The following is a 72,089-nucleotide window of genomic DNA, read 5'->3' on the forward strand; positions in this document are numbered from 1 at the left end:
ATGGTGGATTCAGGTCATTTTACATTTGTCCAAACCCACAGAACATACAATACCCAGGATGACACTGATGGAAACTGTGGGCTTTAAGTGATTATGACATGTCGGTGTAGGTTCATCATTTGTAACAAATGTCCATACTCTGGGGATGCTGATGCTGGGGGAGGCTGTGCATCTTGTGGGGTAGGGGGGGCGGGGGCAGTGTGCATGTGGGAAATCTCTGTATCTTCCTCTCAATTTTGCAGTGAACTTTAAACTGCTCTAAAAAATTGTCTTAACAAAAATAAGAATTGCTACCATTATTAACCCACTAAAAAATCCAGACTTTTTTAAAGCAAGGGTCCCAGCTGTAATTTCATTGGCTATTTGCTGCCCTGAAATTCATGAAGTCCTATCTCAAATTTCAGAATTTCATTCATCCATAAAATACGGGTTCAGAATTTCTTGTCTCCTGAAATCAGCTACTAAACTAATATACTTTATTGACTTTCCTGTTCAAATTTCTCTTCCAAAGTAGGAGTATTCTGCTTTGGGGATTATCTCTCTATCCTACCCTCTTTATTTTCTGGGAATTCTTAGAGTTTATTCATTCTTCTTTGTTTATTTATTGGGCTTGAATTTCTACAGGGTAGAGTCTGGTGCTTTACCTTGGAAATGGTGGTAAGAATTTCGTTTTTTAAACTTTCTGTGTGTCACTTTAACTTTTCAGATATAGGGCAAGATCCACTTACTCATTCAGTTGTTTTCCAGTGGGGGTAAGATCATATGAGGAAACAGTTCATGGGGCCAGAGAATTACTAAATGCATGTGGGTTTTATGAATGCTCTTATTCCTTGCCACAAGCATATTTCATAAATAAATTTCCTAAATATATGCTTTAAAGTTGGAAAAAAATGTTAGGAGAAAGTAGTCTATTTTAACTCTGAGATATAATTGTCTGAAATTAGTCAAGAAAAAAATAATTTCCACACAGTTAAATTAATCACATTGAACAAAACTGCATCCTACCACCTAAAGTTCTGGTGATCACCCTGGTGTCTACCTTGCTCTCAAAGGGCAGCAGAACAGAGCAATGTGCCTGTGTGACTAATTAGAGGCACAGAAGTATAGACTTGAAAAGAAATGAATAGTCTCAAATATAAGTCATTCTTAAATGACATCATATTGATATAGTGCACCTATGAGAACATACAGAATCTAGTCAGAGGAGGTAACAAGCCAGCACTAAAAGATAGAATTTTCATCTGCTACTTCAAACAAAATATAGATACTTAATTTAATATTACCTGTAGATATAAAAGAATTTCCTCTCTTTTAGGAGACATATTACTACCAGCAACAAATGCTGTGAAAACCTTTATAGGAGGTGAGGGGCAGGGTGAACATCTGGATGCCCTCTGTATCATCAAAAGACCCTGGGTTTGGCCTCTTAGGAACTTATTTATTCATTTTTCCAGTTAACCATGAGATTAAAGAGAGGGAGGTGAAGAAGGGGTGAGAAAAATTACTTTGACATGATTAAAATTTCCTTCTGGAAAGAATGAATAATTATGACCAAGTAAAAATAAAGAACAGAACAAGGAAGCAATACTGGAAAGCTATAGAAAGACAGTTAACAAGCTTTATTCCTTCAATTGTACAATGAAGTCACCTCTTGGCCTTTATTTCTTTAGGCACATACCTGAATCAGAACAGAATACAAGAATCATCTTATTTACAAAGAATGGGGATTCCCCATCTGTTCCTAGCTACTCCTCGTTGGACCTGAAACAAGAACTCCAAGGAAGGATGACCAGTTTTAAACTGTAAAGAATTAATTATGTTATGTTACCTTATTTGTGACCTGGTGAACTTTAGTTATTCAGTTCTGCAATTCTCAAAGTTGGCATGTAGAATAATACACTATAGAGAGCTGAAAACGTTTCCTAGGAGTCTCCTCGTCTAAGTTTGAACTATGTAATTTAGCTTCAATTAACTTCAGGGGGATAACGGAATAGAAGAGGAAAGCTCTACAATTTCCAGTGCAGTTTCAAAATAAAGGTCACATTCAGAAAAGCTTTTTGTCTAATAGTTTTGCTTGCCTCCTCCTGAAACTGCCAAGCTGGTAAGGGTCATTTTTTGCTGTTTTATCCATAACAATATTAAGAATATCTGAGGTCTAAGGAAGATCGACTTTGTCTTCCCTGCTACTGATCTGACAGAGACAAGTAAATAGGAATAACTTCAGTGATGGTAACTCAGAATTATGGAGGAATCAGAGTGGAAATGGGTGATAACTTTGTATTAGTTTAATTCTCTTCTACAGAAGAGCATGCATTAAGCATCTGCCATTTTAGGTATAGTAGAAATGTGTTATTACTTTTTTATCAGAGCCTCCTTAGGACTTATAATTCAGACCTGAACACTACAAAACATAGCAGCAATAATATTATCACTTACAGAGTGTATCCTCAGTGTTATAGGAATTGTATCAGGCACATTACAGGACTCTCCCAGCTCTGCAACCTGTGCATTATTGCCTCTTTACAGAAGAGGACATTGAGGCTGAGAAATGAAGGAACTTTCCCATGATCACCAAGTTTGTAACAGCACTGAGGCCTGTGTCTGCTTCACTGAAAAGCTGAACTGGTTGCCTGTTCTTGCCACGAAAAGCATTAGCATATGACATCAATAACCAAATAAGAGTAATTTACATTGGTGGTTAAGCCAATCTTGATGGAGCTGGGGGTAGAATTTCCATTCACTTTCAAACCATGTGGAATAATACAACCTTTATTTTCCTAATATAGTCCTTGCAGGAGATTAGATTATATCCTCATTACTAGAGGTTAAACCTGCTTTTAGGAAAGATGCAATTCACTATTGAAAAACTCTAAAGCATCAGGGAGACTTAAGTTTTGCTTTCAAAGCCCCATTAAACTATGCATATACAATTTAGGTTTTAATATTTGACATCCTTCTCTTTCCAATCTATCTCCAAAACTCTCCTTTACCCTAACCACTCACCCCACCTCACCATATTTTAGAAACAGCTTAGGCTTTTAGGCAAATTAAATTTCTTTTAGATTATGCAAAACTTTCATTATTGTAGTGTCCATAACAAGAATAGAAAAGCAGGAATTTAATTCCCTTTCAGTTTGGCTCATGTCCAGGTTGGTGATATTTTCCTCCCCTCCTTTTCACTGTTGTTAAATGCAATGGGCGCTTACAGAGCCAGACTTTGGCGGGACAGCACCACTTCCAATCTGAAACAGCTGGAGAAATGTTCAGAAAATTCTATTTCTACTGATTAATAGCAAATTTCGGAAAGGACAAAAGATTAACCAACAAATCCCTAGGATTTCTTTGGATCCCCCAAATTCAACATTATCAGAATTCTGTTTTCTCCTAAGAGTCTTCTAAGCATATGTGTTATGAACAAAACATAACAATAAATTATGTCCTCTTTTAACCTTTGTTAAATCTTTTTATGACTTATCTATCATTTTTAAAGCTATAGATGATAGGACTTTGACTTTAACTGGTGAAAATACACCCAAAATTGTTGTGTAGAAACTTTCAATGGCTAGAACCTTAATGGTCTATCATCCTTGAAATGAGACATTTGTTCCAGCCTGTCATTCTGGGAAAGGATCAAAATGAATCTAGGAGTATTAACTCTTCAAGAAAGAAGAGAATGCATTCTGTTTATTTCCATTTTAATTCACCAAATTTACAGAGAAATCTTTCTGGTGACATGTTTATACCTTGATTATTAATATGTAAGGACATTATGTAAAACAATTAACATTTAGATAGAATGTAATACTGTCTGGGCGATCACTAAAATATACCAAGATCCTTTTAACCCTATTTATTAAAAGAATTTTATTGAGCAGAGATTATATAAGAACCTTGTACCTCTAAATTAATACATGTGGAATTTGAGACTTAGTTTAAATAACTTACTCAAGGTCACAGAACTACTAAGTAATGGATTCAGGATCTGAACCCTGCTCTATCTGACTCCAAATCCATGCTTTTACTGTCTGAGTCAAGGCATGCACATAACTAGCTATAACAGGAGACAGAAAAATAAACATCACAAGAGAGGCATGCAAATCAGCAAAGGAAAAGGTCACATTAAATTGGAAGGTATAATGGACATTGTAGGTCATAAGCTGGACCATGTAGGATGGAGAGGATTATGAACTTATGGGAGGAGTCTGTGTCTGGAGCAATCCAAAGCAATGGCATTTAAAAATGCATAAAAGGAAAATGAGCATGGATGATGCTTGGGAACAAAGAATTCTTGCTAACTGTCCTGCTCTGCCAACAGAGGGTGCTAGAGAGAGACTGTGAGGCTGGAGGAGAGAAGGCAATTTTTCCTTCCTGTTTGCTTTCTGTTCTTGTCAGGGTAACCCCGAGAACGTTTCCTCAGTCTGGTGGCAGCAGTTTGTTTCTGCAGAAGCAGCAAAATAATTTCAATTTGTTGTTTGCCACAGTACCAGAACCAACTTCATTACACTCTTTCAGAAACACTAGCACCAGCCTGTCAGCATCTACTCTGCAGATGTCTGGGGCCCCGCTGCATGGAGCCCCATATTTGCACATTTAAGTTTAATAATTCCAACTTTTTCTCTTTTCTTATTCCTGCAGTTATTTCCTACATGATACCTGAGTATCCCATTTTTGCCTTTTCAGTTCTCCAATACCTGGTTAATCAGTTCGTTAAAACTCTCCGTTCTAATAATGGATATAGTGTCTGTCTCCTGAATATACCCTGACTGATACATATTATTCATGTGCTAATGCCCAAAGCAACAACTGGTGAGAAACACAGAATTACCATAATGGACTTATTATTAATAAACATTCAACTGTGCACATAGAGAAAGGTCATGAAGTATGTATGTAAGCAGTATTTGAATAAATTTGTGGGGGAGATTTCTATTAGTAAAGAGGAAGAGGGAAAGGGCTGTTAAGGAGACAAGTAACAGTGACAGACACAGACGATGAGTAGGAAATAGCTACGTGAAGAAAGGGAGAAGAACATTCTAGGAAAGAAAAGGAGTTGTATGTGCAAGGGACTCTAATTGGGAGAGACAGAGGTTTATTCAAGAAACTGAGGGAAGTATAGGATGCCTGGAGTGGTGAAAAGAATAAGGAAAGGGAAATCAGATGAGGCCGAAGGGATCAGATCCAGGAAAGAAAGAGTTTAGGTGGCCTGGGGATTAGAATCCAGAGTTTAGAAAACTGGTAGTGAAATTTACAGAAATTGGGATGTTAAGAAAAGTAAGATTCATGGCATATTGAATATAAGAGGTTTGACAGCAGGAACATGTATTTTTAAACTTGATATGAGAAATCTTGACCTGAATCATTAACTTCATCACACTGATGAAGTCACTAGATAGAGATAATGTAAAGAGAAGAGTAAAACTGACATCAAACTTTGGAGAATACCTATATTTTAGGTGTGTGAGAAAGGAGTTGTGATCAGAGAATGGAGTAGGAGACGAGATTGAATACTTCTCAAGAATAACTACGTCAAAGACAAATACTACCAGTGAATGGCTAAAGAGAAGTGGAGACAAATTAAACAAAATTAAGGGGGTTAGATAATCATGAGGGCAGAGTGTCAGAAGAGTCAAGAATCTGGATATTGAAGTCATGGAATGATGACCAATCTGTGGTGGGGAGGGTCAAGGGGTATGCAGTTTACTCTTCTCCCCTAATACGTATGGTTAACTGACCAGTAGCTTGAAAGAGCCCAGAGTTCATTGTGACTCAAGCCTAAAGAATAGAGATAATTTGGGAATTCAAACAGTGGATATTTAGGTGAACACTACAATTGGAGATTTTACTGAGGGTTTAATACTTAATTCAATAGCACTTCCTTTAGTGTCTGTTCTTTTCGTGTTTTCAATAGTATCCTGGTTATCTATTGCTGCATAACAATCTACCCCAAAACTTAGTGGCTATACTAATGGTTTTGCAATATTTCATGATTTTTTTGTGATAGAAATCCAAGCAGGACTTGACTGTTGATTCTTCTGTTCCATTAAGCATCCACTAATAGAGAATCTAAGATACCTTTTTGGTGGGGAGGCTGGAAGGCTGGGCTCTGCTGGGCATTTCTCCCTCTTTATTCATTCTCAGGGTCTCCCACATGGTCTCTTCAGAGTAGTCTGATTTCTTACATGGCGACTCAAGGTGCTGAGAGTACATGTTCCACTGCAATCTTGCCTTGGAATGTGGCTCCTATTTCATCTATTGGTTAAGTAAGTCATGAAGACCAGCCAAGAAAAGAAGACAGTGGAGGAATATACTCTACCTCCTTATGGGAGGAGTAGCAAACAATTGGTGGCCATCTTCAATCTGCCACACCAAGATACATTTTTAATGCTTCATTCCTTTTAACCATGCAACAAACCTTCACTTAGTCTCAGAGTTGTGTGCTCTACTCAAGGAGAAAGCAGCATAAGATAGAACTAACACCAAAGAATCAAAGTGATATTTTTGGCTCTGTTATAAGCTGTGTTGCTTTAAGCAAATTATCTAACTTTTTTATGCCTTTAACCTCATTTCTGAATAAATTTAATATACCTACTTCTTTCTTATAAGGATCATATAACCATCTATATAAAAGGCATTGACAATAACGAACTCATATTACAAATGTAAAATGTAATCATTATTTGCTGGTGTCACTGAGATCACAACAAATCCTGATGGCTTAATCTAGCAAAGCACCCACTTTCTAAATCTGAATAAGGATGAATCCTGGGGTAATTAAAGGGTTGTCATCTAATATTTTACCAACACTTAGGGACAGTCTCTTGGAGTCTGCTGACAAAAGCTGCATACATGACCTTTGCTCATCTAAAGTTGCCCCCCAAAATGAAAGAGTTACACGATGGGAAGTAACTACATTCCAGCTTTCCTCAAGAGAAGCCTAACATATCTCTACAAGTGGACAACATTTTCCAAGATTAATGTTGTAAAAACTTAGGCCCAAGCTTCAGGTCCATAAGAACTTTTGCCAGGAGAGGTATTAAACCAGTTAGTTGCTCCCCTTTTGACAGAGAAGCTGGTTTCAAATTGAACCACTTTAACAACAAAGATACTATTTAAGATGCTCATTATTAAATAAAAATAATGGTACATCATATAACACTACTCTTAAAGCTGATTTTCATTAATGGCTTAGATCTTGTCCTAGAGGGTTTAATTTCTGACAATCCAAAGAGTCTTATTCTAGGAAGGTTTCTACTATGAAGTAGTTTCTCAGCACAGTGTAGATTCTGGGGTATCACCTAGGAAGCTAGTTAAAGAGTTATAGTTACAGCCTGCAACTCTTGAGAGTCACAATCAGTAGGTCAGGGAGGAAAACAGACACTGGCAATCTCTTACTGGACTGCAGGGTGGTAATAATGCAGGGGCTCTACATGTGAAAAAGACTGCCTTAAGATAGGGTGAAAGGGATGGCCCAGCCTTGGGTAAAGAGAAAAGACTAAAGGTGTAGAGTGATAATGTCAAAATGAGTCCTTAAATTTCTGCAGATATTAACTCAAAGCAAAGAGGTATGACGGCCTGCTCTGAGACTCCTCCCTAATTAAATGGAGTATAATGGGTTACTGGTAGGGGACTGAGTTCATTTTACAGAGGAAACATCCTCCCCAGTTCACATCCCTCCTCATGCTTTCAAAAGCATCCCATACTTTCCTCTGTCACAGCACCTTTGCACTGTGTATTCATTGGCCACTTTCGACTATCTATTCCACTAGACATCTCATTTTGACACTTTCTCCTTCATTATTGTTTTCCCAAGATCTGTCACTGTTCCAGGCATCCACCCAACCTATGGTTGGATGGATGAAAATAATTAAGACCAGAGAACTGAAATGTCTTGTCTGTGGTTCCAGGGATGACAGAGACAGATCTAGTCTCTCAGTTTGCAATCCGATGTTCTTATAACTACACGTTGCTGTTCAGGAGCTTTCTCATATAATGCATAAAATAATGCCTGGCACATTGTAAATGTCCACTAGCATACTGTCTGTCCTATTTTATTTTTATGTGAAGTAAAAGAGAATAGTAGTACAGAACAGTAATTAAGAGCGTAGAGCTTGAAATCAGAAAAACCTGGTTTTGATGTTCAGCATACAGAATACCAGCTCCCTTACTCTCTAGTTATGAGACTTTGGGAAAATCATTCAATAATCGCTCTGCAATTCTTCCTTCTCATATAAGAAGTAAAATAGCATCTTTCTCATAGAATTGATTATATACTAAATGAATCAACATATGTAAAGCATTTACAGTAGTGCCTGTTATATAGTAAGTGTTCAAAAAATTATTGTTACTATTTTACATGAAAAGAACATTATAAATCAGTGCAACTCAGTGCTATTCTGCATTTACACAACTGAAAAAGATGTACTGAGCTATTCTAAACTACTTATACGTTTTGATCCATCCTAAAAGGGAGGAAAATCACCTTGGCAGATGCTAAAGATTTGAAAGTAATTCCACAAATACTAACACCTGTACAAAGAAATCCTTTTTACACACATATTTTTCAGTCATGATTCAATCACGTGTTATAAGAAGATGTGAAAGAGAAAGGTGAGAGTAAAAAAAGGGAAATATATGGAAAGATGCTGTCCTCCTCAGGAACCATCTGAGGATAAATCTGAGCCCCATGCTACCTAAAACACTTCCTATAAAAGAGTATTATGGGAGTGATTCCAAACTTAACCAGCAATTCAACAGATACGTATTGAGCCTGTACTGTGTACCAGCCACCTTTCTAGGCACTGTGACTACAGAAATAAAACTGGCAAAAATTCCTGACTTCATGGTGCTTAGATTCTAGTAGGGGCAACAGACAGATAAACAAATTAGTAGATTATATATTCTTCCAGATTTGTCATAGTAAATCAGAGAAAGGGATAAACAGTAGTCTAAGATTCAAATCAAACAAAGGTCAAGGTTTGTTCAGGCCAATATGACAAAGACTGGGAAGGGGAAGGGAATTGAGGGCATATTCAAGAAGTGAATAAAACCTTGTACCATGGAATCTAAAATGAGTAAGAAGAAAAATGAGAACATGAAAAGATGCAGTGAGCAATTGAAACCTTGGGGCAAGGACTTGTGTGCAGGCAATTCCAGGAAACACAAGTGAAGAAATGAGAAAATGGGAAAGTAAGACAAGGAAGCAAGTAAATCCAGTAAAGTTGGGCAACCAGGGTTTGGTCTCACAAGGGACAATCTGAAAACCATGTAGGATGTGCCTCAGAATTGTCCTATCAGAGACAGGGAGACTGGGATCTTATTCACTGACTCTATCCCCATTGGCTAAAGGTTTTCCATGGGAATATTATGTGCCATTCTCCTAAACTTCTGGGGTGTGCCTACACATAGCGCGAGAAGTTCCCATGACATAAGTTCTTTTTCTCCAAGAAAGCCTTCAGAAAAGAAGAGAAACAGAGAGAAGAAAGGCACACATCATTGAGATGGGGTGCTGTCAGTATGCTGAGAAGCATGATTTCAGGTAAACACATTTGAGCCAAGGGGACATATGGAACATAAACAGTCTTTGCTTCAGGTTCCTGGGGGAAATAAAGGAGAAAAGAGGAATAGTTATGGGGGAGTGAGATGCTTTAAAATGATATTATGAAAGTTATTACTAATAACAAGGTCAAGGGTATAACCAAAGGACTAAGAGCCAAGGCATTGTTGATGACAAGACCAATGGATGAGCAAGATAAGGAAACTTACAGTGCAGAAATTTGGAAAGATCATCTATGAGGATATTTATTTCACCAAAAATTTTGACGAGTGGTGTTGGAGAAAGTGGCAATGAGTTAAGAACCAAAAATTTTTGAACACTGTGAAAGAGTGACCAAGGGAACTACAGATGGAATCCACAAAGAGGGATACCGTCTGATATAGTTTAATGACATGAGAAGCAAGTGATTTTAAGAAGCAAGATGAGAAGAATGAGCATGAAACAGCAGTAAAGAATAAAGAATTTTATTGCTGACTAATCTTGGTATTCAGGGGGCCCAGACAATAGATTTCAGGGATTAGAGATGGATGGGGAATAAAGTCAGAAAAGCAGATGCATGGAGACAATGAGGATGAGATCAGAGTTTGTGCAACCCTGGGTTACATGTGATTTGATCTTTACATTTTTTACAGTGGTAACATACATACGAAGCCAAAGTAATGTAAGTTAATTTCTCTAATGTGTCATCTTAATTTTTCTCCAACTCAATAATCTTAAGTGTCAAAGTGATTATTTATCTATTTATTTACAAAACTGAATATATATTGTCAAGCAGAATATTGGAATATTTGAAAATATACATTTTTTGAAAATAAGAAACATCTCAAAAATAAATAAAGGAAAAATTATAAAATTAATTATAAAATATTTTGATCAAATAATCATGAAAATACAATACACCAAAGATTTTGTGATACATCTAAAGCAGTTCTTAGGAGATAATATATAGCCTAAGATGTTAATAACAAAATTAAGAATAATTGAAATTAATGAGCTAAACATATAGCTCATGTATGAAAAATATCACTAATATAAACCTAAAGAAAGAAAAAGAAAGGAAATAAAGAGGAGCCCAAAACTAATGAAAAGGAAGAAAAATATATAGAGAAAAATGAAGCCAAAAGTTTGTTCTTTGAAAACAACAATTGACAAAGTATTGTGAGATTATTTAAAGACCAATGAAAAGAAGAATAAATATTCAATAACAAGATTTTTAAAGATATAAGTGCTACAAATATAAAAAGATAATAAAAAAGAATGTTATGAACACCTTAGCAATAAATTTGAAAATGTAGAAGAAACAGGAAATTCCTGGAAAAAATGTAACTTGAAAAAATGAATTCAAGGAGAAACAGCCTAAACAGTCTTACAATCATTAAATAAAGTGAGTCAATAGTTTACAATTTTCCTACAAAGATGGGAAATGGCTTTCTCAGCAAGTTTTACCAAAAATGTAAGGAACAAATTTAATTCTTATACAAACCTTTTCAGACACTAGAAAAGTGGGAGCTTTAAAAAGATAACATAGGAGAATACATTAATAATTTTAGGGTAGGGAAAGCATCTCAAGCAAGAAAAAAAGCATTATTTTCAAAGAAAACATTGACAAATGTCACCACTTTAAAATTAAGAATATTTTTCATCAATGTACACCATAAGGAGAGTGAAAGTCGAAGTCACTGATTGTTTTTCGTTTGGTTTTGTTTTGCAGTACTTAAAACTAACAAACGACTAGTATCACAAATACATTGATCTTCTATAAATCAAAATGGAAAAGAAAAGATGCCTCCCAAAATAGATAAAACACCTGAACAGATACATCTAAAAGAGAAAATTCAAATAGCCAATAAATACATAAAAAGTGTCCAAACTTATGTGTAAGGAAATGCAAATTAAGACCACAATGAGACACCATTTCCTCAATAGGCAAATATTAAAATGTCTGACAAAATCAAATGCTAGTGAGGATGGGGTGTAATGGGAACTCTCTTACAATGCTACATTGTATGTCCATTGGTTTAACCACTTTGGATAAAATTTGGAGTCATCTAATAGCACTGCAAGTATGCATATTCTATTACTCAGCAATTTCACTCTAGGGAGATATCCTAGAGTAACTTATGCACATGGGATCTAAGATATATAGAACATTCATAAAGGATAAGTGATCATAACAGCCAAGAAATTAGAAAATAAACTAGATGTCCAATAACAGTTGAATGGAAAAAATACATTAAGATATAGTCATACAAGGATAATATGCATAAATAATAACTCTTACTACAGGTACTCCCCAAAACATGGACGAATTTCACACACATAAGATTCAGCAAATGAAGCAAGAAACAAAAGAATGCATACATTATGATTCCATTTATATAAATATCAAAAAGGCAAAGCTAAATTATATTGTTTAGACATGCATAAAGAGAAAACAAATCTATAAAAGAAAATAAGACAATGTTTGTAAGAAATGTTGAAAAGGGGTTATAATCAGCTGTGTGTATACCTCACAGCTTTTTTAAAATGTTAAAAAATAGGGATTAATTGAAAATTATCTGCATGTTCATGAGATAATTTTTTTCTCAAGATCCAAGACACCTATTGATCAAGAATTCTACTGCACACTTATCTTTGCAATACTGTACATCTGGGAATTATAAGATATGAGTTTGCTGACAGTCACCAAGTAATTTTTAATTTGAATCAAATTTCTCATTTGTCTTCCACTGAATTTAATTACTTCTATAGGTATACTAAACTTATCACATTTCTAACAAATTAGAATTCCCAGAAATATTTGGAAGTTAAAATATTTTTAATTAATAGTAACATTTTTATCATTTTTCAGAGTGTTGTCCGTAATTCTTTCTTTCTTGGCAACCCAAGAATAAGTCTAGTAGTTTCTCACTGGGGAATATTTTTATCTATTCTCTACAATATTTGCATTTGGTAAGAATGAAATTTCTTGAGATAAGTAGTCCCACAGCTGATCTTCATGTGTTATTGCCAATGTCTCCCAATGATGATACAGACTTAAAAAATAAAAAGCATAATGTGAGAGTTGTGAGTTAAGTTTTATTTGGGGAAAAATGAGGACTATAGCCTGGAGACAGCATCTCAGATAGCTCTGAGAAATTGCTCCAAAGAGGTAGGGGGAAGAGTCAGTATATATGTGATTTTGGTGAAGGGGGAGTACGTGCAGTCAAGCACAAATTTCTTGCAGAAGGTTTCTGCTAGTCTCCTGAGGGTTCCTGTTAGTCACGAGGCGCAGACATCACCATAAAGGATTTTAATGCTTTTCTAGATATGAGGAGATACAAGTACTGGGCTCATAAAATCGGCTCCTGAAAATATCTATCTGAAGACAAGTTCTGCAAATTTTCCCCAGGGCACAGAGCGCCTCATTTCTGCTCTCCACCCTGAACTCCTTTCAGGAGGTGTTGAAAGTCAGCAGCTGCAGCAGCACATGATTTAATCCTCGTAGAGGCAGATGGCAAGTGCCAGAGGCAAGTGCCAATTTGTAGTTGAAAATGACGGCAGAGTTAAAAGCTTGCCCTGTATGACAGTATTATCTTCATCGCTTTCTAGGATGCTTTTACATTTGTATTCTCTCACACTGACAGGTTTTTCAGGTGTTTTCCGCTAATTCTCCTTTCTCTCTGACCAGACCTTGCAACTGCCAATAGCCAAAGTAATCCAGTTCATAAAAATAAAGTTGCAAGCTCTGCTCACATTTATCTTCATTTGCTTTGGAGATTCTAAGTGTTACTAGCTAAGCAGCAGTAACAACTAAAATTTCTCTTCAATCACCAACTTTCATATCATTTTGATCACACTAAAGGTTAGAAATTTCTCTATATTCTAAGCATTGATTAATTATCTCCTGTGAATTGCAAAACATTTTCTTTTGAGGAGATTTGGTAGCTATCAGAAGAATTTACTATCCAGATCAGTCATTTGATTTCTGACCCTGATGAGCACTTAAATATCAAAAGAACACAAAAACATCAATTGTACACTTCAAATTGGCTCCCCCTCGACTTGTGGTTTTATCTTATCAACCAAACAATTGAGTACTTTAAAAGTTATGGCTAAAACAAACAAATATGACTGTTTTAAATGATCTGAATTAGCGAGTCATTCAGAGTACCTTATTCCTACAAAATAATTTAGTTCAGTCTCTGGAAAAAAAGTCCTGAAGGTTCTTTGGGTTTTCAATACATAGCTGTCTTAGATGATGTGCTTGTGTTTTAAGCTTTATTTATTGTAAGTGCTTAGTAACCCAAGCCACAAAATTGCGAAGACCTTATTCTTTTATTTTCCCAGTTTCTATTTCTTCTCTTATTGGTGCCAGAAACAAAAGGATGTGTAACTTTATCCCTTCTGGTTGCTAATACTTTACCTTGTAGATTCTGGAATAAGTTCTATAACTGCTGCTGTTTTTCACCATTCTATTCCTTTTTGTGCTATGAAGTGGCTAGTATGTGCTTCCAAATTGTATTTTAAATAAAGTTCCTTAAATACGACAGAGGTTAAAGAAATACCCAAGCCAAATGTTTCGGACTCTAGTTCTTTAAACAGAATTTGGTTTTGCAGCTCTACAAACCGTCACTTCAAAATTCCCAGGATTTCTTCTCTACAGTCTTTGTATGAAAAATAAGTCCTTCGTCTTTGAAAGATATTTAAGTCATTATTGTTTTAGGTATAAATTTAAAAGAAGTCAATTAACAATTTCATTTAACATGTACCGAGTGTATGCAGATAGTCTTCAAATTAACAATGGAATGATACAGAAAAAAGATCAAATGAAAATTACCATTAATGTGGAGGGAAAAAAGGCAGAAATCACTGGCTCCTGCCATTCAATAGGAGTTCTTAATAGTTCAACATGAAACTTAAAATTTGGATTACTTCAGTGCTTTTTGATACACAGTGGATCAAGGCATTCTCTCTCTTTTCCTCTGTCCTCATTTTTAGGAAAGCAAAGAATGTTTTCTCTAATTCATCAGAGCTGTATTCCATGACTTCCCATGGTCCATAATGGAGAGACGATCACTGTCCCCAGCACTGACAAAAATTCAAGAATATTTTCATGGTTCTTCAACAAATGACAGTTCCCACATGACAGAGAATTAAGAAAATAGCAACACCTAAGTTTTGTGGGGTTTTTTTGCGGTACGCAGGCCTCTCACTGCTGTGGCCTCCCCCGTTGCGGAGCACAGGCTCCGGACGCGCAGGCCCAGCGGCCATGGCTCACGGGCCCAGCCGCTCCACGACATGTGGGATCTTCCCAGACCGGGTCACGAACCCGTGTCCCCTGAATCGGCAGGCGGACTCTCAACCACTGCACCACCAGGGAAGCCCCAACAGCTAAGTTTTATATACAGAAAATATTCATAATATAAATAGCAAGATTTTTCACTACTTTAGTCTTGCTCCTTGGACACACTATAGTTTATCTGTGTTCCAATTAAAATGTGACATCAAGTCTTGAACTGTATTATATGGTTTGACCTGTGTAGAGGAAAACAGGTCTGTCATCATACTTGTTCTGCACATAATATTTTACCCATAAATCTTTCTCACATACGTTGCTTTTAACTCACATGTAATTCATCTTAAATTTGTACAGTGAGATTGGGGTACTAAATTACTCCTACTCACTATAAGCTTGACAGTATATAATGCCAGCCAATCAATTTTAAACATTGATTCTATCATGTGATATACTAGATCACTCTGCTGTTTCACATCATCTACAACTTTATCAAGATCATATTTAAAAATATTGAACAGAACAGGGCCAAGGGTAACATAAATTAATTTTAATCAGTGATCTTTGCACATTGGTTCCCCAACAATTTACAAATCCACCTAACTGTACTATTTTCCAGCTCAAATTTCTCCATCTAGTTCCTTGAGAATCTATCAAATGCTTTACTAAGATTAGGGAGCACTATGACTATACCGGGCCCCTGACTCACAGTCTTAAAAAAAAAAATAAACCCAAAACTGGTCATGCTTTTTTTCATAAACCCAGTGATTACCATTTATGTTTTTTAGCTCATACAGCCAACCTTTTAATAATTTGTTCTGGAATGTTTCTCAAGACCAGTAAGAAGTTTGAAGAATTTACTTTCTTGTGAATTTCAAAAAAAAAAAAAAAACGGATCTCGTCTTCAGACATCTATAAGTTTCTCCATAACACTTTACAGATTGTCAAGCATAGGCTCAACAATGCCAAACACACATTCTCAGTATTCTATTCTGTAATTTTTTCCAAACTAGGCGACTGAGATGCACTTAGAGCATCCAATATTTCAGAGCAGACTGTTCTGGGGGAAAAAAAAAGAGGAATACTCTATTTACCAAATGAAAGAAAGGGAACTATGCTTGAATGTAGCTGAAATGAATTTGCCTAAGGAAGGTGAAAAAGTGGAAACAGTGTTCATTACAAAACTCTGCTAACACATATTTCCTTCTATGAAGTTCACTTCTTCTCTTACCTGGACAACAAAACCTGCTTTGAGTCAAGGATCTGATATAACCAGATATTTTAGTGTGACTTTAAGTCAATGTGTGCTCTTTCAAAGGGAGTATTTGTGTTTTAATCCCCACTTCTCTTATCTTCAAGTGTGGAATTTAAATCTAGGTTCTTTATTAAGGGAATTTCAAGTACTAGAGAGAGCAGATGCGGGAAATTTGGGTAAGCTGGGAAGGGGAGAAGGTTTCCTAGTTATCCCTGAGATCACACCACTTGAATGCTACCTCTTCCTTGGGCTTGTAATTGAAAACCACCTGGACAAAAAAAAGAAAAGAAAACACGCCAACAACTCAAGAAAAATCCTACATCTGTCCTAAGCATCAACTGAGTTCTGACCTTTTTGTATCTGAAATATGAGTTTGAAAATATAAGCCTGTGTTCATCTTCAGAAACATGAATGTTAAATTTCTCTCAATAATTCAGCACTCACTGCTAGAAGGTTGCAAGACAGACCCTGGAGATGAAAGCTGAAAGTCATCACAAGTTCAGCTCAGAGAACATTTCAGAGGCTGAGCTTTGGTCTTTGTACCCTCTCCTTCCCACAATGATTAATCTGAACGGTGCCAGTTTGGAAGCTTAACAAAAATTTTCAGGCACAATTTTAACATAATTCATATCAAATAATAAATATAATGATTACCATATTCCCAATTAAAACTGACTTTTAGTCTTCTAAATAACTGTTCATGTATTACACCTCCTAGAATTCCTATGTGTTTAATAGCCTGCAATGACCTTCCCTAAGTCAGTCCTTACACATATTTTTAGATGAAAACATTTCATTCAAAGTCATTTTACCAATAAATGTGATATATTTTATTAACTGCCTACTCAGTGCCATTTGTGTTTTAAGTCTGATGTTGATAGGAAAAAAACAAAAACAAAAACCCTACCCAAGAGGGTTACCCAAAGCACTAAGCAAAGAGATATTCTGAAAGAATCATGGAACAGAAAAGATAGGGTTCTGCATGGATCCAAAATTCACTTCTTGTATTTTGGTGATTTCATTTGCAATTCTAGGAATTTAGTTTATTGTAAATCTTTTTCCTTTTGTTACAACAGATGTGCTTGAAGTTGGAAAAGCCTCTGAGAAATGACACAAAAAAATTAATGATATCTCAATATACTCTTGCCAAGTAAGAAAACAGATCTGAATAATTATCACCTATGCCAGTTGTGAATTTATTGTAAAAATTCTGATGCAACTTCTTTTAGGTTAAAAAAATGATAATAAAGTTGACAATCTATTTGAAAGTTGCCTTAATCTATTGGAATATATAGTAAGAGTTATAGAGGCAGAGTCACAAACTTCTAAATTTGCTACAATCCTTTGTATTTGAAGATAAAATAATGAAAGAGATAATTGCTATATCAGATAAATATGTAACATGGTATGAATAAGAAATTAGTTTTTTTATTGAAGTATAATTGATTTACAATATTATACTGGCTTCAGGTGTACAACACAGTGACTTGATATTTTTATAGATTATGCTTCATTTAAAGTTATTATAAAATAATGGTTATATTTCCCTGTGCTGTACAATATAACCTTGTTGCTTATCTATTTTATACATAGTAGTTTGTATCTCTTAATCCCATACTCTTATCTTGCCCCTCTCTCCTTCCCTCTCCCCACTGGTAAGCACTAGTTTGTTATCTATACCTGTGAGTCTGTTTCTGTTTTGTTATATTTATTCATTTGTTTTATTTTTTAGATTCCACATATAAGTGATAATATACAGTATTTGTCTTTGTCTGACTTATTTCACTAAGCATAATGTACTTCGGGTATATCCATGTTGTTGTAAATGGTAAAATTTCATTCTTTTTTGTGACTGAGTAATATTCCATTGTATATATATATACACCATTCATTCTTCTTTATCCATTCATCTGTTAATGGACACTTAGGTTGCTTCCATATCTTAGCTATTGTAAATAATACTGCTATGTACATAGAGGTGCATGTATCTTTTTGAATTAGTGCTTTTGTCTTCTTTGGCTATATACCCAGGAGTGGAATTGCTGGATCATACAGTATTTCTATTTTTACTTTTTTGAGGAACCTCCAACAATATATAAAAAGGATCATACACCAGGTTCAAGTGGGATTTAATTCAGGGTCACAAGGATGGTTCAATATTCACAAATCAGTCAACGTGCTACACCACACTGACAAAAGGAAAGATAAAGATCACATGATCATCTCAGTAGATGCAGAGAAAGCACTGACAAAATTCAACATCCACTCATGATAAAAAGTCTCATCAAAGTTGGTATAGAGGGAACATATCTCAACATAATAAAGGCCATTTATGACAAACCTACTGCTAACATCATACTCGATGAAAGTCTTTCTTCTAAATTTAGGAACAAAACAAGGATGTCAACTCTTGCCACTTCTATTTAACATAGCATTGGAGTTCCTAGCCACAGCAATCAGACAAGTAAAAGAAATAAATGGCATCCAAATTGGAAGGGAAGAAGTAAAACTGTCACTATTTGCAGATGACATGATACTATATACAGAAAACCCTAAAATCTCCACCAGAAAAACTATTAGAACTAATACATGAATTCAGTAAAGTTGCAGGATACAAGATTCATATATAGACATCTCTTGCTCTATGCTAATAATGAACTATCTGCAAGATAAAGCAATAAAACAATAAAATATCTGGTAATAAACTTAACCAAGGAGGTGAGACACCTATACTCTGAAAACTATAAAACGTTAATGAAGGAATTTGAAAGTGATACAAAGAAATGGAAAGATATTCTGTATTCTTGTATTGGAAGAATTAATCTTGTTAAAATGACCATATTATCCAAAGCAATCTACAGATTTAATGCAATCCCTATCAAAATACCCATGACATTTTTTACAGAACTAGAAGCCACAGCTCACTTTTTAGTCACAGTACCTATATTGTTAATATTTAGTAAAGATGAAATATACTAATGGTGTTTACTCTATGGAAATGGAAGCTAGATGGTGATAGGATTACATAAAAATGACAAAATGACAGCTAATATTAAATACATAGGAAGTAACACAGAAAGACTCAAAAGGATGGGTGAAAAATCCAATGTTAAGGATAATTCCAAAAGGGTCACTAATGATATAATATCACATTGGTAAACCACATCAAAGGGTGACTAGAGAGCAACTTAAATACATTTTATGGAAGTTATCAAAAACAAATAAGTTAGAAATAAATTGAGATTGATATATAAAGAAACAATTGGATAGTTTTGAATACCAAGGAGAAAATGTGGGAATAGATTGAGAATTCCATACAAAAGAACAAATGAAAGAGATGATCTAGACAGACCAAGCAGAGGAGATACAACATGTAAATAAGACAAAAGAATGGAGGAGAAAACCATGTACTTTATGTTTATATGTATTTTATAGCTAATTCTGGAATAATTCACAACTGAATTGAGTATTGTCTACATAAAAATTTTTTTCTTTTTTTTTTTTTTAGTATGAGATCTACTCTCTTAAAATATTAAGTGTAAAACATCATATTGCTAACAATAGGCAGGCACAATGTTGTACAGCAGTTCTTTGGAACCTATTCATCTTGTATAACCATAACTTTATATCCATTGAACAACTCCTCATTTCCTCCTCCCCACCATCTCCTGGCAACCACCACTCTTTTTTCTGCTTTTATAAATTTGACTATTTTAAATACCTCATACAAGTGGAATCATGCAAAATTCGTCCTTCTCTCACTTACTTATCACTTAGCGTAATATCTTCCAGGTCCATCCATGTGTCTTGATTTCAATTATTTTGGATAGACACCCAGGACTGAGATTTCTGGATCATATGGTAGTTGTATTTTTAGGAGTACCTCCATACGCTTTTCCATAGTGGTTGCATTATTTTACATTTCTACCAACAGTGTACACACTTCCAAACTCATTTTATGACACCAGTATTACCCTGATACCAAAGCCAAACAAATACAGTACAGGAAAAGAAAACAATAAGCCAATATCCATGATGAACGTAGATACAAAGAGTCTCAGCAAGATACTAGCATAGAGAAGTCAACAGCACATTAAAAGGATCATACACTATGACCAAGTGAGATTTATCCCTGGGATACAAGGATTGTTTAATATACACAAACTAAAAACTGTGATATACCACATCAACAAAATGAAGGATTAAAATCACATGATCATCTCAATAGATACAGAAAAAGCATCTGACAAAATTTAACATCCATTCATGATAAAAACATTCAACAAATTAGGTATAGGAAGTAATGTACCTTAACACAATAAAGCCCATAGATGATGGGCCCACAGCTAACATTATATTCAACAGTGAAAAGTTGAAAGCTTTTTCTCTGAGATCAGGGACAAGGATGTCCACTCTTGCCACTTACAATTAGGCAAGAAAAAGAAATAAAATACATCCAAATCAGAAAGGAAGAATTAAAATTATCTGTTCGCAGAAGATATGATCTTATATATACCAAACCCTAAAGACTCTACAAAACAAAAAGACAAAACCACTGTTAGGACTAATAAATGAATTAAGTAAAGTTGCAGGACAAAAAATCCACACGCAAAAATCAGTTGCATTTCTATACACTAACAATGTACTATACGAAAAAAAGAAATAAGAAAACAATTCCCTCTACAATAGCATCAAAAAGAATAAAATACTTAGACATAAACTTAACCAAGGAGGTAAAAGACTTGTACACTGAGAACTACAATACATTGGTGAAGGAAATTAAAGAACACACAAATAAATGGAAAGACATCCTGTGTTCATGAATTGGAAGACAAGATTATTCAAATGAATTTCCATATGCTTCAGTCACAAAAAGTCCTGTAGCAGAGGTCAGAAATCATCTTCTAGTCATGCTTTGCCACCATCTATGTAATCTCAGACAAGAATTCAGCCTTCCCAGTCCTCAGTTTCCTGATCTATAGAGGAGGGAGAGGGGCTAGAAGAGTCTCTATGTTCAGCCTATATGTCTAAGCAATTTCTGAGCTGTATTTCACCAGTGCTGTTATTGAGCATAGTGGTAGATGGAACGTATGAAAAGGACAGATGATCTATAGGATTAACATTTATGGCAGTAGTCTAAACAAAATGAATATTTATTATATACGAAGTTATTTAAATATATTGTCCTCATAAGTATTCACCAATTTTTTAAATTTATGGCAAATTGTTTTAAAATACCCTAATTTAACTGCACAAGTGGAAGCTCAAAGACCGTGCAATGAAAGAAGAGGTTTCAAAGGCAGGCATGACCCTTGCTAAGGGATTTACTTAATCTCTTTGAGCCTCAGTTTCCTCAACTGTGGACTAGGATTATCTGTTTTAAGGATTATGATGAGGATTAGTAAAATAAACAGTGTAAATTAGTTGGCCCAATGACTGCTACACCATAGTGGGGTTAATGAGTAATTGGAATCAGCCTTATCAGTTGAGCAGCAATCCATGCAGATTTAAAGACTGAGAGAAATAAACCAGGCAAGCAAGCATTTTCCTGGCTTTATTCAGACAGCCTACTAAGTGGAAGTATGCCCAGAAAAAAAAAAAAAAAACACCTAGGGAGAGGTGGTTGACAAAACATGAAAAATCAATATGAGAATGCAGATAAATGTGGGAGGAAAAGGCTAAGCTAAAAGGAAAACTATTTTGATTCTGAGCCAAATACGTGATCAATAAAGTTGTGACCCTTCCCAGGTGGGGCAGACAGCCGGTGGTTGCTGAGTTTAAATGTGATCCCAAGAACATACTTGTTTTTTAGTGCATCTATATGTAAAGTTAACAGCGACTTTAAAACATGATAAGACTTTTAGCTATAACAGGAAAACTACTGCAAATAGTTTGTTGGTTTCAAATAAGAAATGTATCCACATGTTTTGCTTCTCACTAAAAGCAGACACCAAAGAAAGGGACAAGCCCCTGAGGTCCCAAAATCTTTGCACACTTTCTATAATGTCTACGGGGTCATCAGGGGCATCACAAATTCTAAAGATATCACTTTATTCTTTAAGGATTAAAGTAAGTGCTTAAGAACAAATGACATACTCTACATGGAAAATGCTTAGTGTTGAGAAATGTACGCATATAAATATTCACAGATCAATAACATAAATTGTACTTTCCCATCCTTCCTGCTTTTGTTCCTGCTCTTCTCTGCCTGAAGAGCTCTGCTTTTCGCAATTTATAGTTTTCAAGTTCTGGCTACAATGGCATCATATTTATGAAGATTTTCTTTTCTCCAGAACCATAAGCCAAGTGATTACTTTCCACCTCTGGAGGCTCCCATACCATTGTTTACGCTTTCCCAAGGACATATATTTTGCTTTGCACCATACAGTTAGCTTTTTGCCTCTCTTTTCCTCATCAAGTTGTAAACTCCTCTAGGACAGACAATTTGTTTATTATCCTTTGATCTTCACTGTTGCCAAGTACACATTTTCCCATGTTGTAGATACTAAGTATTTATTGAGCAAATGCAGTACCAAAACAATTTATCAACAGTGCCCTATAGTTTTAGATGCTAAAGAATGTGACAGGGGCTTCCCTGGTGGCGCAGTAGTTGAGACTCTGCCTGCTAATGCAGGGGACACGGGTTCGAGCCCTGGTCTGGGAGGATCCCACATGCCGCGGAGCAACTAGGCCCGTGAGCCACAACTACCGAGCCTGCGCATCTGGAGCCTGTGCTCCACAACAAGAGAGGCCGCGATAGTGAGAGGCCTGCGCACCGTGATGAAGAGTGGCCCCCACTTGCCACAACTAGAGAAACGAAGCCCCAACACAGCAAAAATAAATAAATTAACTAAAAACAAAAGTACCAATGCCACCGTGGATGTGAGGATTAAATTAGTCAATGCTTTAAAAAAAAAAAAAGAATGTGACAAAAATGTATGAGCAGGCCTTCCTCCTACTGTACCTCTCTGGAACAGCCCCAGAGGCAAGCAATCACACCAGGCTACTAGGCCAGCAGATTCTGAGTCTTCAATATACTTTCACAAGCTTCACAAGCTTACTTTCACAAGTTTCTTTCAGGCCTCATGAGCCTATTCTCTTTCTTCTGAGACAGTTATCTTTTCAGCTGATGAGTTTTTTTTTTTTTACTGAAGTATAGTCGATTTACAATGTAGTATTAATTTCTCCTCTACTGCAAAGTGATTCAGATATATATATACATATATATTCTTTTTCATATTCTTTTCTATTATGGTTTATTATAGGATATTGAATATAGTTCCCTGTACTATACAGCAGGACCTTGTTGTTTACCCATTCTCTATATAATAGTTTGCATTCAGCTGATGAGTTTTAACAAAGTCAACACATTAAAGGGTCTGTGTATCTGTTCATTAATTAATTAATTTAATATATATATATATTGAATATTTCCCATAAGGCACATATTGAAGGTGAAATATTAATGAACAGAAAACCCTTGTCTCTGAGCTCCTGATGTGGCAGGAGAAATAATGCTCCATGAGGCCAGGGATCATAGTGACCTTACTCCCTACTGTGTCCTCATAGATTGACATAGGCCCTGGCACACCTAGGGCAGTCAGTAATTATTAAATTTAAAAATTAATTAAAAGTGATGTATTGTGCAGAGATGTGGGTAAAGCTGATGGAAAAGCCCGTGGAAGGCAGGAATCTGCTCCACATGAGGGAACAGTGAAAGGAGTGGCTTCAGAAAAGAGAGGGTATCATTACTAAGTCTTGAATGCTAAAAATAAATTTTTAAACTGAGAAAGGGATAAGAGCAGCGAGGCTGAGAAAACAACATGAAAGATGTGAAAGTGTGTGGCAGGCCATCTGCTATGACCAATCAGTCTTACCATTCTTTGGGTTGGAGACTATTTTGAGAAGCTGATGACCACTTTGACCAGAAAAAAAAATACACTGTAATATGTGTAAGAGGACGTTTTTCTACATAGTTTTAGCCAAGGCCCAAAAGTAAGTGTCACAGACCCCCATATTCCAAAGTTCCTATACCACCTATGCAGGATTTGCAAAAACTGGTTTTGAAATGTTTTGCTCACCATGTAGCTTGAGGTCATATAAGAGTTTTGAGGGAGGAAGAGGATGTTATCACAAAGGAAGAGAATTGGGTGGGGCTGGGGTATTTCCCTCATTGCTTCATGTGGGGAAGGAGAGAGCAGAGGAATGGGCAGAGTCAAGTGAAAGGCTGCAAGGGATCCATTCAGAGTACTTGGGAAACATAGGAGATAGGCTCTATCTCATGACAGAAATATAAAGACACCGAGTGACTGAGGCAGAGAGAAAATGGGGTGCATTTGGAGCAAGTGACTTTTCTCCCAAGAAATGGCAACACAAGAAGGAACTGGCCTGGGGTCCTTTTGAAAGGGACTCCACCCAAAAGTGTTGTGTTGGGGAAAGGAAGTTGGAAAGCACAAGTCTCAGATGGACTTCTGAGGCCCAGAGGCTGAGGTGGCTGACTGGAGGAGAGAAGACGGCATTGAATATTCCCAGTGGTGGAACTTTCCAAGAAACTCACAAAAATATACCAAGAGAGGGTTTCCCTGGTGGTGCAGTGGGTGAGAGTCCGCCTGCCAATGCAGGGGACACAGGTTCATGCCCCAGTCCGGGAGGATCCCACATGCTGCAGAGCGGTTGGGCCCGTGAGCCATGGCCGCTGAGCCTGAGCGTCCGGAGCCTGCGCTCCGCAACGGGAGAGGCCACAGCAGTGAGAGGCCCGCGTATGGCAAAATATATATATATATATATATATACCAAGAGAAAAAAGCCCAGAGGTCATCAATAACAAATCCTGATGATATCTGCTGGAGTGCCTTCCACAAATTCTGTCTCCCCTGGACAGCTTACTTAGCTAGTAAGAGGTAAATTGCTGACAAAGTAAGTAGAGAAGAAGCCAACAGACCATCCAGATCTAAAGTAGTACCAAGCTGGGCAGAAGGAAGTTCTAAATTAGAGAAGAGTTTGCAGTTTTGATTGTTACACTGGACTATAATGTCAGATATTTAAAAATCTGGATTTTGTAATGAAAGACTTTATTCAAAAGGATTATTGCAAGGTGAGGAAAGGACTATTGCAATAGGGAGAACACTCTGACCATGAGCTCTGCCAACATCTCAAGGTTTAGGCAAAGAGTTTTTCTGTTATGGGAAGGATTAAACAAGGCTAGAAAGAACCAGGCGTTGGGAAGTGGGATGAAAGGGTAGTGTGACTGGAGAACAGGTCAAAGGATGTTTCATTTGAAGCCAGCCTACTCTCAGGAGAGGTTGTAGGAGGCTCAAACTGAGGATGGATCAAACTTCAGGGACCTAGAGGAAGAAGAGAAACTTAACCAAGTTTGGTTAATAAAGGGTTTTGTTCCTATACATCAGTGGGGACAAGTGGTTCAGCCAGTCATTTACGAGGTAAAGAAATCGAATTTGCAGGCTCTGTGTCTGGCCTTGTCATAGGTAAACAAGGGGGGGGGGGCATCCATTTTTCTTCTCTAAGTAAGATGGGGAAAGGTGGTAATTTTCAAAATGCTGTTTCCCAGAACACAAAGGAGTGTGGGAATTTCTTAGCCATCACTGTTTTTCAGTAGCAAAGGGCTCAGGTAAAATTTAGCACTGTCAGGACTTTGCAATTTCTACAATAACATTGTAGTAGCTATGATTGGAAAGGGCCAAAAACTCTACAAAAGTTGAAAAAATTTTATCCAAGAGCAAGAAAAACTAGCCCCCTGGTAATGTTTGAAAGAATGGTGGTTCATTAAATCCCTTTGACTTCAGCTCATTTAGTGTAACAATTACACATGTAAACACACAATTTTATGTTGAACTTCAGAGCTTTCTCAGATCCCAGGCTAAGTGAAGATCCCCAAACTAGAAGGTCTCAGCATGTACAGCAAGGGGAAACAGGAAGCAGAAGAGGCAGCATGCTTATCCAAGCAGCCATGATGGTTCTCTGAATTAGATAAGATAGGAAGTTTGCTTTCTGGGAGCTTTTACTCTAAGAGAGACAGAGAGAAAAAAAAAAAAAAAAAAAAAAAAAAAAAAAAAAATATATATATATATATGCAAATTACTATAAAAGTAGAAATGTACAAATACTGTAAGAGATATAAAAATTCAGAAGAGAAATCCTCATAGCTCAAAGAACTATGAGAACTCAGAGTAAAAGAGCATGATTTTTTTCCCTGAGAACATTTAGGAAAGGTTATATGAGTGGATAGTATAGAGCTAATCCTAGTCCAGTGTGGAATTAGAAAATACGGAGAGAGGAGGGCCCAGCTGGGGAGACAGGCCTTGAGAGGACCTATGTGAGGACTTGCAAGTAGCTGGAGCAGAGGACACAGGAAAAGAAGATGGGGGGATAATGTTCTCAAGGAGGTGGTGAACTGTGAATGCCACACGCTAATGGAATTTAATATGATTTTATTCTACATGAAAGAATAAGTCCGAGAAAATATCTGACAAGTAAATGGCATGATCAGATCTGTGCTTCAAGAACTATAACTGCATTAATGTATAAAATAACTGAAGAAAGAACTGGAGTTAAGATGGATCAATGCCACATTTTTTTGCGGTACGCGGACCTCTCACTGTTGTGGCCTCTCCCGTTGCGGAGCACAGGCTCCGGACACGCAGGCTCAGCAGCCATGGCTCATGGACCTAGCCGCTCCGCGGCATGTGGGATCCTCCCGGACCAGGGCACGAACCCATGTCCCCCACATCGGCAGGCGGACCACTGCGCCACCAGGGAAGCCCCACCACTTCCTTTCTATCACAAAATTTTTTTTCATTAATAACCATGAAATAAAGTAAATAATGATAATATACAGGAAAGAAAAGCTGCAATTAAGATTTTTTTTCTATAACATTGTGGTATAATTATGCCACTAAAAAATTAAATACACGGATTCCCTGGTGGCGCAGTGGTTGAGAGTCCACCTGCCGATGCGGGGGACACGGGTTCGTGCCCCGGTCCGGGAAGATCCCACATGCCGCAGAGCGGGTAGGCCCGTGAGCCATGACCGCTGAGTCTGCGCGTCTGGAGCCTGCGCGTCCGGAGCCTGTGTTCCGCAATGGGAGAGGCCACAACAATGAGAGGCCCGCGTACCGCAAAAAAAAAAAAAAAAAAAAAAACCAAAAAACAAAATCAATATTATATCAGTCATATACGTATGCAGACAGATAACCTTCTTAATGTCTTTAAATGTATTTTTGGAAAAAAGGAATATCATATATATGTATTGGTCTGCCACAGTAATGAATATTAACATTAAAGTGTCTGTTAAGAGCTTTAATTTTTGCAACTTTATCAAAATTGAGATTCTTGCATATTCCTAGTCAATAGCAAATTTAGCCAGATTTGTCAATCTCTCTTCACTGAGTTGATTGAAGAACATATTTTATTACTTTTAATTCTGAAAATGTTCTTTCATATGAAGCAATCAATATTCTATGGGTAGGGCTTCCATGGTGGCGCAGTGGTTGAGAGTCCGCCTGCCGATACAGGGGACGTGGGTTCGTGCCCTGGTCCGGGAAGATCCCACATACCGCGGAGCGGCTGGGCCCGTGAGCCATGGCCGCTGAGCCTGTGTGTCTGGAGCAGAGGCCACAACAGTGAGAGGCCTGCATACCGCAAAAAACAAAAAACAAAAAAACAAAAAACAAAAAAAACAAAAACATATTCTATGGGTAGTTACAGCTTAAACATAAACTTAAGTTTGGCAATTCATAAAGATTTTATTTCACAATAATTTTAGAAAATTTAAACACAGATTAAAATCTCCAAACGCTCATATAGACTGACTCAATGGAACTAACTCAAATTCCACTTTTTTTATCTTTACAGACCTTGGGCTACCATTGTTTACATTAGATCTACTGTTTAAAGGCAGGAACATGGGGCTTTCCTGGTGGCGCAGTGGTTAAGAATCCACGTGCTAATGCAGGGGACATGGGTTTGAACCCTGGTCCGGGAAGATCCTACATGCCTCCGAGCAACTAAGCCTGTGCGCCACAACTACTGAGCCTGCGCTCTAGAGCCCTTGAGCCACACCTACTGAAGCCCACGCACCTAGAGCCCCCACTCCGCAACAAGAGAAGCCACTGCAATGAGAAGCCCGTGCACTACAACAAAGAGTAGCCCCACTCACCGCAACTAGAGAAACCCATGTGCAGCGATGAAGACCCAATGCAGCCAAAAATAAATAAAATAAAATAAATAAGTTTTTAAAAAATAAATAAATGCAAGAACATGTAATATGACAGGGTTGGGAGATCCAAGCCATATCTGAAGCATCCTTTAACTCTTACTACTGGCTATGAACATATTAAAGGAACAAAGGTATATAGCTTACTTTGCATGTGTCATGGGCAGACTGTATAAAACAGGAAGTTCTCTTGATTAATGGCTACATACAAGTCAATGTTTATTAAAAGGTAAGTAATACAAATGTGCTAATTTGAAGCTACCATATGAACTGTTGAAATTCAATAGCAACAGCATCAGTTCTTTAGAATATATACCAAAAAGGATTTTTAAAGGAGAAATATTCTATCACTGATGTTGTTTAGAGTCATAAGTGTCTGATGTAATAACAAGTAAATGATCTTTTAGTCATTTACATTGTTGCTTTAAATCTTCTACTATTTAAAATGCACTCCTTTATTAACTGTAACCAAGGCAACAGCTTCCACTGTCCTGCTCTTAAATCCTCCACAGAGAAGAGAAAGGAAAATGGAAACTGGCATTTCACTAAGTATCAACATTGTACCCAACAGTATGTTGTATTCTTATGTAGGAATAACTCTCTGAGTAAATTATTTTGTCATTTTAAGATGAAGAATATCAGGATCAATTGCTGAAGATTACACAGCAAAGTAAGTGGTGAAGTTGGAATTCAAACCAAGGTCTTTCTGACTCCAAAGCATACACTATCTCTACTCTATCACATTTTTCTTGATGGTGGGTGGGAGGGAAGTGAGTTTTAAGTCTGTGGCAAAATTTAGATGTCACTGGGGCTTGAGCTTGGCAACATCAGGAGAATGGAGAGAAAAGCATGGTGGGGAGAGATGATGCCACAGAGTCAAAATGGACCAAACTGGACAACATACTGGATGTGGGAACAATGAAGATGGTGAAATACAAGTTTAAAAGCCTGAAAAGAGCAGAGCCAGGTAATATCTGAGACACCAATATCTAGCAGTTGCCAATAACTGATTGAAATTACAATGAGATGAAGAAACTATCCATTCACCAAGACTCCTATTAGAGAGAGATCTATATGTAGGGAGTGAATATTCAGATAAGCTGCTTGGCATGGATAACGGTCATTCTCTAGAAAAAATAGTGGATCACAAATTGCTTTCTAAGAATGGGTACTCTAGTTAATCATATAACTTTTGCTTGCTGAGTAGGAAATGCAAGTTTTGAGGCAGAGCTGAATTGCTCAGGAAGGAAGAGGATAAGGTAGCTGCAATTCTCAGTGGCATGCATTTGGCCTATAAGCTCAGCCTCCCTTCTAAATAAAGTATATGTATATATTTTTTAATATAATGGCTTGAAATGTCACCAGGTTACCAGGTTTCCAAGTATACCTACATTGGGTATGTGAAAAATAGAGAAAGATAAGAAAAGAAAAGAAAAGAAAAGAAAGAGAGAAAGAAAGAAAGAGAGAGAGAGAGAAAGAAAGAAAGAGAGAAAGAGAGAAATAAAGAAAAGGAGAGAAGGAAGGAAGGAAAGAAAGAAAGAAGAAAGAGAGAAAGAAAGAAAGAAAGAAAGAAAAGGAAAGGAGAGAAAGAAAGAAGGAGAGAAGGAGAGAAAGAAAGAAGGAGAGAAAGGAGAAGGAAAGAAAGAGAGAGAGAAAGAAAGAGAGAAAGAAAGAGAGAGAAAGAAAGAAAGAAAGACAAAGGAGAGAAGGAGAGCAAGAAAGAAAGAGAGGAAGAAAGAAAGAGAAAGAAGGAAAGGAGGGAGGGAGGGAAGGAAGGCAGGGAGAAGAACGCAAACAAAGGCAAAGGTTTGCAAGGGCCAATCCGCACAGCCTTGCATGTAGACACACAAACAACTTAGGGTCATTCTGTCATGCCATTTGGGTTAATGGCACCTTCCCAGGCAACATACTTCCCAGGATCCCAGGATGGCTCTTTATGACATGCATGTTTCTTTTTTCTTTTCTGTTTCTTTTTTTTTTTTGGCTACACATCTTGAGGGATCTTAGCTCCCTGACCAGGGATTGAACATGGGCCCGTGGCAGTGAAAGCACACCAAGTCCTAACCACTGGACTGCCAGGGAATTCCCGTCTGTTTCTTTTCTTATGCGGATAGAATCCTGTTCCTTTTCTTATCTATTTTCCCCAATGGTCTTCACTGATAAGACTAGAGTAGGTTGTTTACCTCTGTAGCACTCTGTTACTTGTATTCTCATGGAGCCCCATTGGCCTCCTGCGGGGAGGAGACTGCACTGACATTAACTGCCACTATGGGGCAGCAATAAGCTATTTTCCTGCATATCTCAGAGTATCATTGGATTTCACAATCCTAGGAGGAAACATTTTCATTTGATATCTGTTTATAATTCTTTAAAAAATGCTTTCATATGGCCAATTCTTTTATAATAAGCCTGTTTTATCTACTTCTTAAATCTGTATAAAATTTAAAAAATCATTTTCTACCATACAGATAAAAAATTTAAATACCTCATATCTCAGTCTTTAATGGTATCCATCAATATGGCTAGATACAATAGTTTTAATCAATAATCTACAGGATTCTGAGAATTTTTTAAATTTTGAAAAACTTACTCTATCCCACATCTTAAAAGTCACATTCTGCCTTTAGTCACTGAGAGCTAACATTTACTGAGCTCACATGTGACAAGCACAGTTAGAGAGGTCTTTGTATACATTGGCTTATTTAATCTTCACAACTTTCTGAGGTAGCTTTCATTCACAACTCTTTTTCAAATGAGAAAACTAATGAGAGGTCAAAACATTCTAAAAGTCACAAAACTAATAAGAGATGTTCATTTTACAGTCAAATAGTGTTGTCTGACTCTAAACCCCACTCTCTGAACCAACACTCTTGTTCATAAACTGTAAGGCAGGCCCTTAATAACAATAAGAGTACAATTTAATAATTAAAATTTAATAAACTCCACTGTTGCACCACTGGAGCCTATGGACATTTTGGTCACATGACAGGTCTACAAATATCAGAAGTTCTGAGACCCATCACTGAAATATGGAGCAAACTAAGAAAGAGAGGAAAGAAAAAACTACTTTGAAAGGGTTAAGGATTCCAGAAGGCACTAATAGCAGGTTTGCAATCAAGGGCCACCATAAAGAAGCAGCAGGAGAGGGGGAGGTAGTCTTGGTCATGCTGTGAGTGCACAAGTCTTTAGTTTAGAACTGTGTCAAACCACCCAGGAGCACAAGAGAAAGCTGTGTTTAAAGTTTGTTCCGTTTCAGAAGGGACATGGTAATGTTTTTTTCTGAAGCCAGCAAGCTGGAGATTAACTTAGAGCACTTGACTCAATAGTATCCATTTGAAAAATTGGACTGTGTTTTTGCTAACAGGGTTACTCAGAATAAGCCTATTTTTCCATCATAAAATAAAATAAAAATTACCCATACTATTTAGCAGCAAAAAGCTTTTGAACCCACCTCCCAAGTAAAACCACAACATTCTTCAATTCTGCTCTCTGGTAGGTCAGTCAATCTGGACTTAAAAAAAGGATGAAGAAGAAATACTTGTTTAAATATGTTGCTTCAACATTCAACTGCCTAATTCCTTTTACCCATTTGGAAGAGAGATCCATTTAGGCCGTCCATGCTTTTTCAGTCACATCTATGGGTATAACTTGGTTTTTTGGGGTGCTGAACAAAATCTCCCAGGAGCATGTCATGCCATTATTATTATTTTTTTTTTCCAAGCAGGAAAGCCAAATCTTGAGGTTTGGAAGAGCTGGCAATAATTTCTATGGCAAGTTGATCCAATCTGAAAATGGCCATTTTATTTTTGCATACACTACATCCTTTAACCACCCTTTCTGAATCCTGATTTATTTATGGAAATCAATGAAATCCAGGTGTTTCAGGATGAAGACTCGGAAATACTACTCAGGTGTTTAAACTGATTGAAAGGACACTGCTTTTTGGTAATTTCTGATCTTCTGAAGAATCATTTCTATTAAACAGAAAGAACATGAGATCAAGAAAAATGTAGAAGTTTTCCTTTTTCTCAAAGAAACTCAGCCTTCACCTTAAAAGCTACAACACTCTGCACAGTGGTTTCCACTGAGGGCCAGCCCAAAGGAGAAATTAGACTTCTCTTAAAAATCAGACTCAGCTGCTATTAGAGGAGGAGGAGAGCACCTTTCAACAGAATCAATCATTTTTGTTTTTAAAACAGTTTGATGATAGCACCAACTGCCTTCTCTCTATTTGGTATTAGTATTTCTTTTTAATACAAAGATACTCATTACGTGACTTTAGAAGAAATTAACTTTTATAAGCACATTTTCTAAATAAGTTTTCCATAATGATGACCTGGAAACTTTTTACAGATTTGTTCCAATTAACTCCACTTTGCATTCATCTGCTTATGAAAGTATTAATGCTCTTACTCATTCTGAATGCTGAGTGGATCCACTAGTTTCCTAATTTCTCTTAATCAAAGCTGGTTCTCTATAATCCACAATGTCCAGACTGTCCCCCTCTCCCCACAGATATTTTTTCTGAGCACTGCTGATTGTTTTCACAAAGGGAATCACAACACAGTGTCCTGGCTGCTCCAGCTTGTTCAGTACCCTCAATCAGGATGAAGGACATTTATTTTATGACTGTGGTTGTAAAGAATCCAAATCTTTAGTGTTTCTGATTAAATGTCTTTCTTCACTTATTCACTAAATATTTTCAATCTCAGTGTAAAATCATGGAATTTCTAAAAATGATCAATGCTATTAAGGCTAGACTCCTAGATATTCTCTCATTTGAGATAAAAACAAAACTGCAAACCCAAATCCTTTGAAATAAAAGAATAGTTCTATTGTGTTAACTGTAAACACACAATAAAGTTCCAAAATAAAATCAACAGTCAATGGTTCAACCACAAGGCAACAAAGACCAGAGAGAAAAAACATAAGAATTTAATGATTCCTGTAAAAACATCCTATGTGAAAATACTGCCACCCACCATCATTTTTTTTTCTTTTTTTCCTCTTGCTAACCACGGCACAGTTTTTCAAAGAATTTTTGGCATCTCCAGATGATAAATTATGTGAATTATTGTTGGATCAAAATTCCTTTGAAATAACTGCAGGTGTTCAAGATCCTGTCAGAGCAAATGTATTTTAAGTACCCTGAAGACTCTGACACTCAGCCATTTCTCAGGCCTCTTTGAGGTAGAGCTCCTGTTGGGAGTGGCTTTGTTTAAAATTGGAGACATATGGAGAGCTACACAGTGAAGACGGGAGGAAGCCTATCCAACTGGCACAGAATTAGAATCTAACTCCTGATTAAAGTCCATATTTGAGGGTCTTTACTTCTGCTGTGTGTTCTCCTATTTCTTCTTAATCCGTAGTAAAATGCAACAAGAGGGTATCTCATTGCTAGGTTGGGAACAATAGCTTCTTAGCAACATAATTTGGTTGAACATAATGCTATTAATTATAACGTGTTCTGCAATGGACAAATCATCTGTATTCACATGTTATTTTCTTTGAGGTTTTGCTGTAGAAAAATGAACTTAAAGATACTGTTTTTTAATTTAATACAAGAAGTAAAACCTAGCAGATGTTTCTGCTTTTTGAAAAAAAAGATGAATGAATGAATGAAAAGTATCTTGTATTTTAAGAAAAAGGGAAGGGAACTAAATATATATAGTAAACTATAAGAAATGTTATAAGCATATTACGTCTTGTTAAAATCTTACATAATAGTTAGAAGATTATTATTGTTCACACTTGTCTATTAAGAAAATTGAGGGTCAAGATAGTTAGTTGTTCAATGCCACACAAATAACAAGTGACAAGAAGAGATTTTTCCAGCTTTGCTTCATTCATACTCACAGCCATTCTCTTTCCATTTTGCTCGTATTTCCAAAGGATCAACTTTAGGCTTCATAGTTTACAGTTTATTGTCTCAACTGTATTTAGGTTAAACCATAATTGCTAGTATTCAACTATTCTTGACCAGCAAATATGTTACTTCCATATAAATCCAAGACAAGTTTTGTTTTCCATGTCATTTCCTGCTTTCTCCATTATTTTTCCTATTCTTTACATTTATTCTGTTGTACTTCTAACTTGTTAAGTTTAAACACGTAGCTCATTATTTTTTTCTGTTCTTCTTCTATTATATATATGAAGTTTATAAATTACAAGTACTTTGGCAATATTCCGTTAATTTTGATAAAGAGTATTTCCATTATCACTTGGTTCTAAATATTTTCTAGTTTTGATTCCTTAATTCATAAGTTATTAAAAACTATGCTTTGAATTAATCAAATGTATTTGAGGTAATTTTATGGATTTCTAAACTTGTGCTGTGGTCAAATGTGGCCTTTATGATACCAGTTTCTTAATATCATAAGATTCGCTTTATGAACCTAACCAACAGTTGATTTTTGTAAACATTCCATGTGTACTTAAGAAGAATGTATACATCCAAATTGTCAGGTACAGGGTCCTATTGTTGATTATGTTGCTCTAATTGTCCATAACCATACTAATTTTGGTCTTCTTGATACTTGAAATACTGAGAGACAAGTGTATTAAAATGTCCCATTCTGATGAGAGAAAGAGAGAGAGACTGAGGTTTATTTTAAGGAATTGAGTCACACACAACTGTGGGGGATTAAGTCCAAAATCTGTAGGGCAGGATGCAAATTCAAGAGTTGATGCTGTACCCTTGAGCCCAAATTTCACAGGGAAGCAGGCTGGAAACCTACTTTAGGTTTCTATGTTGCAGTCTTGAGAATCTCTTTTCTTCCAGAAACTTCATTGTTTGCTCTTAAGCCCTTCAACTGATCGGAAGAAGTGCAGGGTAATCTACTTTATTCAAAGTCTACTGTTTTAAATGCTAATCACATATAAAAAAATACCTTCCCAGCAACATTTAGACTGGGTTTTGACCAAAAAGTGGGGATCATAGCCTAGACAAGGTGACACATAAAATTAACCACCACACTATGCTATTGAGTGATTACCATTTCAGTCACTCAATAGTGACTATTTAGCTTTTCCTATGAATTTGTTTAAATATTAAGTGACCATTTTTATTTCTAACAATATATACTTAATAAAAGCTAATTGATACAATATTAGGACTTTAAAACACTTCAGTTCCAATCACCCCACTCCTAATTTATAGCTTATTAGCTTATTTCTATCTTATATTTCAAATAAGCTCCCAATGGATATTATCATTGTTGCTTTATAAAGTCATTTTTAAAGTTTTTATCCACCTATTTTAATTTGTATGTTCACTGTTAATTTTTGGATTTAGCACATTCATTCTGGAATTATTTCCCTTCCTTCTAAATGCGTCCTTAGTAAGTGTCTATAGGTAATGTCATTTTTTTTCTTTTTTTGACATGGACCATTTTTGAAGTCTTTATTGAATTTGTTACAATATTGCTTCTGTTTTTGTTTTGGCTTTCTGGTCACAAGGCATGTGGGATCTTAGCTCCCTAACCAGGGATTGAACCCGTACCCCCTGCATTGGAAGCGAAGTCTCAACCACTGGACCACAGGGAAGTCCCAGTGATGTCCTTTATTTTGTTTGTCTGATAATGACTTTGTTTCCACACTCTTCTCTAATGATAATGTAAAACAATATGAAGTCCTCCTTTGACAGCTGTTCTCTGATCTCTGTTGATAATTCTGCTGTCACTGTAAACAGATTTGCAGATAATCTGTTTTTCTCTGAGTGTTTTTAACTTTTTAAATGTTTCTCTGTTTTGCTACAGTTTTAATACATTGTATCTTGGTGTATATTCCTTTTTATATTTTACTGGGATTCATTTTGATTCTTGTGCTTCTTTATTTCACCAGTTCTGAAAAAGTCTCAACTATTACCTCTTTGAAATTGACTCTCCCCCTATTCTCCCTAATCTGTTTTCTGGAACTCCAAGAAGACAAATGTTAGAACTTTCCATTCCCTTCTGCATATTGTATAATTACATTTTCATATTTCCCATATATTCCTCCTGCAGTGCAGCTTTCTAGTTACTATCTTAAGCTCCGAATTCTAGTTTAACTCTGTCCACTCTGCTATTCTATCTCTTCAAGAGTTGTATTTTTAGTTTTTAATTTCATGATATACTTTTATTTGTGGAAGCTCTATTAAGTTATTTTGCATGTATTTTTTGTAATATGTTATCTTTTCTCAGATTTTTATGCATTTTTCTTATGCATAATTGTTTTTCATCTATTTAAACAATTTGAATATAACTATTTTACATTGTATATGAGATAATTTCAATGTTAGGAGTTCTTGGGGGACTGTTTTGTTGTGTCTTACTCTGCTCTATTTTTAGTTACTCTTCTTTATTGTGCTTTATAATTTTGGATTGTGAACTCATGTTTGAATGTCTGGGTTTTCCCTACAGAAATCCTACTTGGTCTGAGTTAAAGAGTTTTGTTTGCTTCTGTGAGGTGCCCTTAGGCACTGCCTTACCACTCTGGGATCATGGAGTAAATTTCTTGATTTGTGGTTTCCCTTAACTCTAAAGTGGAAATATTTTAAACCCAAAATCTTCATGGGAGCATGCCTATATTTTAAAACTAGCTCAAGAAAATTTTTATTATTTCCTACCCTAAGTCCAGGCTGAGATGAAGGATTGTTCTTACTACCTCCCTTTGCTACCATGGATATTTTCCCCCAGTCTTCCTTTTCACTGACAGCATGGCCTTCTAGTGGTCCTGACTTACACAGGAGTATCAATTCAAACTTCCCACTTTACATGACCCAAGGCCATATCTCCTGTGCTTCCTGTTATTAATAGAACCCAAGAATCTCAGCAGGATCAGCTACATAATTTGTGAAGCCCTTTGCAAAGTGAAAATATGGGGATCCTTGTTCCCAAAGTAGGAAAAAAGGTAAAATTAAAGTTACTAAAATATCAAACATTTTCCTTTCTTCCAGAATCTCTCTTTTGTCTGATCATTGTGATTTTCATTTGCTATTTAGTATCACACATTTGCAATTCATTTGCTATTTAGTATCAGGCATGGGACTACTCGCTGGGTGAATGCAGATCCTCACAATCATCTCAGAGCCTGTCCTATGGTTTGGCACATGCAGCCTACCTTCTGCTAGGTTTCTCCTCCTGCCAGTCAGGGTTGGGAAAGTCAACCTCCACTTCCCACCTTCCACTTCACCAACCCATAATAGATGAGCAACACCCAAGGGAATACAACCTCTATACAGGAACACACTAGCATCAGGGACAGGTGAGTGGTTCACCCCTACTGCGTCACCCATTGAACCCCCTATAGCACTGCCAGTCCAGGGTGGGGACAGCCACTGCCATGTCCCCACCAAGTACCAGCCTTCTCTCATGTCCACACTCAGGCCCCCATTATAGGCAGAGGGCAATAGTGGTTGCTGAAGTGGGTAGGAAATGGAGGCCTTGTAGGGCCCAGAGTGCCCTTGTAGTGGGTTGCAGCAGGCTGTCACTGATTGGGGGTAGGGAGGAGGATGCCAAGTGAGGTCAGGGTTCTAGGAGTGGGGGACTGGGCAGCCAAGAACCTGTCCAGGGTATTTCAGATACATGGAATGTGAGGGTTTTTTGTGCCGTCAACCTAAAAACAGTATGTATCATTTCTTCTAATCTGGTCTCTGTTTTTGAAGTTTCTGGTTTTGTAGGGATTCATTCTACAAATCATTCTACTTAGAAGCCTTCTTAACTAAACATAGATGCTTATTTTCCCCAAAATTTCTAGAACCAAGTAAGATTTTCCACTTTCCCTTTTTTTCCACTTTCATGTAAACAGTCATTTATAGTTTTCATCTCGACAGAAAAAATTCCTATCCCTAGAAAAGTAAACATTATATTAACATTAACATAAACATATATTAACTGTGGACAACATGAAATGCCTAACTAATAATGAAATGTGAACTTAAGCAGTTCTTCATAAAGGCATGTAATAAAAACATAATTCAAAATGCCATTAGACTAGCCTGTCAACAGTCACAAGGCACATATATTTTAAAATTTAGATACTTAAGATATTACTTTTTATGTATACACAGCCAATTCTTCTCAGTAATGAATAAAAAATTCAAGATAAACACTAAGTGAAGCATAAAACATTTGGAATTGATTTGAATTTTTTGCCCAGCTCTTATAGGAGGCTCTCACAATTCTCTATAGAAATTCTGATCCATGAACTATGTAAATTAGTCCTTTAAGTGAGGTTTACAGTTGAGGAATATACTCCAGAGACTGGGTTGTCCTCAGGGATAGAAACTCTATTCCAGACTATTTATTGAAAAAGCATATAAAATTTTTTATTAATATGTAGATATTCCCTGGGGAAAATAAAATACTTCTTTCATTCATGCTTAACAATTCCCTGTAGACAACAGAGAGACTGCTCTATCTATATTTGAGAAAGTTGAGTTTGAGTTGATTCTATTGGTACAGTTTTCTGTATTATATTCTGGAAAATTTTTTATTTACAAATATCCAGGAATATCTTTATAATATGTGAAATTGTATATGTGATATAAATTGGAGTTTCATGGAAGGCCCTCTACATAAATATTTACTGTCTTCAATATCTAGAAAACAACAATAATTGTTCAGATAAATACATTACAAATTTTGCCTTTTTATTTTCTTTACAGTGTCTTTAGAAGAGTTGAAGTTCTTTAATTTTGTTGATGAACAATATATCAATATTGTCCTTTTGTGATTTATGTTTTGGTGTCCCTTTAAGAAATCTTTGCCTAACCCTAGCCATGAATATTTTCCTATGTTTTCATTTTTAAAGTTTTATAGTTTAGCTTTTACATTGTTCTAGTTGTCTATTTCTGCATAAAACATACCACAATTTAGTGGCTTTGAACAACAACAATATTCATTTGGCTCATGAATCTGCAATTTGAGCCAAGCCTGGTGAGAATTGCTTATGTCTGCTCTACTCAGTGTCAGCTGGGACAGCTGGAAGGCCAGGGCTGAAAAATCATCTGAAGGTTCATTCATTCACATGCCTGGTGGTTTATATTGTCTATCAGTTGGGATCATAGCTGGGGTTATTGACCAGAACACCTACATGTGGCCTGGACTTCCTCACAATATGGTGGCTGGGTTCAAACAGCATCATGAACAGAAGAGCCAGAAAGAAGATGTCATACATCTTATGACCTTGACTCAGAAGTCCGGCAGTCACCTACATTCTCTTCTTAAAGTAAATTGCTAAGTCTAGTCATATTCAAAGCTGGCCTATATTCAAGAAGATTCAGCATTTTGAAAGGAGGTTAACTTCACAGATGTTTTTAAAACCACTCTATACTTTTAGGTACAGATCCATTCTGAGTTTTTGTTTTTTTCTTTTTCTTTTTTTTTTTTTGAGTATAATACAAGGTAAGGCTTACAGTTAATTATTTTTCCAAAATGGATATTCAGTTCTAGCACCATTAGTTGAGTGGACATTTCCCCACTTTGAATTACATTGGAATCTTTTACAAAAATAAAATAAGCATATATGGGCAGATCTCTTTCTGGAATTACTCATGTGTTCTATTGATCTATATGACTATTCTAATGCCAATACCACTCTTCCTTGATAACTGCAGTTTTATAATGTCTTGAAATCAGTCCTCCAACTTTGGCCTTCATTTTCAAAATTGTTTTGGTTAATCTAGTCCTTTTACATATTCACATAAATGATAGAATCAGATTGTCAATTTCTAACAAAAAAAATCCTACTGGAATTTTGATCAGATTTGCATAAAATCTATAGATCAATTTAAAGAAAACTGACATTTTAACAATATTGAGCCTTCCAATTCATGAACATGATATATTGCTACATGTATTTAGGCACTTTAAAATTTCTCTAAGGGTTGTGTGTTTTTTTGGCATATTTTCCATTGTGCAGGTTTACACAAATGCTATTATGTTTTTCCCTATTTTACATTTTAAATGCTTTTTAAAATTTTATTTTTAAAATTTCATTTTCCATTTGTTCATTGCTAATATATAGGAATATGTTGATTTTTTGCAATTTGATCTTGTATTCTGAAACTTCTAAATGCACTGAATAGTTGTAGTAGCTTTTTTTTTTTTTTGGTAGATTCCTTTGGGCTATCTGTGTAATATTCCCTTCCAATCTGTATGCCTGTTACTTATTTGTCCTACTTTATTAAATTGGCTAGAATCTACAGTACAATGTGAGTTGAAGTCTTGAGAATAAACCTACTTGCCATTTCCTGATCTTATGGGAAAACTTTCAGTTTTTTTTTACTAATAAATGTGATGTTAGCTTTAAGTTTTTCATAGATGAGATAGATGAGAAAGCTTTTTTTGAGAGAAAAGGATATAAATTCTTTAATATATAAAGAGCTTTCATAAATCAGAATGACGAAGATGAATAACTCAATAGAAACAAGATAAAGTATATGAGGAGGCATTTCACAAAAAGAAATGCAATTGGCCAATAAATATAAGAAAACTGTGTTCACTATCACAAATTTTAAAAACTAAAATGAGATACATCTTCTACCTATTAGCTTGGTATAGATTTAAAGATATAGATATATTTTAAGAAAAACTGTATGTATTTAAGGTGTACAACATTATGATTTGATATATATATACATAGTGAACTTATTACTACAGTCCAGTTAATTAAGATATCATATACTCACATAGTTAGAGAAACCTCCTTTCTATTCCCAGTTTGCTGAGCTTTTAATGTAAATGGGTACCAAATTTTGTCAAATATATTTCCAAGTAGCATTTATTGATATGGTCATATGACTTTCTCCTTAAGGCTCTTAATATGATGAATTATATTGATTATCAAAAGCTAAACAAACCTTGGAGTCCTGGAATACACTCCAATATGACCATTATATATTGTCCTTTCAATATATTAGCAGGTATACTTTGCTTTTGTTAAGAATATTTATATTTAAGCTCAGGAGAGATATTTGTCTAATGTTTTCTGTTCTTTTAGTAATATCTGGTTTTGGACACAGAGTAATGTTGAACTCATAAAATGAGTTGGTAAGTGGTCCACAACTCTTTTATTGCCTCAAACAGTGTTAACAGGATTGGTACAGTTTCTTTTTAAATATTTGGTAGAATCGACCAGTGAAGCCATCTTTCCTAGAGTTGTGTGTGTGTGCTGGAAAATTTTGAGTGACGAATTCAATATTTTAGATAAATACCAAAGTGTTTAGATTTCCTATTTCTTCTTATATTAGATTTTGTAATTGGCATTAAGAATTTTTTTCCATTTCATCTAAGTTGCCCCATTTTGTGTATAAGGTTGTTTATGGTACTGCTGTATTATTTTTATTGTTGTTAATGTAAGATACATCCTGATGCTTCCTTCTTCATGGCTGATACTGGTAATTTGTGTCTTCTCTTTCTTGTTCAGTCTAGCTAACAGTTTATCAACTTTATTGCTTTTATCAAAGAACCACCTTTGGGTTTCATTTATTTTCTCTACTTTTCTTAGTTTCTACTTCATTGATTTTCTTATTATTTCTTTCCTTTTATTTATTTTTGATGTAATTACTCCTCTTTTTGTGCTTTTTAAGGTAGAAGTTTAGATCACTGATTTTAGATATTTCTTCTTTGCTAATAAGCATTTAAATATACATTTTTTTCTAACTGCATTAATGTAATCCATAAAATTTGATATGTTGTATTTTCATTCAGTTCAAAATACTTTTAATATCTTTTGTGATTTCTTCTTTGCTCAAAAGCTTATTTAAAGGTGTGTTATTTTCCAAATATTTAAGGATTTTCCAAGTTTTTTTGTTATTGATTCCTAAAAATTCTGCTTTGATCAGAGAATATTCTCCTTATGATTTCAATCCTTCTAAGTTTATTGAGATTTGTTTTATAATGCAGCACACTGACCACTTTGGTGAATGTTCAGTGTGTATTTGAAAAGAATGTGTGGTCTGCTGTTATTCAGTGAGTTGTTTTATAAACGTCAGTGTCAAGGTCAAGTTGGGTGAAGTCTTCTACGAGCTTACTAATTTTCTGTCTGCTTCTATTAATTAATAAGAAAGTGTTAAATTTTCCAACTAAAATTGGGCATTTATCTATTTCTGCTTGCAGTTCTATCAATTTTTACGTAACACATATTGAAACTCTTATTAGATGCATAAATATTGGGGATTTTTATATCCTCTTGATGAATTTATCCCCTTATTATTATGAAATGATCCTCTTTATTAAAAAATGTTTTCATAATTTAGGTGGTAGTTGAAACCAAGGTTTGGAATAATATGTGAGGGTGGAAGAGGGGAGTATAGAATGAGAAAAGACAAAAAGGTTAGCAATAGAACCCTGAGGAACACCAACATTTAAAGAGTTAGCAAAAGAAAAGGAGCCCATGACAAGAGACTAAAATGCAGCCAAGACCAAACTTGAAGAAGCACCATGAAAAAGTAGTGCTATAGAAACAAAAGAAAGAGAGAATTTTAAGGAGAGTATGTTTAATAGTATCAAATGTTTCTGAGCCACTATTTAAGATGCAGTCTAAAAATTGACAATAGAAGGCAGCTTTGAGGAGATTATGGATAACCCTAGCCATGAGTATTGCAATAATGAGTCATATTCATAATGGATATCAAAGGAAGGGAAAAGAGCTCAATATCTTGAAGACTTATTAAGGGGAGGGTCATGTGATGGGAAAAATTAGATCATGTTTATGTATTGATAAAAGGAGAATCTAAAGGTACAGAACAAAGTGGAGACCGATCGTGATCGCAGTGAGAAGAAAATATGTCTTGCAGATTAAGTTGACTGGAACAAGGAATGTAATATAATGCCAGTATTAATTGACATAAATCATAAAAATAGCATATTATCACTCTTAATAAACTTCAATTACGATCATTTGTACATCTCTGAAGGCACTATTTAACTTTATTTTCTTCCTAATTTTCATTATCGAAGAAATACTACTTTTGATACATCTGGCTTACAATAGAAGCACTCAAGATTTATCAATTATTTTCCTTTGGTTTCATCAGTTTCCTCTTTGAGCAGTGCTATGCCTCTCCCAACAAGGATGTCATGCTTTCCCCTTGTGCTAATGTATACAACATGAAGAAAGTATGTCTCCCAGTAACATTCTGCACATAAATTATATATTTTCCATCACTTCTAATTTGGAACAAAGTTTTGTTTTGGCTGACATAATCTAAATCTAAAATTTGAAGGACACCATAATTGCAACAAATTATAAAATGTTACTGGTATAAGTAGAAGTAGTAACAAACCATGCATTTTTCTCATACACATGTCAGTGTGTAACTTTTTTTTTAACATCTTTATTGGAGTATAATTGCTTTACAATGGCGTGTTAGTTTCTGCTTTATAACAAAGTGAATCAGCTATACATATAATTTATACATATATTACATATTCTTTAAACAGCCTTAATGATGCATCTGATTCTCTGTTTAGAGGGGTGGAGGCACTCTTTGCTAGTTACTAAAATGCTGCTCTAGTGTTCTTCATTTTTAAGTCACAGATAAGCTTGAGAACCTGACAGAAATTATACTCCATGTTCCTAGAAGAAATGCATATACTTACATATATGTACAATTTTGCATATGTTTTTAGAGTTAAAAAAGTACCTGATTTAGGGGAACATAAACTTCTTTCAACATTGATGGTAATGTCAAAGGAAAAATAAAAAGCATAGTATAGGTAGCATAGCACCATAATTCACAAGCATGAGTCTTAGTTTTGGAGTCAGTCAGATTTTGATTCAAGTCTAATACCTAGTACTTAGCACTAATTAGCTGATGCCCTTGGCTAAGGTGCTTAACAACTCTTAGCTTAAGTATACTCATAGGTAAAATGGGGTTGGATCAAGGATTAAAACAGATAAAAAGTAAAGTACATGACCAGTACATATAATCAGTGTTTGTTTTAAATACCAGGAAAACTACTTAAAGGAATGGTTCTTAAAGGCATAAAAATTTTTAATTTAGATTTTCTTTTCACATTCACATCTGTTAGGACTGGATGAAAAATCTAACAGAAAGTTCATCTCAAGCTTCAACTTTCTAATTGCAGAGTTGAATGGACGAAGCATCACTGTGTTAGATACACACTGCTCAGGTAGAGCCCAGCTCTGATGTGGCAGGGGCAAACTTCTAGGGGTCACTCACGGTCACCAAGTGACAAGGCGCAATTAATGTCAGGGAACACAATTAATTATCATTAGTATTTCAAGTATCCCATGGAGTGATGTGTTTTAAAAGGTTGTTCCCAATATTAGTGAATCAAAAGTTAATAAACTGAAAAGATGTTTACATTGCCAGAAAAAAGACACACATATATATTTCATGAACAAGATAGGACAATTGTAATATAATTTTATCAAATGACCTGAGTCATTCTCCTATGTTTCAATCATCAAAGCTAAAAATATATATATTTTAGATTTTAAAATGTATTATGAGGTAACATTACAAGGGTAATCCTGGTCACAAAGGCAATTCATTTTGGCTCATATTGACATATTTGGCCTCTTACAGTGGTATTCTCCCCAAAAGCCCTGTAGTCTGAGGCACAGCCTCACTAAAGAGGGGGAGGCTTTAATATGAATTTCCTTGTCCCTTCTCTGATTTCAACCAACAACAGTTTTCGAAGACTGTATGCTGACCTTGGAACATAAGTCTAGACAGAACACTAAAAATTGCCTTTAAAAGGTGCCATGAACAGTATCCAGATTATCATCCCTCGAATAGGTTAGACAGTTTATTGTGCCAAAATCCTTCTATGTGTGGTTGTACCGAAAGCAGGTGCTTCTACGGAAAATATATCCAAGACCATTTCTGTCTCAGTTTACTTTGAGCAAAGCCAGCTTTTAATTTTAAAAGTACATGCTTAGATGTCTCTAAGATGTTTTACTGACTTAGTATCCAAGTAACTTCTGACCAAGGAAGGTATCTTTCTCTGAGGATCCTTATCATTTTAAATGTTTTAGGAAAACTCCACCCTTCTGAAATGGAGTTCTGTTCAGGGTATGAAGATTTTAAGGATATTTGCCTCCTTGCCAGTGTTATTATACAACTATTTTTTATTTAAATTACAGATTATTTTTTGTCTCTTTCTCCATGAGAGGCTGGCACCAGATCATCCCCTAAGTAGAGCAGACATTCCAAAGGATGTACTGCCAGCAATAATGGAAAGCTGGATACAACTGAATGGTATAAAATGGTACCTGAGATGCTTAGAAAACTGTAAAGTTTAATGCTGCACACCCGGAGCAGATGCCAACAACCACAGCTGTTGTTTACACATAAAAAATATGAGTGTGTGTATGCTTTTAAATTCATGGCTTCTTTTTTATTTTTTGCTTATGAATCTCTGGACATCTGTCTTTTAAAATGTCTTGTTTATAGGGTCAACAATTTCTGTCTAATGAGATGGGCCAAAAGACCTTTAATCACTCACAGACTCACAAGGAAAATGATAATGTGTCCCAAATAAAAGATTGAGTGGAATTATTGCTAAAATATCTTAAATGTTCTCCAATAACATTTGCCAAACATAATTTATAATACTGACTGGATCTTTCGTCCCCTTAGGAGTTGTACACTCATTTGAAGTAAATGTATATCATCGAAACATTTTGAAATTTCAAAATGTTAAGCTTTTATTGAAAATGTTATGAAGAAAAATATTAAGAAACAGTTTCCGTAACTTAAACAAATGGCGTGATGCATTCACCGGACACCCAACCACTGTAAATAACATTGCGCATATTGAAGGACACATGATTCAGGAGATGAAGCAGAATCCTACTTTCCCAGAAAATCTGTGTTTCACAAGGAAGGAGACTTAACTTTTCTGGAAGCCTTGGTCTTTGCACCTTCAAAGGTGATTTGATTATTCATTAAGCAACAGTGCCTTAAATCACAGAATTGTGGTGAAGAATAACTTTAAAGCATAATGAAAATGTAAATTTCCAAGGCCTTGAAGACGAACATAATTTACGTAATTTCATAAGAAAAGGAGGGTACATATGGACATACCATGCAAAAAAATTGTAAAGAAACAATAACATGAATTGATATTACACTTTGGGAAGCTATCCTTCTTAAATGAGACTTTGAATTGGGAACAAAGACCCTGATACCGGAGGACCAACTATAGTGTAGCTGATTTAAAGCAACAGGGGTTTAAACAGTCACAATATATTATTTTCGGTAAGTACACTTCTGGAATGTTTCAGTTTGGATTAAGCATCCTGAAACATGGATTTAATTAAAGGAGCCCTTCAGATAATTATGGGACTGATTTTCAAAGGCATGCTAGATGATTCAGATTCCTAGTAACATTTTGAGCTGCATCATTTAAAGCCTGGTCTGGAAGGGCTATCCTCTGAGAATTTACCATTTTCCAAGAACTAAAGAAATTTCCTGGCTGAATGTCTAGAAGTCAAAAATTGGGATTCTGAGCATCTTTATCGTAAATACTATCAAGTTGGAGCAACTTTTATGAGTCTCTTAGGAAGGCCTCAACAGATACGACTGGTATTTGACAGGACAAGGCAACATACAATTTTCCAGAAGCTCGCTAAGAATTTTGGGACCCCTTTCAAAATTCTGAACAGTGACGAGACTCCTATGGACACTCAAAACACTAAAATCTCACTGCACAAGGAAAGGTAAAAATAGTGCTCTTCAAAAGGAAGTTTGTGGACCGCCCCCCTCCCAGGAATGGGAAAACAAGTTGTTGGGGTCTGGAAAGAAAACAGTACAATTTCTATCTATATTTACTTTTTAACCTATTAAAAAAAGAAGTTTATGTATCCATTTAGTATGCACCTAATAGAGACGAAGAGTATAGTAGCATATGGATGTAATGTAAAAATGGATATACATACGTTTAGACACATGATCAACAATGTTTGTCTAAACGGATATCACAGATTCTGAGGCAGCCTCCCATTCTAGGACCTCTTAGCCATCTCAGTATGTGGGGTATCAAGTCAGCGGGCCTGCTGCCTGCTACTGCCTGATGGCAAACTGGGGCAGTCAGCTGTCCTGTTGGATACAAATCTGGTGGGTTGTGAACTCATTCATCCATTCAACAAATATTTACCAAGCACCTATGAGATCTAGGGATGAAAGAGTGAACAAAGAAGGCACACCTTCAGCTTTCATAGAGCTTATATTCGAATGGGGAGAAAGATAAGCAAGAAAATGAGGAAAACGAGGCAGCATCACATTCTCCTGACTTGAGACAGGGGCATTACCTGTGTGATATTCCTGCCAAAAATGTTGAACAGGACTCTAATCATGAGAAAATGATTAAAAACATTAAAATTAAAGGGTATGTTCAAAATTGTTAATAAAGTGAAAGACAAAAAGCAGCTGGGGAACTGTTCTAGATTAAAGATGACTGAAGATATAACAACATGTAATACGTGATTCTTGCTGGGATCCTAGATTGAAGAAAAAATAGATATAAATAAAGTTATTGGAACTAAGTAATTTAAATATAGACTGAAGATTAGATAATAGCATGGGACCAATATAATTTTTCTTGAGTGTGATAATTTTATTGTGATTGTTAGGAGAATGACCTTGTTCTTGGGAAATGCACATGGAAGTAGGTAAAACCAGGTGAACAGTACAAGGTGTTGATTGACCTTTCTTGCAGCTTTTCTATAAACTTGAAAGTTTTCGAAATACTGTAGGATAAGTGTGTGTGTGTGTGTGTGTGTGTGTGTGTGTGTGTGTGCATGTGCGTGTGTACAGAAATGTAAGGGATAAAGAGCAATGAGGATGGAGGTAGGGGTATTGTTTTATGTCTGTGATGAGAGAGACCCTCTCTAATACACTGACATTTGAGCAAAGATGAAGTAGCAGGAAGAAGTGAAGAAGCAGACCATGCAGCTATCTGTGAAGCAAGAGTTCCAAGCAGCATACCTGCCATACTTGAAAAGCAGAAAAGAGGTCAATGGGACTGAAGCAGAGTGAATGAGAGGGACAATGCAAAGAGATGAGGTTAGAGAAGTAGCTGGAAGTAAGATCATTGCTGACCCTTACAAGGCATGATGAGCACACTGGAATTTTACTCTATGGAAGGAAATTGTTGCAGGTTTCTGAACTGAAATATAATGTGGTCATATTTTGATTCTACTGTGAATGGAATTGTCTTCTTAATTTAATTTTAGGATTATCCATTGCCAGTATACAGAAATACAACTGATTTTTGTGTATTGATCTTGTATTCTGCAAACTTACTGAACCCATTTATTTGAACCCATTTATTAATTCTAGTAGTTTTTAAAAATAGATGCCTTAGAATTTTCTAGGTATAAGATTATGTCATGTGCATAAAGAGTTTTATTTCTTTCTTTTCAATCTGAATGATTAGTTCTTTTTCTTGCTTAATTAATCTAGCACCAGCTAGAACCTCCAATATAATGTTGAAATGAAGTGGAGACTGTGAACATCTTCGTATTTTTCCCTATATTAGAGGAAAGGCATTCAGCATTTCACCATTAAGTATGATGTAGGTTTTTTGTAAATGTATTTTTTCTGGTTAAAGAAGTTCTATTTTGTTTGTTGAAAGTTTTTATTATGAATGGTGATTGGCTTTGTCAAATGTTTTCTCTATACCTATCAATTTTTTTTTTGTCTACTGTAATCTATTTTAAGAGAGACACATTTATGGCTTTTAGGGAAGGCTGGGCAGAGTAAAACAGGAAGACCTTTTAGAAAGACCTTTTATAATAATCCATGCAACAGATTGTGGTGGGTTGGACTGCGGTGGTAGCAGTGGAGGTGGTGAGAAGTAGGTGGATTTTGAGTAAATTTTAAATATAGAGCCAACAGAATTTGCTGATGGATAGGATATGGTATATAAACAGAATAGATATCAAGAATGACTTTGGTGCTAGGGTTCTAGGAGTTTTTTTGTTGTGGTTTTTTAAGCAAGGATAAGGATGGAATTTCCATTTACTAAAATGGAGAAATTATTTTAAATATCATTTATTTTTACAGCAATTTTAGGTTCACAGCAAAGTTGAGAGAAAAAACCAGAGAATTCTAATATGCCCACTCCGACATATATAGCCTCCCCAACTATCAACATCTCCTCACCTGAGTGGTACATTTATTACAACAGATGAACCAACATTGATACCATTGTCAATAGAAGTCCATAGTTTTAAATTAGGGTTTACTCCTGGCGTTGTAGTTCTATGGGTTTTGCCAAATGTACAGTGACGTCTATCCACCATTAAAGAATCATATGGAATAGTTTCACTGCTCCCCAAATCCTCTATGCTTCACCTAGTCATCCATTTCATCTCCCTTAACCCCTGGAAACCACTGATACTTTTACTGTTTCCACAATTTTGCCTTTTCCAGAATATCATATATTTGAAATCATACAGTATGTTGATTTTCAGATTGGCTTCCTTCATTTAGTAATATGTACTTAAAATTCCTCCATGTCTTTGTGGTTTGATAACTCATTTCTTTTTAGTACTGAATAATATTCCATTGGGTGGATATAACATAGTTTATATATTGAATCACCTGTTGAAGGACATCTTAGCTCCTTCCAATTTGAGGCAATTATGAACAAAGCTGTTATAAATATCCACATGCAAATATTTGTATAGATACAAGTTTTCAACTAATTTGAGTAAATATCAAAGAGCATGATTGTAGGATCCTATGGTCAGAGTATATTTAAGAAACTGCCAAACTGTCTCCCAAAGTAGTTGTACCATTGTGCATTCCCACAAGCAATGAATGGGAGTTCCCGTTGCTCCACATTCTTGCCAACATTTGGTGTTGTCAGTGTTTTTGATTTTAGTTATTCTAATAGATGCATAATAGAAATTATACACACACATGCACATGTGAGCACATACACACACACAAATTTAAAGTCCAGAATGAATAATCAAATCATCACCTTTTGGACTCAGAAACTTTCCACAGAGAAATCTGTGCTAAGTTGAATCCCGTCTCATTGTATAAGATGGGAGCACTGTGAGATAGTCCACTTTCTTAACTACAAGTAAAAAGTCATGCCAGAGTTACAGGTTTGACCAGTAGTGCTATCTTATATAAGCAGTAAGACGCAAATGATTTACATGGCCTGAATAAATTTACACTGTGGTGCCACTGTGTACATGTTCTTTAAATAATCTCCTTACATTTTTAGGGTTCTAACAGAACATCTTGTAAATGCATGTTGATAAAGATCTGCAACGTTTTCTTTTATGATTTCAAAAAGCATCCTTAAAGGACCTTAAAGATATTTAGACGGAATCTCTCATTTTCTACCTGAGGCATCTGAGGCCCAGAAAGTTTAAGCAATTTACTCAGCTTGTGCTTTGGGTAACTTGCTGTAGAGCAGCTATAAGAACTCTACTCCACACCCTTTCCATTTTACCATTGTGCCCCTTGAAATTAACTGTCAATAGTGCTCTTTAAGTTGCAAATTCTGCTTGTCCTTCTTTTTAATTAACTATTTTTATTTATTTATTTATTTATTATTTTTGGCTGCATTGGGCCTTAGTTGCGACATGCGGGATATTCATTGAGGCATGCAAGATCTTTTTTTTTGTTGTGGCACACGGGCTTCTCTCTAGTTTCGGCGGGCTACCTCTCTAGTTGTGGCGTGTGGGTTTTTTTTCTCTAGTTGTGACGCAAGGGCTCCAGAGCACGTGGGCCCTGTAGTTTTATAGCACGCAGACTCTCTTGTTGAGACACACTAGCTCAGTAGTTGTGGGGTGCGGAGTTAGTTGCCCCGTGCCATGTGGGATCTCAGTTCCCCGACCAGGGATCGAACCTGCGTCCATTGCATTGGAAGAGATTCTTTACCACAGGACCACCAGGGGAGTCCCTGCTTGTCTTTCTTGCCTGAGCAATTACAACTTACCTACAGTCTCCTATTCTGTTCCATAAATGTTCCATTTCCTTTCAAAATGATAAAGCTTCTACTTATAACAGGAAAATTGATGACAGTGAAGAAAATCCTAAAATCATGACTATTGGTAGAATATTTTCACAAATTTTAGATTCATGTTCCTTAAATAAATTTCAGAACCTGTAATCTGTGTATCTGAATTGTTAAAGATTTCCCCACCTCTCTTTTTCTGTCATCCCTTTTTCTTAAAAGCTATAAACCTTCCTTTCCCTTAAGTGAGCCCTGGTGTCCTGTCTATGCTTTCCCTGTGCTTTTGGGTCCCTTCCTTCTCTAGCAGACTCTAACTTCACAAAGATTCATACTCTGATGGTCACGTCTATAGACATCTGCCTTTTACGTTACCTTTCTTTTCTAGATTTATATACTTCACTTTATGCAAATCCTGAGATTCTAATCTACTTAGAGTTAACAGTGTACATTAGATCCTTCACCTAGTAATAAAAAGAAAATATTACTTCCACATCAGTTATAAAATAATAGGGAATTATATTAGCAAGAAGAACAGCAGCAATTAATTCTCTGTTATTAAGGAAATTAAAGAAATTGGCACCTGAACAAATATAAGAAACATATTGTGATAAGAAATCTATTAACAAAGATGCAAATTAATGTGCTCAAATATGAGGTTGCTGAAGTATTGGGATTTATCACTAGGAAAATATAGAGGCAAATTGCCATGGATAGCCTCTGGGTAATTAAAAAATAATAAGTAAACAAGGAGCCAGCAAGTAACTGTGAATGAGAAGATGCAGATGTTTCACAGAAATAAAACATTGTCTTAATGTTGCTGTAACTGTACTTAAACATAGTAAGTCTACACAATGACAGATTATCCCAAGACACTAATGGAAAAGAGGTTATCATTATGAGATATTTATGATAGTGAGGTTCTGCCTCAATGTCTAATTGAAATACAAGACATGATATATGTTCAGCAGATATAATCATACTAAAAATGGGACTCAAACATAAAAAAGTATGATGCTACTAGAAGTGAAGAGGGTGGGTTTTATGAAGATATGAAAAAAAGTTGGATTAGAAATGAAAAATAAACCAGTTATCTTAGATATTAGTCACTGACATTTAGTTTTATCTTATTCACTTAGGCTATTTTGACTAGTCATTCAGGCTATTCTGTATATAACATCCAATGAGTTCAATATTTGAACTTTTAAGAAAGTAAAATGACAATTAAATTTTGAAAATATAAATAGATACTGTAGGTTTATTCCTGTGATAGACTTCTAAGTATGTATCACTATTCTAGACCGTTTAATGTATTTGATTATTAAAACCAGCATTTAATGCTGTATTGGGTAGAGTTGTATTCAATAAGTTGAAACACAACTTATTCTGGGGATATAATACTAAAACATTATTTTGTCTCCCACTGTCTCTTAATTTTATTTGGTGGGGCTAGGTTTTCCCTGTCCTTGGAAGTAACAGTCTCAAGAGAGATGTTAGAATGTCCAGAATCTTTTAATAATTAAAACTCTGATTTACAATTAAGGCATCTTCTGCCCTTTCTGTAGCCCCTTCTCAGCTCATAGAAATATGACAGTATCTTCAGCTGCCTTCTGCAAAAATCTGTTCATCCCTCAGTCTAGGGGATGCCCTCTTAGGACCTTCCTTGTGTTGACTTTCATCTCCACACCTTATTCACGGGTAACATTCCCTAGCCCCAAGAAAATCTGAAAGCAAGACCTTGAATGAGGCCACTCTCCATTGCTAATTGCCAGCATGATGCCTGATATCACTCATTCTAGGGATTTCACAGGTGAGAGTAAGACTTCACTCTTAGAATGGTCTCATTAAAACCTCCTCTCTACATCTGATACTTAAGAGGCAATACAGCCCCATCCCTACACCTTTGAGAGGAGAGATGGCTATTCACAGCACCCAGTGTTCTCTCCTAAGAAATTTTCTCCTTGTATCCTCTCCTTAAAGACCGTTTTCCCAAGCTTAATGTTAAGAAGTAGTAGCCTCTCTCCTACAGTATCCTACTGAACACTCACTGCTACAAAGCCAATCTCTGCCATGGTCACACAATTTGGCTTCTACCACATGGGTGGTTACCAGGAATCAAACATCCTGCTACAAAACCTATTATTCCTGTGACTATGAAAACAAAGTTTTGTCAAATATTATGTAAACCAGTGAAAAGTGAATGCAAAAAATCATTGCTTCTCTGAAAGTTAGTTAAGTAATTTTTCAATAATGGCAAGTCACTATAAAAAAGATATTGTTAATTTAAGTGTAAGTGGTAAAATGGAATAAGATTGGAACAAAAATGCAGAAAGATTCTGCACTCAGATTCCGTCACAACTCTCTTTAAGTTCTTGCCCCTCTTTAAAGAAACTAAACCTGAAACTTATATGCTAGGGAGCAAAATGTCCTGATGTATTTAATGAACACCCAGACAATGTTCAGCTTTCTTGCTCTGCTCTGGTTGCCTCTGAGAACCAAACTGAATTCTAATAGCACTGTTTCATCTCCTGTGAACCACAAGCAGAGCGTGGATTTAGGTTAATATTCCTCTGCACACAACTTACTGAAAAATAAGATTATTTTTGACTACTGTCAATTTAACTTATTTTGCTGTTTCTCCTTTTCTTAAATAATTCTTGATATTGATTTAGATCTAGTATATGTTTTTTATATTTCTTAATTTTTACTGACTGTTGAGAGATGAAAAAATTTTTTTTACATGTCTAAGTTTACCAGTTTTCCCTTGGAAAGAGAAAACCAAATTGCCCATAGCCAGGTAGAAACCCAGTTTCCTTAACTTTGATGTAAGTTTACTGAAAAAGTAAAATTCAAGATCTCAGAACTTCATATCAGAGATTCTAATCCTTGTGTCTAATCTGTATTAGCTAGAGTAAGTAAATTAACTAGTAAATAAATCCTCAAATCTCAGCGGTATACAAAATATAAGTTCTTCTGTCACTCATACAGAGTTGAATTCTGAGTTCTTGGTCAGCATCATCCAGGAACCAAGGCTTTTCCCATTATGTGGCTCAGTCTTTCCTTAAGGCCTGGGAATCCCCTGCTGGATTTTCTGCATACACCCAGGAAACTGATGAAGAGAATAAGAATGGGAAATAGTACAAGAAATTTTAATGGACCAGGACTGATAGAGGTATACATCAATTCTATCCATGTGGCATTAGATGGAATTCAGTTGCCTGGAGACATTAAACTGCAAAGAACAGCAAGATATACAGGACAGCTGTGTGTCCTGGAGGAAAAGGAGCAAGTATGAGTGAGTAGCTTCTACAACAGAAGTCCTCCATTGTATATAATGTTTCCAACACATGGTGACAAATTTATCCTGTGTCATGAAATTTAGAAGTAAATGTGAGGAGGTAAGAGGAAAATTTTCTCCCTTCTGAATTATATTGCTCTCTTTAACATAAAGAATTAAACTGAATTTTTCCTGTAATATACTATAATATATTCTGGATTATTGCTATCAATGAGCAAGCTATTTCATGGCTATAATGTACATTGAAACTCACCTTCCATAGTATTACACATGTAGCTATATAGTAATATATAGATATTACTTCTATAGGAGTTTTTAAAAATGCTCAGAAAATATGACCTCTTAGGAAAATAAGCCCTGGGTAAAGATGATTTTTAAAGCAAATTTCATTGTTATTACTGATTTTCGATTAAAGAAGTGTAAGTTGGTGGATTGACTTGTTTGAATTTTTTAAATGAATGAAAAATAAAAAGGTTTTTATAATATTACACAAAGACAATTACAGAAACACAATCTGTTTATTTTAGACTCTAGAAGACTGTATGAAAACCAAATGTGATATGAAAATAATAGAATAATAATTAAAAATATGGAGAATATACTTCATGCAGGTTCATCCCAAGGAAAACCGAGCTAGAATTACATAAATTTGAGCTCTAAAAACATTCTTTTTAATTTATAATTTGGAGTAAAATAACCAAACCCAATTTGATGAAAATATTCAAAATGATTAATTTAAGATGTTTCACTAAAAATTCTTTAAATGTCCCAAGAGAACATAATGTTTTAAACTATAATCCAGAAAAACTTTAAACTGTGAAAGAAAATATTGCAATTGTATATTTCTAATATTTTTAACTAATATCCAGTAAAAGGACATTATAGATCAAATAGCTTTAATGGACTCTCTTTATGGAACGCCCCTGCTACAGTCCCTTTAGAAGAAGGATAATCTATTTGTCTTTCAGTCTTCTTTGAATGACCTCTTGAGAACAAAGAAAATTATGCCGCTTTGGCTGCATTTAAAAAAATCATTTTCCAGTCAGTAATGCTTAATTCCCCTCATCCATTTATTCATCCTAGCACAAACCAAGAATATTCTGGCATATTTCAAAACTAGAGGGTTGGATGGGGAGCATCTGATAGTTTGTTCTTTGGAACCATTATCATCACTGGTGGAATAATGATTCTTTTGACCAGAAAGGTTGGAGAACAAACTGTAAAGGCCTGGGAAACAGAACTGAATTCAAGCAAAACACTGTAGTAAGTGAAATTTATGTCTAGCATTCCTGGTTGTTTCTCTTTCATTATTTAACCTCTTTAAGTCCCTCACTGTGAGGCTCAGCTTGGATGTAACTTCAGACAGTGCACCACAATCTGGACCTTTTCTTCCTTTGTTCTTTCATCTTGGGTTCCATTTCCTCTAGCTCTCTTTGTTATCCTAGATGACATGTACTAATATAATCAACTAAACTTCAGTATATGTTAGGGCACATCAGTGCCTTTGTGTGTCACTCCACCCACAACCATTAGTATTTTAACAGAGACCTGTAGGATATGAAAACTTTTGTCTCTCTCGGCAGCTGATAGAGAACTCTGAAGGCATAGGTATAGGAGGACCACTTCACAGCCTTCAAATGTGAACCATATCTGTGCCACAGTTGTGGCCTTCTTCTTCCATAATGGGCCATTATTTTATTAATATTTCCTCCCTAATATATAATGGGAGAGTGGGTTTATATGACGGGAACAATCTCCTATTAGATATTTATATAATTCATATTGTAAGAAGACTAGTTATTTTGTTATTTTAGATTACTCCTTGTTTTAGATGATCTTCTTAAGGTGATGGTCACAATCTCAAATGCCATTAGGAGCTAGATAAGTGAAGTGAATGTGTGATTCTGGCAGTACACACTTCTACTTAGAAGTATTTAAAATCAACTGTCTTAAACATTATGCTGACTAAATTAAACATGCTTGCATCCTCTGCTGAAAGGCCCATAACAACAAAGCCACACCTCTGTGGTAAGAGATAGAATGCTTAACAGGTGGGTGAAGTAATGTTTTAGATTCTTTAGGACATAAGAATTGAGGTCCCAAGGGACACAGAAGTTACTCCATCTCCCCTGATCTTAATGATGGAAGAAAAATCGAGCTATCCAATCTGTAATTAAGAGAAGAGAGCTAATATCCAAATAGTACTATTCTATGTTTTAATAAATATATCTATGTATAAACAGATGGTGAGATTATGGGGTTTTTAATTTTCTTCCAATGTAATCTTTTTTTAATATATTTATTTGTCTATTTTTTATTTATTTTGGCTGCATTTGGTCTTTGTTGCTGCCTGCGAGCTTTCTCTAGTTGCTGTGAGCGGGGGCTACTCTTCGTTGTGGTGCGCAGGCTTCTCATGGTGGTGGCTTCTCTTGTTGCAGAGCATGGGCTCTAGGCACGCGGGCTTCAGTAGTTGTGGCATGCGGGCTCAGTTGTTGTGGCTTGCAGGCTCTAGAGCATAGGCTCTGTAGTTGTGGCACACGGGCTTAGTTGCTCCGTGGCATGTGGGATCTTCCCAGACCAGGGCTCGAACCCATGTCCCCTGCATTGGCAGGCAGATTCTTAACCAGTGCACCCCCAGGGAAGTCCCTCTTCCTTCTAATTTAATCTCATTTTCAAGTGTTACACAATAAAACAGTACTGTTTTTTAAATCAGAAAACAATGAAGTCTTTGTTTATTAAGATCAATGTTTACAAGACAATGTTTATTCTAGTATCTTTATAGGACCTTGCCCAAATGGTAGGCATTATGATCGTTGTAACCACAGGGATGTGAGGGCCAGGATGTGAGGAAGTTTCCTGAAAACTATGGGTGCCTGCACTTGACTCCAGACAGAATGCAAAGTGGTGCACTCTGTAGTTATCGACTCAGAATTGTGTGCTTTGCACACCAAAATGGCTATATTGCTTATACTGTCTCTATATTTTTCATTTTTCCCCAGTCATTTTGAAGCTCCAGCCCGTGTAAACTGTGCTAATGGAAAAAATAGAAAGAGCTTCTCTCTATATTTGAGCCGAAGGTTAGAGAAGGACAGACTCCTGGAAATCCAGCTTGGAGGCTGCAGCTGTGACTGAAGACCACCAAGAAGGTAAAGTGAAAGCTGAAAGGCAGCAAAGTCCCTTTTTCCATGTAAATAACATATTCATAATTGTGATATCTCATCATATTCACAGGTTCCAAGGATTAGAAAAAGAAATCTTTGAAGGGGTAGGTATTTTAGAATTCTGCCTACCTAAGACCCTTAGTCCCAGCTGAATCAAGACAACTCCTTCCCTCAAACCACCTCCATAGTGTTCTCTGTACCTTTTCTTCCCGAATTTCTCCTGCCTATAATGAATCTTTCCCTTTATACTCCACTACCCAATCTCACCTACCTAGGTCCTGCTGATGCTTCAACGTCAATTTCAAAGGGCTGTTCTATCAAGAATCCCTCTCAGGGTGACCTGTTTCCTTCTCTTACTACCCATACAGCTCAATGTATACATCTCTTTTGATCCTAATTACATTTTTTCTCAGTAGCTAAAGGCAATATATATTTATTCTAGTTCATACCACAGTCCAGTGTGAGTTTTCATTGTGGGGTGGGGGGACATTCTGTGTGGTCATTCAGAACTTCAAGTTCAACCCTTCAGGTGTTTGTGGGTCCTCTCCAATCAACTAGCAGAAAGGTAAACGGAGAGTATAGATTACCCATGGGGGGTTTATGTGGGTAAGCCCTGTATAGGCATGGATCCCATTACTTTTTTAATTAAAGAATAGTTGATTTACAATATTATATTATTTTCAGGTATACAACATAGTATTTTTATAGATTCACTCCATTTAAAGTTATTATAAAATACTCACTATATTTCCTGTGCTTTACAATATATCCTTGTAGCTTATTTATTTTATACATAGTTTGTATCTCTTAAACCCCTACCCCTGTCTTGGCCTTCCCTCTTTCCCTCTCCCCACTGGTAACCACTAGTTTGTTCTCTTTGAGTCTGTTTCTGTTTTGTCATATTCATTTGTTTTATTTTTTAGATTTTTTTTTATTCTTTAGATTTACTTTTTAGATTTAGAGGATGTGCATAGGTTATATGCAAATTCTACACCATTTTATATAAGGGACTTGATCATCCTCAGATTTTGGTATCTGTGGGGGATCCTGGAATCAATCCTTCATGGATACTGAGGGACAACTGTATACACACTTGAGAATGATTTAGTAAATGTAATGGATATGATAAAACTTCTATTTTAATTTAGTCCTCATCAGTTATTAAATTCTAAGGATAAACCTTGACTGTGTAATAGACACATGGAACACTTTCAAAAAAAATGTTATCATATATAAGTGATAACATACAGTATTTGTCTTTCTCTGTCTGACCTATTTCACTAAGCATAACACGCTCCAGGTCCATCCATGTTGTTTCAAATGGCAAAATTTCATCCTTTTTTATAGCTGAGTAATATACTGTCATATAAGTATATACCACATCTTCTTTATCTATTCATCTGTTGATGGACCTTTAGGTTGCTTCCACATCTTGGCTATTATAAATAATGCTGTGAACATTGGGGTGCTTGTATCTTTTCTAATTAGTGTTTTTGTTTTCTTCAGATATATACTCAGGAGTGAAATTGCTGGATCATATGGTAGTTCTATTTTCAGTTTTGTGAGGAACCTCCATACCGCTTTCCATAGCAGCCACACCAATTTACATTCCCACCAACAGTGTAGGAGGGTTCCCTTTTCTCCACATCCTCGCCAACATTTGTTATTTTTGGTCTTTTTGATGCTAGCCATTCTGACAGGTGTGAAGTGATATGTCATTGTGTTTTGTTTTGTTATAAATTTATTTATTTATTTATGGCTGTGTTGGGTCTTCATTGCTGTGCACGGGCTTTCTCTAGTTGTGGCGAGTGGGGGCTACTCTTCGTTGCAGTGTATGGGCTTCTCATTGTGGTGGCTTCTCTTGCTGGGGAGCATGGGCTCTAGGCACGTGGGCTTCAGTAGTTGTGGCTCTCAGGCTCTAGAGCGTAGGCTCAGTAGTTGTGGCTCACGGGCTTAGTTGCTCCGTGGCATGTGGGATCTTCTGGGACTAGGGCTCGAACCTGTGTCCCCTGCACTGGCAGGTGGATTCTTAACCACTATGCCACCAGGGAAGTCCTGTCACTGTGGTTTTGATTTGCATTTCTCTGATGATTAGCAATGTTGAGCATCTTTTCATGTGCCTGTTGGCCATCTGTATGTCTTCTTTGGAAAAATGTCTATTCAGGTCTTCTGCCCATTTTTTAATCAGGTTGTTTGGCTTTTTTGGTATTGAGTTGTATGAGCTATTTATATACTTTGGATATTAACCTCTTATCAATCATATCATTTGCAAATATTTTTTCCCATTCAGTAGGTTGTCTTTTCATTTTGTCAATGGTTTCCTTTGGCTGTGCAAAAACTTTTAAATTTACTTAGGTCCCATTTGTTCATTTTTGCTTTTGTTTCCATTTCCTGAGGAGACTGATCCAAAAAATATTGCTATGACTTATGTCAAAGAGTGTTCTACCTATGTTTTCTTCTCGGCGTTTTATGGTTTCTGGTCTTACATTTAGGTCTTTAATCCATTTTGAGTTTATTTTTGTATGTAGTATGAGAAAATGTTCTAATTTCATTCTTTTACATGTAGCTATCCAGTTTTCCCATCACCATTTATTGAAGAGACTGTCTTTTGCCCATTGTATATTTTTACCTTCTTTGCCATAGATTAATTGACCATATGTGTGTGGGTTTATCTCTGGGCTCTCTAATCTCTTCTAATGGTGTATGTATCTATTTTTCTGTCAGTACCATGCTGTTTTGACGACTGTAGCTTTGTCATACAGTCTGAAGTCAGGGAGCATGATACCTCCCGCTTTGTTCTTTTTTCTCAAGATTGGCTTGGCTGATCCTAATTACATTTTACATTTCATTTTGTTTAGCTTTTTCCTTAGTCCTTGGTAATGTAAATTGATGCAAATGCCAGGAAGGCTGTGACTGTGTCCTCATCACATTTGAGTGTCTCTACCGTTCAGTCCCTTGTCACTAGCTGAGTTATCACATATTCAATATGGTATTTACTGAAAAGAAAGAGTTCATTCTTTTCTCCAAGGGACCAATGGCTTGAGCCTACATGCAGGGCTCTCCTGATATGCTCTATGTGTGTTACTGTGTGCCAGTTTCCCCAGGACTTACCACACTGCAGGGATGGTATTTCTTTACATTGCCACCTCTAACATGAAATGCCTTGAGGACAGGGACTGCACTTTAGTCATTTATTCCCTCATTTGGCACAGGTTATTGACCTAGTTAGTGCCTTAGGCCACGTATAGAGATACCACAATGAACAAAATAGACCTCGTGGAACATACAGTCTGATGGGAAAGGCAGACGTTAGGAAAACAACCACAGAAACAAATGTATACTTACAAAGTGCAGTAAGATATCTGAAGGAGGGACTTCCCTGGTGGCGCAGTGGATAAGAATCCGCCTGCCAATGCAGGGGACACGGGTTCGATCCCTGGTCCAGGAAGATCCCACGTCTCAGAGCAACTAGACCAGTGCACCACAACTACTGAGCCTGTGCTCTAGAGCCCACGTGCCACTAGCCCGCACACCTAGAGCCCGTGCTCCGCGACAAGAGAAGCCACTGCAAGGAGAAGCCTGTGCACCACAACGAAGAGTAGCTCCCGCTCGCCACAACTAGAGAAAGCCTGCATGCAGCAACAAAGACCCAACACAGCCAAAAATAAATTTAAAAAAATTAAATCTTAAAAAAAAAAGAAATCTGAAGGAAAAATGAAAGATGCTATTAGAGAGAATACCACGGAACCTTATTGATGTGGAGGGGCAAGTGGTGGCTTCCTTGAAGAAGTGACATTTAGTCTGAAACCTGAAAGAAGGACGGGAACTTTCCAGAAATAGACATTGGTAAGAACGATCCAGGCAACGGTAGTATAAGTAGGGGAGATGATGTGAATTGAAGCTAGAGAAGTAGAGAGTCGGGTCATTTAGGGCCTCATAGGGGCGTATTGAGGATTTTATGTGGCTAGACTGAATTTTTCAAAAAACAAACAAACAAACAAAAACACAGGTAATAGTATAGCAATGGAATGGAATAACCTCTGGGAAGACAGCAGAACAAAAGAGAGGTCACTACAATCATCCAGGGCACTTGCTATCCTCAAGTGTCTTGGGACACTTAAACCTTTCTAGTGAATAGTAACTGGACTCCTGGGCTACCACTGGCAGAGAGACTCCTACCTCAAATATTTACTTTACTTTGGTTGTAAAGACCTTAAAATGCTATCCAATAATATTTTTCTGGAAGCTTAAAATATGTTTCTCTCAGTTCAGATAATCGGATGACTTGTAATGTTTATGTGATTCAATTAAATGCCATGTGTAAAATACCTAACACATCAACTGGTCTGTGCAAGTGATCAAAAAATATTAAGTCCTTTGTGCCTCCTCTTTATGTGAACCTCTGCACAACATGGTCTATTGGTGCCACTTCACTTAAACTACGATTTCCTCTTGGAAACCCAATACAGTCCAATATTCAAACGTTCTAAGTTTTAAGAATTCTATTACCAAATAAATTGTCCAAAGTACCTCAAGTTATATATTATTCATCTATGCACACAAGTGTAGTATAATCATCAATAAAAGTCACCATACAATCATTATTGACATGATTCCTGAAAAGGGTAAAGCCCTAGTGAACATTCTTCTCAACTGGCTCTATACCACACTGCACTGAGTTCAAAGTCAGTAAGACAGAAGTGATAAATGAGTTAGCATGACCCAATATCAATAAATACTCTGTCTACATGGATTTTATCCAAGACAGTTCAAAAATTTTGAGGAGTAAGAAATAGGCCAGTGGCAGAGTTCCTGGAAAACTAGTATATTTTGGGAAAGTATGAAAGACCTATAATCAGAATAACATCCAAAGAGCATAAAGTAGGTGAAATTAGAAAGACTGAACTACAAAATGTGAAGAAAATCAGTATGAGTGACACACTGAATAAATTCTTGTTGAAATAAGAGTGAAGAAATTTTACTGATGATTACACATGTGAAGCATTAGACATTTCAGTTGATTTACAAATTGATGCAGTTATTGACTAATCTTGGATTATAGGTCAGTTCTGATATGCCAGAAATCTTTGACTTCATTCCTCCTCCAAATCTAATCTCCACCCTTCTCCACCTTGCTCACTATCTAGGGAAGCTGACTGGCATGGATTATACCAATGGGCTCCCAAGTCCTCTGGCTTCCATTTTGGTTTGGCCAGTAGGAAACTGAGAGTGGGAGGAAACTGAGGCCAGAGTATTTGTTTTCCTAATTCCCATTCTGTTCTCTCATCTTGCACAGCCTGTGTCCCTTGATAGAAGGTCACTTTCATATTCTAGGTGGCTGCTCTATATGATAGTCTCTCCTTCTAGGTTTTGGTAATACCCTCTTCCCATTGTCCATTCAGCTCTAGGAGTGGTGAAAGCTTGTTTCTGCTAGCTCCAGGTTTCTGTCCTTTCTTTCCCTCATTTTTCCCCACCACTACCACACACACACACATACACACACACGCACACACCTTTGTAATTAGTCTATTTTATGAACTCTTCTCAAATTATGCTAATTTGAGTGTGATAGCTTTTCCCTTTGTGGTGCTGCCTGATAACCCATAATTCCTGACAAACTATTTCTACTAGACCTGTGTTTCTAAAACTTCAGCTGTTCCTGTAAGGACTCTGTAGTCAGAGAAGTCTGAGCAACTTATCTTTGAGTTCAGAAACATCCCTGAACCAGATTTGAGCAGCCTGGACTAGGGAGAAGGTGATAGGTGGGGGCTGTGTGTCTGACCTGAGTGTTCTGTACCAAAATGTGCTCTGCAGTCATATTGTACATGCACAACACTGAGACTAATGAGGTGCACCTGGCACCTCATGACAAGGGGATATCCAACACACAGCCAAACCAGCCTACCTATAAATGGCTCTGGCCTTCCATATTTAAGGTAGACCTGGAGGAGGCAGATTAGCTTCCAGAAGCTCTGATGTGATCTTCAATGACCCATGTTACCACTTGAAACTGTCTGACACCCTGATAAAGATTTTGAGGTCTAGGAGCTTGCATATCTACGTGACCTGAGAAATGTCTCTTTTCTTTCTGTTCTTAATTGTGGCTGCTCGGGCTTCACTCTCCATCCTTTGACGATGTCAGCTTTATCTAACATACCCCAGTAGTCTCTGCATCTGCTCTCACCATCAATGGAAACCTACTCTTTACATATGTCAATACAGTAGTCATGTGGCTTACCATCTTCATGATTTATGCCTGATCTACATACTTTTCAATCAATTTTAAATCCACTCCTTATTTTAGTGAATACTGCACTATGTAAAATATTAGTAAAATCACAGATTTGATATGCTAGTTAAATGATTTCTTATACACATTAAGATAAACACCTAACACTGTTGAGTTTCTGCTAACATAGTAAGCTAAGTAGTTGGATCACCCTTTCATTGAAATCAACTGAAAGTCTTAGATTAAAAATAAAATAGTCTTCATAAAAGCACAGATAAGCTGGCAGAAAAGTAAACAATTCCCAGATGCTGCTCTAAACCTAGATTTTCACAGCCTTATACAGGCAGGAGTAAGAGATAAGGATAAGCTTCAAAGCCCAATCAAAAGGGGGAATCTAAGGGGAGAAAATTTCCTCTGCTTATAAAACTTGACTCTCAAGTTGTGAACCTCTCAAGGGTGAGTAGAAATAAACTCTCCTCTATATAGACACTAAGAAAGGAGGGGACTGGATTATTGTTAAAAATCTGGGACTGGAAAGTAGCCTCTTCCGCCTGAACCTTTCCTACCCAGGCAGACCAAAATTTCCCAGTTCATAAATGTAATTCAGAGTGATCCAAGAATCACAAGGCTATCACAGCTTAGCTGAAGCAAATACAGTCCTATCTGGAGGGAACACCTAGATCCTAGGCTCAAAGAATTTCTCAAAATAAACTGACAATAAAAATGATCAAATCATAGTCAAAAGTAACTAGTCATACAAAGAAATAAAGCTCTCTGAGGAAGAACAAGCAAAAACAACGAACAGAAGAGCCAGAAATACAGGAATTTTGGAAACTAAAAATATCAGGACACAGGTTCTGAAAACATTATACTCATCATGTTTAAAGAAATAAAAGGCATTAATGAAAATATCTGCAGATATTAAGACTACAAACAATGACCAAGCAGATTTTTAAGAATCGAATAAAACTTCTAGAAATGAGAAATATAATGGTAAAAATTATAAATGTATGGATTTAATATCAGTTTACGCATATCTCAAAAGATAATTAACTGGAAGATAGATCTGAGTTATCCAGAATGTACCACAAAGAGGCAAAGAGAAAATAAGGGACATGTAGAATAGAGTAAGAAGACTAACATATATCAAGACAGTTTCATATGGAAAAAAGAGGAAGGGCCAGATATAATTATTTGAAGATAACAACATTTGAGAATATTCCAGAACTGATGAAAGACATCAACGCTCTGATTCAAAATACCTACAAAATGCCAAGCAGGATAAATAAAAAGAAATCCAGGGCTTCCCTGGTGGCACAGTGGTTGAGAGTCCGCCTGCCGATGCAGGGGATGCGGGTTCGTGCCCTGGTCCGGGAAGATCCCACATGCCGCGGAGCGGCTGGGCCCGTGAGCCATGGCCGCCAAGCCTGTGCGTCCGGAGCCTGTGCTCTGCAACGGGAGGGGCCACAACAGTGAAAGGCCCGCATACAGAAAACAAAAAAAAAAAGAAATCCATATCTCTAGACTTACCATAATGAAACTTCAAACACCAAAGAAAAACAGAAACTTTTAAGAACCTCCAGAATTTAAAAAACCAAACAAAAGACATATTATTCCCAAATGAACAACTGTTAGATGAATAGCTCATACACAGAGAGAAAATAAGTGTCAACCTAGAAGTATAAAACCAGCCAATATCTTTTAAGAGTGAAAGTAAGGGAATATAGCCAATGTTTTATAAGAATGTTATAGTATAATCTATAAAAATATTGAATAAGTATGTTGTACACCTAAAACTAACACAGTACTGTAAATCATCTATACGTCAATAAAAAACAGAAAAAAGGAATGAAAGCGAACTAAAGACATTTTCAGGCAAATGAACACTAAGAAAGTTTGATACCTAAAGACCCTTAGTAAAAGAAAATTCTAAAGTATGTTTAGTAGGTAGAAAAAATTAATGAAATTTTTAAAATGAAAAAAATAGGAAACAAATCTAAAAGCAATCCTCTTGTAATAATTCATAAAATAAATACACCTCTTATAATATTGATCAAGGAAAATAGGATAAAAGCCCTAAAACAATGCACAGAGAAGAATACATGCAAAAAAGAGACATTAATAAAACAAATCACAAGAGAAAACCATGAATCTCTTTAAACCAATAAATTTAAAAACTTGAATGAAATAACCAATTATCCCCCAAAATCCTAACATAAGTAAATTAACTCATAAAAAATTAAAAACCTGAATTGGCCTTTGACCTTTAAGGAAATGGTATCAGGAGCTAAATATCTTTCAACAATAACAAGAGTAATTCCTACCAGGACCAGATAAACAGTACATTCTAACTTATATTCAAGAAAAAGGTAATTCTTCTCTTACACTTACTGCTTCCGAGAATTAAAACTCTAGAAAGAGTCTAAAATCATTTAATGAGATGAGTATAGCCTCAAATACCATACTCTGACAAGGACAGTAGAAAAACAGAAAATTAAAGACCAATCTTACATAGGAACATACATTTAAGAAGCCCTAATATAATATGAGAAAACTGATTCCAACAATATACGCAATGCAACATACCACAACCAAGTAAGCTTCATCACTGCAATGCAAGCCTGATTTAATATTTTAAAACCTATTACTGTAGTTCACCACTGTACCAGCAAATACAGAAATGGCATTTGATAAAATACAAACCCATTCAAAAACAAAACCCTTGAAGTAGAAATAAAAAAGAAATTCCTTAACTTGTTAATGCTTATATACCAAAAATCTGCAGTAAACAAGACACCTAAGAGTGAAACAGCAGAAGGAATTCCGCTGCCACTGTGCCTAAATTCTTCCATCACTCACCATTTCTCAGCCCAGGAAACCACGCTTGCCGTTGCATCTCAGCCAAATGCCCAAGGCACGTTTCAAAGGGGTATGTGTGGTACGTTGGAAGGTGGTAAATGGCTTTTTCCTTTAAGAAACCACCTCCAGTTTTCAATAATTTATTATTACCCTCACAGCAGAACACTTTCCCTCATTTCCTGGCCCAGTAAGATAGCCCATGCTCTCAGCAGTACCTCTGGGGTGTTTTAACCCCAGGACCCAGAGCAACAGCAGCCAATGGGTACCTCTCACTCTTCAAGAAGTGCTTTTGTTTTTGTGTAAATTCAAAGTGCATATGGAGCTCTTAGAGTTTACCTTCTACATTTCTTCTGTAATCTAAGAATCCTAGAGAAAGTCATGTCATAAGCACATACTAAAAAGGTTGAATTTGCTTTCCCTTCTTTCCTTTACCTCCCTCTGACCACAAAGAGGTTTTTAAGCATTCTTTAAGATCCTTTCTACCTCACTCTCATTACTGTCTCCTAATGGACCCAGAAGCCACAATGCCTTCTGATAGCTGGCTTCATCTCAGCCCAACAATTTACCAACAAGGGCAAAAATACTGATTCAAAGAAACATCCTTTGAGGGTTCTAATGCATCTTTGGAACAGATGGGTGCTGCAGAACATGCTCAGCAATCCTGGATGTGGACCCACAAGTAGTGGGAACAATCCCAGGCCACTACAAAAGTTAACACCAACAGTTAACGTTTATTAGGCTCTTACTAGGTGCCTGACATTGTTCTACTGTTCTAACTCATTCATTCCTGAAAACAACCCTATGACACGGGTACTATTATTGATCTCATCTTGTAGATAGAATAGCCAAGTAACAGAAAGGCTAAGTCACTTGTCCAAGGTCACATTGATCCTAAATGGCAGAGATGTGACTTGAACCTATACAGCAATTTAGAGTTTCCACTCTGAACCACTGTGCTAGGTTTCAAGAAATAGCACAGCTTCTTCATTTTCTTCAAATAAACTTAAATTACTTCCTGGATCCTCAGATGGAAGGAAATCTCAGTCATATTGGGGCACCCAATCAAATGTTTGCAGTTCCATGGGTTGTGACTCATCCTGGGTGCAGGCCCAGCTAGACTCTTACATACAGCGGATCAGAATTTTACCCTAAAATGTCACATACGTGTCTCTAAAACAGTATTTCCTCCAAATGCCCACCAATTTGAACGGTGGGGATTTTTATTTAGTCAAGTGTGTAGGGCCTTCTTCCCCTTTAGGCTTATGCAAGAAGCCCAGAAGCATATGTAGGCCAGGACATTTGGGAAAGCTCCCCTTGCTCTAATCCCCTTGGTCTGTAGACCAAACTGGTTGCCGCAGTTGTGTTCATCATCCCATCCTGCCTGGTACCCTGAAGTTGAAGACTTTGCTGGTGAGATGCCGAGTTTGAGCCCAGGGCCAGTACCAAGATGGAGTACCATAGTACTTGGTACCCAGCCTCAGAGGAAACCATTCATCCAGTCCCCTAGAAGCCGCGACAGTCTGGAGTCCTGGGAGGACAGCAGGGCGCAGAAGGCCTCACACATCTTTCCCTATATCCAGTCCTAGGTGAAACTCCTCCCCAGCTTCACCCAGTTCCTGGAAGTCCTCCTCCACTTAGCCAATCTGATTTCACTTCTCCATGAGTCCACATTTAACAAAAGCTCTCAACATGTATTGTTTTTTCTTTGTCTGGCAATTTTTACTTCTGGCCCTGCCACACAAAAGCCATTATCAACTTCCTAAGGTAAGGAAAAAATATTTAGCCACTACCTTGGAAAATGAAAGGAGAAATTGCCTACAGCAAAAGGACAAAAGAAAAATTATTATTTCAATAAATTATCCTATACCTTATATATATTACTTAAAAACAGTCCTAACAGATATAGTCGAAAATATTAATAGTGTGTTTCATGGGCTCCTGAACTTTTATTTTTTTCAATCATATTTTTCAAGTTTTTTATAATGACTGTATATTTGCGATTTTTTTCAAATGTTGATTTTTCATTTAAAAGTGTTCACTTGGGGTTGTTGTTAACTAATTCAAAAGTTAAATGCTCCTTCGTTTAAGAATGCCAAGAAGACTTTGCAGTTTGAAATCAGGTGAATATATCTCTATAGTGTATATGGCATGTGATTTTTAGTGGATAGTGACTAAACACACAGGTTCTATATTAACTTAAAAAAAAAAAAAACTTCAGGAAAAAAAACCTAAAAATACTGTTCAGTTCCTGGGAAAAAAAGAGGAGGAAACAACCACCCACTCACTGAGAAGTGGGAAAATGAAAGTCACATCCATTGGGTCCCCATTCACATAAAAAAATGGTACTCAAAACCACTTCAGTTTGTCCTATCTCACCTCAATCACTTTCTTAGATGAATACGTTTTTTTCATAGTTCAAAAAATTAGCAGAATTCAGAAACAATGAACATTTTATTGTGGTGGGACTAGTACACTTTATATCACTTCCAATGACATCAAGAACAAGCCATGGTTTGACTAGTGAGATTAAAATTTATCTCACAGCTATTCAACCTCAGTGCATTTGGGGTTTTATAACCAATTTCCCAAAGTAGATTATCCTTCCTGATGCTGAAGGTTAGACAGTTTGGAGTGTGTGTGTATGTGTGTGTATTTTTACAGAAAAGGAAGAGACCACCCCTGAAGTTGGGATATTTCTAACATATTTTGGGGGCACAAGTAGTTTTTCCAGAGATTGAGGAGTAAAATTCCCAGAGTGCTGGAATTTTCCATATTCTAATGGTTTTTCTAGAAGAATAGAAAAATAAGTTTCTTAAAGAATTATGTTGCATTCCGAAGAAAAGTGTTGAGTCAACTGGCTTCCATACATAGTTTAGCTGTGAGACACTAATTAGAATTCTCATACATTTTTCAAGATGGCTTGTTACCAGTGCATCCTTGATATTGAGTTGGTCAGAGTAATCAATTGCTTCTACCCTTGGTTTTTAACTATAATTTACTGTTAATTTAAATTCAATACTACCAGTTTAGTTTATTAAAGGCTGTAGTGACAGATATTTGAATCAACAGTGAATCTTTGGTGAGGAAAGGGGGAGGTTAGGATTATCCAGTAAGTTATATTTGAAATATATATGGTATACATTTCAATATAAATAATTCACACCCTATTGCTAAAGTAGGTGTACTCAGTATCCACTATCTCTATCACTTACCATCATCACTCCAAAACAGAAAGTGCTTAAACAGTGATATTCACTATCACTAAGGTCCTTTCCCACTGTATAATATAAATGAGTATGGCTTTTTATTAATGTAAAACACTTTACGAAAAAACTTTGATTGCCACCACTCTATAATTTCAAACTTAAGAAAAATTAATTTAAAGAGAGGAGATTGAAATCACCACCACTCTCAAATAAACTCCTTCCAAGCATCTTGAATATTTTCAAGGTAAAAAAATAAAAACACCAAAACAAAAAACCAAGATGTTGTATTTTCTTAAAGATATATATAATTTTAATGCTGAGATAATTTAAGATGTTAATATAAGGAAAAGGGGAAAAATTAGGACCTCCTCCTTATCTCTTATATTCACATCACTTTTTGTTTTTAAATTATATTTGTTTTAAAACGTCTTTGAATTTTAAACTTTTATTCAAACATTGGATAGAGACCAAAAAAATAAGAAAGATAATTTTTAGAAGATTATAAAATTAGGGGCTTCCCTGGTGGCACAGTAGTTAAGAATCTGCCTGTCAATGTAGGGGACATGGGTTCGAGCCCTGGTCCGGGAAGATCCCACATGCTGCAGAGCAACTAAGCCCGTGCACCACAACTACTGAGCCCACGTGCCACAACTACTGAAGCCCGCACGCCTAGAGCCCGTGCTCCACAACAAGAGAAGCACCTCAAGGAGAAGCCCGCTCACTTCCACGAAGAGTAGCCTCCACTTGCTGCAACTAGAGAAAGCCCGCACGCAGCAACGAAGACCCAACGCAGCCAAAAATAAATAAATTAATTAATTTTTTGTAAAAAAAAAAGATTTAAAATTAGATTGTAGAAGGAATCACAAACAGAGCCATCAAGGAAAAAAGAAATAGCTGCATAAGCAGAGAATGAGAGCAAGGAATACCTCAGGAAAGTTGTGGTAAACTTCAATGACCCTCAGTGAAGCACACCACCCAGGAGTCTTTTCCCTATGTGACTCTGGCCTTACATGTGACTAGCTTTGGCAAATGTGACGCTAGCACCAGTAAAGTAAGCAGAAGCTTGATAAGTGCTTGCACATTAAGACTTGCCCTCTTGGAATGCTCCTTCTTGGAATCCAATACTGGGGACGTCCAAGAAGCCATGCAGGAAGGCCCAGGTGGAGGACAACTGAGGCCCAGCTAAGTTCCCAGCAAGGGGCCAGTACCGGTTGCTGTTCATACAAATGAGACTATTTTGGACTTTCTAACCATCCCAGTGCCCCAGCCAACCCTACGTTAAGCAGAAGAACTTTCCCAGTCATACCGCAGATTTATGAAAAAGAATAAACTCTTATTGCGTTAAGCCACTATGTAGACAAACAACTCCAGAAAGGCCTGCTTATCCTCCAAACAAGCTGTATCCCCTCAGTGGCAACGCCCAAATTCACATCTGCTATATTGAACAGATGGAAACTGAAACCCATAAAGGTTTTTGACATATCTCTCAACTAAAGAAAATAAAATGCACTATTTTTTGGAAAAATTAAAGTTATATCATTTCCTAGAGAAAGATGTAGAGTTCACATCATTAAAAATTTGAATTAAGTAGGCCAAAAGTTATCTGCTCACACTTAATTTTGTGATACAGGGTTTGAAGGAGAATTAGGGGGATGCATGTTAAGACAGTATGATCCATGGACAATTCAATTCAGTAAAGTAAAAATTGAATGGTCTTCTTCAGAAAGGAAATAAATTAATGATCAAAAAGTACATGAAAAAGTGTTCAGTATACATCTGGGAAATGCAAAGTAAGATAACAATGAGATCAATTACACATCTACAAGATGGCTAAAGTTAAAAACACTAAATGTTAATCAGTATATGGAGCAACTAGAATTCTCATACATTACTGGTAAGAGTGACAAATTATACAGCCACTTTGGGAAAAATTCTGGCAATTTTTATAAAAACAAACATACACCCAAGCCTGTAATCTAATAATTCCACCCATAGGTAGTTATAATAGAGAAATTAAGATATATGCATATAAAAAGAATTGTTTAAGAGTATTGATAGAAACTTTATTCCTAACAGCCAAAAAT

This window comes from Aethalodelphis obliquidens, unplaced genomic scaffold (genome assembly GCF_003676395.1).
Source record: "Aethalodelphis obliquidens isolate GAN/ISIS:26980383/991018 unplaced genomic scaffold, ASM367639v1 scaffold4, whole genome shotgun sequence".
NCBI classification, from domain to species: domain Eukaryota; kingdom Metazoa; phylum Chordata; class Mammalia; order Artiodactyla; family Delphinidae; genus Aethalodelphis; species Aethalodelphis obliquidens.